This window comes from Malus domestica, chromosome 02 (genome assembly GCF_042453785.1).
Source record: "Malus domestica chromosome 02, GDT2T_hap1".
NCBI classification, from domain to species: domain Eukaryota; kingdom Viridiplantae; phylum Streptophyta; class Magnoliopsida; order Rosales; family Rosaceae; genus Malus; species Malus domestica.
Window position 1 is genome coordinate 19,419,911 of NC_091662.1, and position 72,089 is coordinate 19,491,999.

General features: G+C 38.6%; 4 protein-coding genes and 1 pseudogene across 4 annotated transcripts; 1 reads left to right on the plus strand and 4 right to left on the minus strand.

The window, feature by feature from the left end:
• Window positions 1-20,039: 20,039 nt before the first annotated feature.
• LOC103418399 (cytochrome P450 704C1-like) lies at window positions 20,040-23,334 on the minus strand. The gene is made up of 5 exons (XM_070816789.1): window positions 22,705-23,334; window positions 21,721-22,005; window positions 21,060-21,398; window positions 20,373-20,573; window positions 20,040-20,270 (listed from the first exon to the last, which is right to left on the minus strand). Exons 2-5 carry the CDS (start codon window positions 21,994-21,996, stop codon window positions 20,085-20,087), a joined length of 1,002 nt encoding a protein of 333 aa, XP_070672890.1. The 5' UTR covers window positions 21,997-22,005; window positions 22,705-23,334; the 3' UTR covers window positions 20,040-20,084.
• Window positions 22,705-23,217, minus strand: LOC139187482 (cytochrome P450 704C1-like). The gene has a single exon (XM_070812210.1). It carries the CDS (start codon window positions 23,215-23,217, stop codon window positions 22,705-22,707), a length of 513 nt encoding a protein of 170 aa, XP_070668311.1.
• A 1,377-nt stretch (window positions 23,335-24,711) lies between the features above and the next one.
• On the minus strand, window positions 24,712-38,397 carry LOC103407226 (cytochrome P450 704C1-like; annotated as a pseudogene).
• Window positions 38,398-50,394: 11,997 nt separating this feature from the next.
• Window positions 50,395-53,066, minus strand: LOC103405811 (cytochrome P450 704C1). The gene is made up of 5 exons (XM_008344821.4): window positions 52,441-53,066; window positions 51,981-52,265; window positions 51,535-51,879; window positions 51,213-51,413; window positions 50,395-51,124 (listed from the first exon to the last, which is right to left on the minus strand). Exons 1-5 carry the CDS (start codon window positions 52,960-52,962, stop codon window positions 50,939-50,941), a joined length of 1,539 nt encoding a protein of 512 aa, XP_008343043.1. The 5' UTR covers window positions 52,963-53,066; the 3' UTR covers window positions 50,395-50,938.
• A 5,189-nt stretch (window positions 53,067-58,255) lies between these two features.
• Window positions 58,256-64,078, plus strand: LOC103418400 (uncharacterized). The gene is made up of 13 exons (XM_008356530.4): window positions 58,256-58,670; window positions 60,135-60,226; window positions 60,336-60,355; window positions 60,560-60,800; window positions 60,886-60,981; window positions 61,060-61,175; window positions 61,286-61,366; window positions 61,999-62,122; window positions 62,455-62,504; window positions 62,609-62,699; window positions 62,864-62,899; window positions 63,163-63,260; window positions 63,663-64,078. The coding sequence occupies exons 1-13, from the start codon at window positions 58,354-58,356 to the stop codon at window positions 63,777-63,779; spliced, it is 1,479 nt and encodes a 492-aa protein (XP_008354752.1). The 5' UTR covers window positions 58,256-58,353; the 3' UTR covers window positions 63,780-64,078.
• Window positions 64,079-72,089: the final 8,011 nt, after the last annotated feature.

The following is a 72,089-nucleotide window of genomic DNA, read 5'->3' on the forward strand; positions in this document are numbered from 1 at the left end:
TGGTCTGCCTATCATTATTCATATATATTATATTATAATAGACCAATCTATGTCTTCATTCTATTGAATAATGTGAAAAAGTCTAACATCAGCCATATTACGGAATAATTACAACTTAACTTAAGTGGCGTTTAATTTCATCGAGTCCTCATGTGTAAAACTACAAATTAGCTTAGGTGGGTGTGTTTATACCTTGGGAGAGAGAAATTTTCATAGAATAGAATGCTCGTTCTAAGCCGGGAGAATCCTAGAGGATATCTAATAAGTAGATATTGTATCCTCTTAAGAGTTGTGATTACTTACAGGGCACGCCTATCCCTAGATTGTAGGGACTCCGAGACTTATAGGACCTAATTTTGTCCACATTTGAATCATATCAGATAGAAGTAGTCGTACTCGGGGTCGGAGTTCAAAGCCACCCTTTGATGAGTTCTGGATCACCCTTTTGACTATTCCCATAAATGGCATAGAGACTAGGTTTGAATGTCATAACCCACAACCTTGTTGGTTGTGTAAACTTTTTGGAGCTTGGATGGTTCAGTGGACTTCCGGGTCAAGGCGCCATGTGCCAGGCACGTGTCCGCAATCGTTACCGTGCTTATTACGGTTCAAGTCTCCTAAGCTGTTAACTGTCCCATATTGATTGGGCTAAAGAGGCCCATATGACAGTGTAACTTTGAACTTTTTTAGACTTGTATTCATGTGAAGTTTTCAAAGTTTGGACCTTGTTTTTGAACGAGTAAGGTATTCCATGCGTTATCGGAAAAAATGAAGAAATAACACATATTTAAGACAAATAGATGCTCTTTATCCATGATCAAAGTAAAATTGGTTAACAAGGGGTTATGATTGAATTCAAAAAAGATTGCCTACATATCTCTGGGATGGAGAATTAAATCACTGGTGTAGTTTTAAGGAAAAGATGATATGATGCAAAAAATTACATCAGGGAACACTTTTGATGATAAGCCTATGGTGGGACATTGGGAGGTGTGTTCTCCATGGACTCATCTTGGCGCAGACGGTGGTGTAGCGATTGGGTTCGAAGAGAATTGCTTACATATCACAAGAAAGGAATCAAATCGCATGTAGTTCGTGTTGTGCTTTGCTTCATTTTAAGCCACTCGTAAAGGCCTACAAGGTTTTATTTTTTCTAGCAAAGGTTCTTTCTCTTAGCACAGGTTATTCAATTTCTCTGTTGTTGGTTCTTTCACTATTTGGCACTACTCTCGAGTAACGAGGCTGGATTCTGTCTTTAAATTGAACCTTTCCCATGACATGCAACCATTCCCAGTTAAGGATAGTGTTGTAAGGAGATGGGATATGGAAGGTCATCAAATGTTCAGATGGTTTTCTTCAAACCATGAGACTGATCGTTTCCATGGTGCTGATCGGGGTTCCATTAAGATTTTGGATAATAAACCTCCTTGAAAAAACTCTATCTAGGATATCCATCCTTGTAATTGCTCCCCTAAAGAGGATATTGACTTTCGACCCATTACCAATCAGGACTCTGTCGACCATGGTGTCTGAGATTTGTAGTCTGACGATGAGGGTGACATTAGAGGGTGGATAAACAGTTTTTGGCCTGATGGAGGGGATTTTTTACCCAAGGTTTTCCCGGGATCATCTTCCTCCCCCTTTGTGATTTGTTGAAGTAATCATATTTTCTTATTATGCGATTGATGCTCAGAAGAAACTTTTTGTAACGACCCATCCTGAGATTTTCAGATCAAAAAGGGTATTTTTATAATTTCCACAAAGATTGGGGTACTTTTCTTTAAAAATTATTTTTGGATCTTAGTTTGTGTGTCAAGGGGGCCCATTGCTTTTGGGTTTGTCTCCCGGTCACAATCACTCTCTCTCACCTCTCGCGTAACTCTCTAACATCTTTATCTCTTTCTATCTTAGCTCTTTCCCTCAACTCTTGGTGCTCTCTCCTCCTCGGTGACCAATGCCCACAAACACACATACACAGGATTGTTGAACCACCACTATCTTCGAGCTCCTTTCCTGCATCATTGAAACCCGACGAAGGCGAAAGAGTTACCGAGCTCCGATATGGAAAATGAGCTCCGAAGTCTTTTATCGAATTCCCATCACGAGGGTAAGTTTCTAAACCCTTTTAATCATCTTTCCCTCGTCATTGGTTGAAAACTAACCCCTTTGTACTTGCTTTGGATGTCAAAACCAAGAAGAACCAGTTCGGGGATACATCCTCAGTTTTCCGACGGGCACGGCCAAACCACGGCGGGTTAGCTGGTATGCAAGGTATCAATCTCTTCATTTCCCTGAGTACTATAACTTTTCTTTTTGTTTCACCCAATTTCGTTGAGTATTGAAGAAGTTATATCTATTTGAATCTTACCCAGTTTCTGGCGACCTTAGTGGCTTTCGAGGTGTTTTCCGGCCAAACCATGGTGAGTAAATGTCATGTGAGGTACCAATCTCTTTGTCTATTTAAGAGCTACGATTTTCCTTTTTGAATCACTCGATTTCGTTGAGTTTTGACAAAGTTATGGACTTTCAAAGTTTTTCTAAATTCCGGCCGAATTCCGGCCTTCTTCTCCGACGTGAAACACAGTCCAAGAAACCTCCCAGGCCTTCGAGCCGTTCCTGCCAAGCCCAAAACCCTGGGCAGCCGAACCCAACCCTTTTATTTCTTTTATTTTTAATTATTTTGTTAATTTAAAGGCCTCTGGGGCCATTTCCCTTTAGGGCCTTATGCATGTGCACTTTAAACCCTAAACCCTTTGAATTTAGGCATTTGGGCCTAGGACCTTTCCATCCAAACTCACCAACCCAGCCCAGATCCGGTTGGAATATTCCTGGAATATTCTTAAGTTGACATTTTACAAAATTTAACTGGAACCCTTCTTAGAGTAAGTCGATGTCCTGGATCTATTTTTGACATCCATTTTCCCAAATTAAATCGTTTGGATAGAGCTTTATTAATTGTACCATTTATGTGCTTAGGGGCAATTAATTGTGACGATTCCATGTTCGCTAGTTTTCGTGGCTCCTCGGCGGCTAAGTATCTGTGAGTGGACCCCTTCTAAAAATGCATGTTTTAATAGTAGAAATGCATACATGAAAAGCATGATTTGATGATTACGTTTTATGAAACGTTTTGTGAGATAACATGCTTACTGAGGCTAGATTGAATTACTACTATTTTTCCTATAACCCATGTTCTTATAGAATATCTGATGGATGATGATATGATATTTAGAACATGTTTAGAACACCTTTTTATAGTATAGATGATGGATGACTTTATACTATGAAGTTGCTTTTCAATATATGTATGTTCAATGGTTTTGTACTTACCTAGTGGTCCTTATTCCTCTACTGGACGTAGGGATAGATTTCGGCCCAGGCGACGATTTGGTGTTTGCATAGGGCCTGGAGTGTGTTTCCTCTGGCTATTAGCACATAGATGGGGAGCCAGCATGGGGCCTGGAGCGTATTTTCCTCTGACTATCTGCTCAGAGACGGGGAGCCGGCACGTGGCCTGGGAGTTATTGGACATTCACTAGTGATTATTATATATACAACTTATGATTTGAGACATTACACGGCATGCTAGGTTTTGGAAAACCTATGTTTATCATGATATATATGTGTTTTCATAAAACCTAGGGGTTAGTACATTTATAACTATTTTATTATATATATATATATATATATCAACTTGGTCCACTCATGTTTGTTTTGCGCCCCCTTCAGGACTGAGAATCGAGGCATACAATCCCGACATCCAGGCACTTTCACATCGGCATCTTCGAGTCCTCTCGGTGTAGGATCCATCCTTTGTTTCATTCAAATTTATATTATTTCTTTTAGTGTTCTAGATTAGATGTGTGTTCTGACTATGTTCCTTAAATGCATATTCATTATTCTTTTGTATTTATAAGTCTTTTCTATCCCTTGTTTTCAACAATTGCACTTAATAAATGGCTTTCGTCACCCTCGGGTGTCAGCCAGCACGTGTCTATTCTGGTATTTGGGGAATAATGGGATCGGGGCTTGTCACTTTTTGTCTGCGTCGGGGAGATGGCAGTCTCGAAATTTCTTGTAGTTTTGCCAAATACATTGCTGGGATGAGTTCTTAGATCAATTGTTCCAGGCGTGGATTTGTCGATCTTAGGGAAGCACGAGATGCAAAACTTGCAAATTGGGCGAGGGTGTATTCTACAATTTGCATTCTTTCAATCAGCCTGGCGAGCCTTGCCTTTTCTTTGATGTGTAAGTTCTTCTTAAGGTCTTTTACTGACGTGCGAATCTTTAGTATATCGTCCCACACGTGATCGGTGAAAAAGGCTTCTTCTCCATTTGGGTTCATGGCTTGACCACATAACGATCTTCTAGGCATTGCTTCCATAGGGTACAGTGATATGGTCGATAGGAATATGGGTTCTCTCTCAATGAAAGCACCAATTGTTGGAACCAAGTTCGCGCACCTATGTGAGCGGTGGTTGAGCACAAACTCGAGCAACCTGTAAAACAGTAAACAACCTGTTGGAAATGTGCCCTAAAACCAATCATATGATGATACTTTATGGACATTTCACATGTTAAACTAATCTAGTTTAATATCAAGGGCAAAGATTATTGTTTGAGCCGTCTCATATAAATGTTATATGCTTAAACGATAAGTCCAAGGAATATGTGATTGGGAGAATGCGATCTAAAGAAGTTAGATTCATGAGACCATTCTTTCGTAGACACATCCTAAACGTTCATGATCATAGGATTGCCAATTGGGCATTGACAGTCCGTTAAGATCAATACGTGCTGTGTATTCTCTCAGGGAGACAGTCTCGAGTCATTGGTGTGTGTGACATCAAGACAAGTACGTAGGTGCCCAATAGAGAATGAGTTCACTGAACACGATCAACGAAGAGTTCTCATATTCATGTCACATGAGAACTCACGGTTAGGATAATGCAAAGTAGTCCTTTGACCTGAGGCATCATAGTTGTCTTGTGGTTAAGTCCTTGATCTTTGATTATGTCAAAGTCACTCCATCAGGAGGGTGTCCACGGCATAGTTGGGGTTAAGCCACTTAGCTATGGAGGCAAGTGAATGCGCAACAAGGGATCTCTAACCTTCAAACCGTTTGGGGGAGAATACTCTATGATATGATTTAGAATCTCTGGCCAGAGTATGAATGAGATTTAGGAAAGTCGTTCCAAATCACATTCAAGGTAATCATATAAGCACACGAATCACATTGGATGGTAGACATGAATAAACTATCAAACCAAACAATGTGGTCAAGAGTATTGTATTAGAGAAAGACCGTATTGCATTTATAATCCTAAACTGAATAGGTTTTCTACCTCTTCTGATTAGCTTGGGTAACCATGATATGCTGCTAGGTGTCACTCTTGGTTTGTGGAAGCCCTAAACGTGTATAAACACTAAAGGGAGAATTGAAAGTAAGTTTCAATTCACAATCGATTTGAAAGAGTTTTAATCGCCCACTGCCTCGCTAAAAGGAACCTAATGGATCGTACACCGTGTAAGGTGGAGATTGAAGAAACAATGGAGATGAGTAAGAATAATTAAATGGTTTAATTATTTATGGCAAGGATTAATTAATATGTTAATTAATCAAACGAATAAGTTCGTTAAAGACCTCGGGATAGTTTTGGACCTTAAGGCCCAATGGGCCTCGAACGTCAAGCCCATTGACTTAAGTTATATGACAATTTAATGAATAAAGATTCACAAAGGCCCAAAAGCCCAAATCCCTTATGTGGCCGGCCATGTGTGTTGAATTAGGGTTTTTGGTTCTTTAGGTCATTTAAAGAAGTGACTATATAAAGAACTTTATAGCCTAAAATTCATTAAGGGTTCTTTTGGAGAAAATTGGAGAGAACATGTCTCTCCTTTTCTCTCTAGGAGGCCGGCCCCCTTGGAGGGTGTATCTAGCAATCCCACTACTCCAAGGTCACTTATTTCTTCTCCAATCTAACCTTGGTGAAGATACTTAGAGGTTCTCAATTTTGGGAACTTTGAGAAACCTATTCTTCCATCCAAATCCATAGATTTTAGATGCAAGGAATGAAGGCCCTCTCTTTGGGTGATTATCCTTTGCTTATGCAAAGAGGAATCTACAAAGGTATAAATTTCTCAACTCACTTTGATTTGAGTTGAGTCTTGGTTCACCAATCTACTAGGCTTTGAATTTCATGGGTAATGTTTTGTTTTTGAATGCATGCAAGCATGATTCCACCTTTTAATTGTTAAATGCATGCTATAGATGTTATTCAAATGAACATGTTTTCACAAAATCATCCTTCAAGTGGTATCAGAGCCTAGGTCTAGTAGTTGGTGAATCCTTTTGGGTTTTGTGGTTCATAGTTTGTGATTTAAAAGTTGTAATATGTTACAAGCTTTATTCTTGTTTCTTTGAATGTAAATTTTGTTAGAAAATTTGCCATCTCAAATGTTGTTGATGTAGTTCTTATGAGCATGAATATTGGAGCTAAAATTTGGTGCCATGTTTTTGGGAATTTTCGGCCAAATCCAAAGGGTGGATTTTTGGGTTCTTGTTTGACTTGTTAAAAGTGTTTTCAAGTAACCTTTGGAACCCCTATGTACCCTAGTTGGTTATATGTTATTTCCCTAAAGTTTGAATGGTTTTGGGATGTTTTTGGAGTAAAAATGTTCATGGAAATTTTTTGGGTTTTTCATGAATGTTCTTCATTGTTCTTGACATTTTTGCCAAGAACAAAAAGTTTTGTGTTTTGATTCAAAGTTTTGATTTATTTCATAAAGTTTACGTTTTATGTTTTTCAAATGATTTAATGTGTTAGATATTTGTTTAAATGGTGGTAGAAATAATGGTGGGTGTGAAAGGATTAATTCCCTTTCACACACACCACTTGCACCACTTGCTTGCTTTATGTCAAAACTCACAAATCAACACACACATCACTCTAATCCTTCTCCAAAACCGGCCACCCTACATGTAGGGTACTTTTGGGGCTTTTATGCAATTACATAAAGTTTTCATACTTTTGTGTATTTGCACTTTGGCCCAAAAGTTTACGTTTTTACGTTTAGGTCCAAAAACGCTAAAGGACAAATTGTTTTGTTCCTTTAATGAAGTTTTTGCATTGTTTAAATTTTGGGTTCTACTTGTATTTACATGAAGTAGTGGACTTTTGTGTTTTTACAAAGTGACCCCAAAAGTTTATGTTTTTGCAATATAGCCCAAAAGTTGTGGTTATTGCATGATGGCCCAAATTAGGTAGAGAACAAAATTGTTTTGTCTCTTTAAATGAGAATTGGATTTTTATTTCATTTAGCTCCATTTAAATCAATCTTATGGATACAAAAACCAAATGAAAATGTTGCATTCAATTTAATTAGTTAAAGTGTTAATTAATTAAAGGGTGATTATGAACCTAAGCCTACGATAATTGAGCTATGTGAAAGGCCGTTTCAAATTTGTTTGAACCATTGGAATGTGTAGATTAGATTTTGGTTGTAATTTGATTTGATCAAATGTTGTAAAAGAGCATAAGCTCTTCTTTACTTTAAAGTAATTTGATTTATGCAAATGTTGTAATGAGCATAAGCTCACCTTTACTTTGAAGTACTTCTTTCTTGTTTTATTTGATATGCATGAAAATGAAGTAGTTGGGTCCAACGCCCCTAAGACAACACGCCTTAATGTGATTAAACGCGTAACTAAAATCAATCACCATCCCTAGACCGAGATTCAACACAAGGCTCGTGTTGAATCTAAACAAAGGTTCATAATCATCCTAAGGCCCTAAGGCAACTATATAGTCCATCAAATGAATGCAAAGGTTATGTTAGTAGTATCATATACTCTTGCTTTAAAAACGTTTTATAAACATAGTGGGAGTATTATATACAACTAAAAACAATCATATGGACCAATAGTTGTAATAGGACCAAAATTGTTTTAATAGAGATTAAAATGTATGTTTATATGTGATGAGACCTAAAACCCTCAACCAAACCATTATTAAGTTGATAAGCGTGAGAGTGCTTTGAACACTCTTTCGTGGTCTTCCACCGTGGTAGGCTCCAATCGTTTATGACTTGTACACCGCCTTCACCCTATCATGAGGGAGTGCAAAGTGCATGTTTATACTCAGGAGGAGTCTGTATACATACTTGATGAGGTGAGTGTAGGCAACGAGGATGGCCGACATCGTATCATCGTGAGGCTATTCTTGAACCCCTTCACGAACTAAGCATGGTGGGAATGACTTAACTAAGTGCAATGGAGCCAACATCATATCATTGTGAGGTGACATTCTCTAGAGGCCAAATAAGATGGGTACTTGCAAGAGATGCAAATGAGTAAGCGTACTCTCTCATTATTATTAATGCTAGCCAACATCATATCATTGTGAGGTGGGCTTGGTAGTAGTGAGTCTCCCATACCCTACTAAGAGTTTCATCCAAAACTCTCGAATTCCAATGAGCGATATGGAATTTGCCAAAAATAGTGGGTGGTGCTATTTGATTTAAAGACCCGAATCAAATGGCTTAAAATCAATCAATTTATATTCGTTATGTATTTATTTACCAATATATTTGCAAACGCTATCCAAAACTTGACAAAGAAAAGCCGAATGCTTTAGTTTCCGGACTTGGTATCACAATCCCAAAGATTGTCTTAAATGGATTATATATGTACCTAAGTAGTCTCATCCTAACAATCTTCCTATTGATAATGTATCATTGGAAGAACATGTTAGATAAAGTCTATCATAAAGAGGACAACACTTTTAATGTCATAATTCTTCAATTACAATTTGTTGTATGAAGAAATAAGAGTTACTTTGAACAACCCTTAATCAATGCAAACATTAGTGCTTGTTTCTTTGTTATATGAACAAGGAACTTTAGAAGAAAGCACAAAGGCATGGACACTTAATGTGCCATGATTCTTCACTTACAAATTGTTGTATGAAGAAATGAGAGTTGCCTTGTACAACTCTTGAAAGTTTGTAATTATGTTTAGAACATAATGGTTGGTTGACAAAAATAGTCCATCGACATGGACTTATGATGATTTTGAATCATTGAGTGTTGAAGTGTTAAACCACTTCTAGAAACGGAAACTAGGCATGGACTTCAACTTTGTGTCCCTATCCAAATGGTTCACCAAGTTTATTGTAAACAATGTAGTGAACAATAAACACATGCTCTCCAAAATGTTTGATGTGTATAACACAATTGAAAAAGGTTTCAAGAGAGATAGTGAGAGTTTAGGGACCATGACTATTGTAGTCAAAGGAGAAGTCAAATGAAGAAGATAAAATTAACTCCAAGGGAACAATCTTTCTTTATGAAAGGATGGACATTGAAATGGGTATTTGCAAGAAATGTCTTGCAAGTGTCAAGAACACACCTTTCGAAGGTGTTGTAAATTGTTCTTGAATAGTTCAAAACAGTTGGTTCTTCTACTTGAACGCTTGATTCCGTATTAGTAACTATGTTTTACAATCGTTGTAAAAGTATGACTAATAAGAAGTAGAAGATATATGAGAGAAGAAAAGGTGCTTCACATTCGGAACGTGAATAAAATATAGATCTCTGCGAAAGCAGATAGTACTTACTTCCTCATATGAACTACCAAAGAAATTGGAAAAACCAAAGATTGTCTTTACATTCCAATTTTAAGGAACTTAATTCCGTCACTATAGTAGAGATGGATGAATGTTTTGTTTGACAAAACATTGTTCTTTATTAATCAATGATTGGATTATAGTAATCTAATTGATTATCTCTATAGTAGAGATAATATGGTAGTGTTAACTGTTTAGAATATAATGATGCTTAAAACCCAAAAGGTTGCAAGGTAGTGACTAATCCCAACTAAAGTTGTGATACCTCTAAAACATAAATTACGAGTTGGTCATAGATGGATGCTTTGGATCGTTAGATCCGGATCCAATACCTTCTTGTTAAAATTGTATAGAGGCGAAATGTTCGAATCTTTATTCTTTTGGAAAGAATAAAGAATCACAAAGTTGTTGAGGTTGATTCACTTAGATGTTAGTGGCACTTATCCACAACATAATGCTACTCATGTTGTATGACATTCACCGAAGATCACCCTCGGTTGGACTATAGTTTATTTTAAATAAACACAAGTCCGAATACTTTGCAAAAGGTTTCAAAGAATTCAAGAAATGTAAGTTGATGAGTAAGACGTCTAAAGTATTTACATCCTTAGATTTGATCCAAGGAATGGTAACACTTTAGAATAGTTTTCTTGAAAGATATCAAGGAAAGAAGCATCATATGATAATGGATTTCTCCATAAGGAGAAGAACGAACTTGAATAAGATTTAGTTCATTGGATATTATCAATTACCCATATATAGGATATATACTTCTAAAACAATATGATTGTCAATTAGAAGATCTTCCAAATTTTTCTTGACTCCATAAGATGTAGTTGGAAAGAAAGACAAATCTTAAGCATGTTAATATTTGGGGTTGTATGCTAATAAGCAATATTTGTTTGATAACAATCTTGTGGGATATCCTTAAATTAACTTTTGGATATTGCTTCTATAAACCAACTAACAAATGTTGTTTTGTTGGGTAGTTCATTGTAATCCTACAATGTGATTTGCCTAAGAGCAAATGAACGAGAGATAGAACTCAAAGAATGGGTTCTTTGAGAGACAAGATGATAATCAACAAATATAAACAACCTAGTTCCTATACCAAAAGCTCCAAGGTAGTCGAGAAGGATTTATAAACCGTCTCAGTTGAATGGTTTGAACTTTATGACCATGTCATAGAGTTGCACCTCTTAATTCGAAAGAAATAAGAATGAAAATCCTTATGACTACATTGAGTGTATATATGATATATACTCAAGAAAATGGTAAAGTACCATTTGACCCGGAATAATGAAACCTTCATAAGCTAATTGGTAGCTTAAGGTAACTACAATCAAAGAGAATGGATGACTTTGAAGAAACCATCTTTGAGATAGTCTTGGTTTCAATTAATTCGAAGATTGCTAGCTACAACTAAATGGTGATTCAATGTTTGGACATAATATGGGTTTCCGAAACCATTATTAAGATAGTCTTGATAATATATGTCTAAAACTATAAATCACAAGACATGTAAGTTGTAGAGATCCATCCATCATGAATCTTAGCAAGCTAGTGGGAGCTATAAGCATCTTATGAGAAAATGATCAAATCGTTTGATTTCTCATAAAGATGTAAATGAATCTTTTGTTTACTAGGTTTACAAAAGGTTAGTGGGAGTTACTCATGTTCCTAAAATTTAAATATATATATATGATATATTAATTTTGGAAATGAAAAGAATACTTCTTCTTTAAAGTTATGACTTTAAAACATTATATGAAGATAGAATGTATATGGGAGACATAGTCTATATACATGGGATGGAAATCTATAATGATAGATTTTTAGGATATAATTGGATTATATCAATTCCTAATAATAGACAAAAGATGATAGGAAGTTTCTCATATGATGATGAACTTCAATCAATAGGACAACTCTAGTGAGACTAAAAAGTTGCTCTTCTCAAAGAGAACGTACTCTTTGACTCCCAAAGAAATAATGCGTAAATAGAATCCTTTATGCACAGCATAAAGGGGATTTATGTATTTCATATTGTATGAAAAACATTGATATGAGTTGTACCTAGAACGGTACAAGAAGATATCAGTGCAAGCCCAGGATCAAAACCATGGCAACTGTCAAGTGAGTCCTTAAGTATTTAAGAAATACTAAAGGATAGATTCCTCAAAGAATGAGGAAGAATTAGAGTAACGTAAAGGAAGCGTAAATGTATTAGATTATGAATCTAATCCATCATTGGATGTTTCTTCATTATGAATGAAGAGATAATCAGATATCTCTTTATTATGACTAAAGAGATATTTGGATGGAAACATTAAAAGTAATGACTTTAGTGTGTTCCATTATGAATGCAAAATATATTGCCATATAGAAGCTTACAACAATGTTGTTTGGATGGGAAAGTTCATTTATGAACTCTCTATTCGGTTCCAACCAGAAAGTGTATCTAGTGTACTAACACTATGACACTAATGAGGCAATAGCTCAAGCCAGGGAATCAAGGTCTCATCAAGGTCTGAACTCAAATGAGAGACTGAACCACATGATTGAGAATCATGTATAATGGTGACGTCGTTATTCTCAAGGTTGCTTCTATGGATAACATATAGATATCCATTGTCTAGGCCTACTATTCAGCCATTTATGAAATGACTACAGAAGAGGTATCATCACTGATGACCAAGCTGATTGGCTCTAGTGCAAGTGGGAGATTGTTGGAAATGTGCCCTAAAACCAATCATATGATGATACTTTACGGACATTTCACATATTAAACTAATCTAGTTTAATATCAAGGGCAAAGATTATTGTTTGAGCCGTCTCATATAAATGTTATATGATTAAACGATAAGTCCAAGGAATATGTGATTGGGAGAATGCGATCTAAAGAAGTTAGATTCATGAGACCATTCTTTCGTAGACACATCCTAAACGTTCCTGATCATAGGATTGTCAATTGGGCATTGACAATCCGTTAAGATCAGTACGTGCTGTGTATTCTCTCAGGGAGAGTGACTAGTCTCGAGTCATTGGTGTGTGTGACATCAAGACAAGTACATAGGTGCTCAATAGAGAATGAGTTCATTGAACACGATCAACGAAGAGTTCTCATATTCATGTCACATGAGAACTCATGGTTGGGATAATGCAAAGTAGTCATTTGACCTAAGGCATCATAGCTGTCTTGTGGTTAAGTCCTTGATCTTTGATTATGTCAAAGTCACTCCATCAGGAGGGTGTCCACGGCATAGTTGGGGTTAAGCCACTTAGCTATGGAGGTAAGTGAATGCGCAACAAGGGATCTCTAACCTTCAAACCATTTGGGGGAGAATACTCTATGATATGATTTAGAATCTCTGGCCAGAGTATGAATGAGATTTAGGAAAGTCGTTCCAAATCACATTCAAGGTAATCATATAAGCACAAGAATCACATTGGATGGTAGACATGAATAAACTATCAAACCAAACAATGTGGTCAAGAGTATTGTATTAGAGAAAGATCGTATTGCATTTATAATCCTAAACTAAATAGGTTTTCTACCTCTTCTGATTAGCTTGGGTAACCATGATATGCTGCTAGGTGTCACTCTTGGTTTGTGGAAGCCCTACACGTGTATAAACACTAAAGGGAGAATTGAAAGTAAGTTTCAATTCACAATCGATTTGAAAGAGTTTTAATCGCCCACTGCCTCGCTAAAAGGAACCTAATGGATCGTACACCGTGTAAGGTGGAGATTGAAGAAACAATGGAGATGAGTAAGAATAATTAAATGGTTTAATTATTTATGGCAAGGATTAATTAATATGTTAATTAATCAAATGAATAAGTTCGTTAAAGACCTCGGGATAGTTTTGGACCTTAAGGCCCAATGGGCCTCGAACGTCAAGCCCATTGACTTAAATTGTATGACAATTTAATGAATAAAGATTCACAAAGGCCCAAAAGCCCAAATCCCTTATGTGGCCGGCCATGTGTGTTGAATTAGGGTTTTTGGTTCTTTAGGTCATTTAAAGAAGTGACTATATAAAGAACTTTATAGCCTAAAATTCATTAAGGGTTCTTTTGGAGAAAATTGGAGATAACATGTCTCTCATTTTCTCTCTAGGAGGCCGGCCCCCTTGGAGGGTGTATCTAGCAATCCCACTACTCCAAGGTCCCTTATTTCTTCTCCAATCTAACCTTGGTGAAGATACTTAGAGGTTCTCAATTTTGGGAACTTGGAGAAACCTATTCTTCCATCCAAATCCATAGATTTTAGATGCAAGGAATGAAGGCCCTCTCTTTGGGTGATTATCCTTTGCTTATGCAAAGAGGAATCTACAAAGGTATAAATTTCTCAACTCACTTTGATTTGAGTTGAGTCTTGGTTCACCAATCTACTAGGCTTTGAATTTCATGGGTAATGTTGTGTTTTTGAATGCATGCAAGCATGATTCCGCCTTTTAATTGTTAAATGCATGCTATAGATGTTATTCAAATGAACATGTTTTCACAAAATCATCCTTCACAACCATGAGCAAGCATAGGACCAGTTGAGTAATCAAGGTTTTGCCAAGTTGAGTAATCAAGGAACCAAACAATTACAAGAATCAAGGTTTTGCCAAGTTTAGATCAAAGGGTACATACTTTATATATCAGTTGAGTAATCAAATATTATTAATTATGTCAGCATTAGGTTGTCAGTTTTTCTTAATTTTAAGCTCAGTTTCTGATTTTTCTTATTTCCTCTTTTTGTTATCAATGTCGAAGTATCTTTGTAAGTTTCTTAGCCTGCAAGAATTGGTAGGCAGCATCTAAATTCCTATGTATGAGTAATATCATGACTTTAAGTTTTCTATATAAACATAAAATTTAATTATTTATATCTTAGGTATACAAAATTACATGATGAATTGAGAGAGTATTGACAAAAAAAATTAAAATTGCAAAGTGGCATTCCACCTAAGATTTTAACATCTCATTTGGAGATGCTCTTATGCGTGTAGCCGTCTCAACATTATGTATATACCTTGAGATAAAATAGGGACCCTGAACTATTATTTCAATCATAGTAAACACGAAAAACTTGAAAGTAATTATCATTTACATGCGTATACATAGGTATACTGTTGCTTTTTGTGGTTTTTTATTATATTAAAAGCATACCAAGTTTACACAAATATATAGAGCAGTTTGAGTGAGTTGCAAACTACACTTAACACTCACGACGGCCTGCATGGGGAGCCATGCTAATCTCCTTAAATCATGCAAGTCATCTCTCCTTAAATCATGGAAGACAGCCGGCATAGGGAGCCATACTAATCTTCCTTGAAATGAGGAGATAAGACCCTTACACTCTAATCTTCCTTGAAATGAGAAGATAAGATCCTTACACAAGATGATAAGATCAAGAAGAAAATAAACGCCTATTAACTAGATAAAACCCTAATGAAGTTGACCTAACCTCTATTACCCAGATAATACCGAGAAACCCTAATCATAAGTAGTCATAAGTAATCGGAGGTCCTTCCTTCAATACTCCCCTTCAAGCTGGATCCAAAAGGTTGATGGATCCAAGCTTGCCAAGAAGAAGCTGAAATTGATGAGAGGCTAAGGATTTGGTGAATAGGTCCGCAAGTTGATCTGAGCTCCTTACAAAATGCGTTTGGATAACCTGAGATTGAACTTGTGTACGAACATAGTGACAATCGACTTCAATGTGCTTGGTTCTCTCGTGAAAAACTGGGTTGGAAGCAATGTGCATTGCAGCCTGATTGTCACATAAAAGGGACATGGATTGATGATTGAAAACACCTAAGTCACACAGTAAACCTTTGAGCTAGATTAGTTCACACGCAGTAGATGCCATGGCCCGATATTCTGCCTCAGCACTGGATCTTGCAACGACAGTTTGTTTTTTGCTTTTCCATGAGACAAGGTTGCCTCCCACAAACGTGCAATATCCCGTTGTAGACTTACGATCAATGGAATTGCCAGCCCAATCTGCATCATAATAACCTGTAATTTGAGTGCTTGCATTGTTCTTCATGATTATACCACGTCCCACAGAACCTTTTAGATACCAAAGTATCCTTTTGACTAGGTTAAAGTGTTTCATCGTGGGAGAGTGCATAAATTGGCTAACAATACTGACAGCATAGGTAATGTCGGGCCTTGTGATGGTCAGGTATATCAACTTACCAACCAATCGCTGATAATAGCTTATGTTCGGAAAAGGTTGACCCTCTAAGCTGAGCTTAAGTTTAATGTCGAGAGGTGTAGGGACCGGTTTAGCATCACTCATGTTTGCTTCCTTAAGGAGATCAAGAACATATTTGCGCTGGTTAAGGAAGAAGCCTTTGTAAGAGGTAGCCATTTTGATGCCAAGGAAGTATCTTAGTACACCAAGATCTTTTATTGCAAAGCGTTGCTGAAGAGAATACTTGAGCTCTTTGATTTCTTCAGGGTTATCTCCGATGATGATCAAGTCATCAACATACACAAGAACAACCAATGTACCAGCGATGCCTGAGCGTACAAATAAAGAGGAGTCCGTATTGCTTTTTCCAAAACCAACACTGATAAGGACTGAACTAAGCTTAGCATACCAAGCTCTCGGTGATTGTTTAAGACCATAAATTGATTTGTACAGTTTACACACAACATCCTGTTTATGACTTTGAGAGTGACCCGGTGGTAATCTCATGTAGACGTCTTCTTCAAGCTCACCATGTAAGAAGGCGTTTTTTACATCCATTTGATACATAGGCCACCCTTTGTTGACAGCCACGGACAAGAGTACGCGCAATGTGTTCATCTTTGCAACTGGGGCAAAGGTTTCCTTGTAGTCCACATCAAATGTTTGAGTGAAGCCCCGGGCCACTAATCGTGCCTTGTGTCTTTCTATAGACCCATCCGAGTTGAATTTAATCTTGTATATCCACTTGCAGCCTACTATCTTTTTTCCTTTGGGCAGTGGCACAATGCTCCAGGTTTTATGTTGATCGAATGCATGCAATTCCTCCTGCATGGCTCGGTGCCACACCTGAGATTGGTTAGCTTCTTGAAATGATTGAGGCTCTTCATGTGCAGATATATTACTCAAATAGGCAGTATAATTAGGTGACAACTTTTGGTAAGAACAGCAGTTGGATAAGGGGTGCTTGGGCTTGTACGTAACAAAATCTTGCAGTCTTGCTGGTGGATGCCTCTCACGAGTTAGATTTCGTCGAGGTATGGTAGGAAGAGACTCCTCTGAAGATTCTTCAGGACCAATACTGCGTAGAGTTTCATCTTCCACAGGCATGTTGATGTCGTCATGTGGATCCGGTTGATTTGGGGCCACAAGATGCATTGTGTGAGGTTGATAACCTACATTGTTGAGTATCTCAGTCCTTGGTAGTGGAAACATGTCGAAGATAATCTCCCCCTGACTTGTATTATCCAGAGACTTACTGTAATAAGAATTAGTTTCATGAAATTGAACATCCTTTGAAACAATTAATTTCTTAAGTTGTGGATTGTAACACTTATACCCTTTTTGTGTGGACGAGTAGCCAAGGAAAATGCATTTAGTTGCCCTAGGATCAAGTTTGTCTCGATGTAAGGGCTGAACATGAACAAAACAGATGCATCCAAAGACTTTAAGGTGAGACAAGTCCACCTTTCTGTTTTTTACTATCTCCATTGGAGATTTAAACCCCAAAACCCTACTAGGTAACCTGTTGATCAGGTAAGCTGCTGTCATGACGCTTTGAGACAAAAAACGTTTTGGTACATTCATTTGTAACATCAATGCCCTAGTTTTTTCAAGGAGATCACGGTTTTTCCTCTCAGCAACACCATTTTGTTGGGGTGTGCCAACACAACTAGTTTGATGTATGATGCCATTGTTACTTAAATATTGAGTCATGACTTGGGACATGTATTCGGTGCCATTATCAGACCTTAGGGTTTTGATTTGAGAAGAAAAATGATTTTTAACAAGGTTGTGAAAGTCTTTAAACACTTCCATCACCTCACTTTTTTATTTTAAAAAATATAACCAGGTGGCTCTTGAATAATCATCAACAAAAGTTATGAAATATTTATAACCATCAAAAGATTCACTTGTTGGTCCCCATATATCAGAGTGTACAAGCTCAAAAAGGTGAAAAACTCTAGACATCGAAGACCCTAGAGGTGGTCTTGTTGCCTTTGACAAATGGCAAGTTTCACAGTGGGTTGATTCTTTGCCTAAGTCAGGAAATAAGGTGGACAAGATAGGTTGAGATGGATGGACTAGTCGCTGGTGCCACAAGGAGGAAGCTTGAATGGAGGTATGGATGGACTTTGACTTGGCATGGAACCCACAGGACGAGCTTTTCGATATGTAATAGAGACCATCAATGTAAAACCCCTCACCAATCATCCTCTTGGTTATACAATCCTGGAAAATGACAGTTTTTGGTGAAAAAATGGCCAAACAATTTAAGGCATTTGTGATTCTTCCCACTGAGAGAAGTTGAAATGGAAAAGATGGGACATATAGGGCCATAGACTCTATTTGATCAGATATCAGGTGGATTTTTCCCTTTCCTACAATCCTAGCACGTTCACCATTAGCAACAGATACATGTGAATGATTATGTAGTTTCTCAAATTTATGTAACTTTGACATTTGATTAGTCATATGGTCTGTGGCACCAGAATCTACAACCCAAAAATCATGTAACTCATTTATTTTAAGAGCAGTTTGGAAAGCAATTACAATACCTTTCAAGTCTATCTGAGGTACACAATCAGCATCAGCTAAAAAACTTGCAAATTTGCCCATCAATGCAATAGTACTTCCATCTTCATGATCAACATATCCCTCCTCTCTTCCCTTCTTTTGTTGGAGATACGCTGCGAACTCATTTAACAGGGTGGCAGGATTTGCAGTGAACTGTTGATAGGTATCAAAACTGTTGATAGATGAGGATGTTGCAGTGTTGGCACAAAGGTGTGCACGACTTGTCTTTGGTGCGGATTTATCCTTCATGAAGTCAGGTTTGAGTTCTGGATGTAGGATCCAGCACTTGTCTCTCACATGCCCGATGTTGTCACAGTGTAGGCACTTCAAATGAGGGTTTTTCCCTTTATACCTTTTTTCATTTGTCAGGTAAGCCCTAGCTTCTGTCACGTTGGTTTTTATACCATTGTTCATGACTTTTCTCCTTACTTCCTCACGTTGGATAGTTGCACAGACACTAGTGAAGGATGGTAGCTCCGGGTTCATGAGAATGTGACTTCTCAAATCCTCATATTCTGAGCTTAAGCTAGACAATAATTGAAAATTTTTATCTTCTTCAGTTCTTTTAAGGAGCACTGAGGAATCAGTTGTGTGAGGTCTGTACATATCTAACTCATTCCACATGCTTTTCAAAGAACCAAGATGTTGAACAAAGCTTTTACCTTCTTGTTGTATGTTGGAGATATCCTTCTTGAGTTGAAAGATGCGAGCAGCATTATTTTGATTGCCATACATCTCCTTCACGGTGGTCCAAAGAGTGAGAGACGACTCGGAATAGCTGAAGATTTCAACAACCTTCCTTTCCATAGAATTTAACAACCATGACATGACCAGTTGATCTTTACATAGCCACCCTCCATATTCTGGAGAAGAAGCATCTGGTGCAGGTTAACTGCCATTGATGAAACCAAGCTTGGATCTTCCACCGAGAGCAAGACTAACAGCCCTTGCCCATGGCAAATAATTAAACTCATTCAATAACACTGAACTGAGTCGTTGGTTTGGATTGATATCCATTTCAGAAGCGCTTATAGATGGAGAAGCAATGATGCTTACATCCTCTGGACTTCCATCTGCCATTGTTTTTGAAAAATAAACACAGCAGTTTCGATACACAGAACAGGCTCAGGATGATGCCCGTTCTGATACCATGTTGCTTTTTGTGGTTTTTTATTATATTAAAAGCATACCAAGTTTACACAAATATATAGAGGAGTTTGAGTGAGTTGCAAACTACACTCAACACTCACGACAGCCTGCATGGGGAGCCACGCTAATCTCCTTAAATCATGCAAGTCATCTCTCCTTAAATCATGGAAGACAGCCGGCATAGGGAGCCATACTAATCTTCCTTGAAATGAGGAGATAAGACCCTTACACTCTAATCTTCCTTGAAATGAGGAGATAAGATCCTTACACAAGATGATAAGATCAAGAAGAAAATAAATGCCTATTAACTAGATAAAACCCTAATGAAGTTGACCTAACCTCTATTACCCAGATAATACCGAGAAACCCTAATCAGGAGTAGTCATAAGTAACCGGAGGTCCTTCCTTCAATATATACATACATACATACACACACACACACACACACACACATATATATATATATATATTATATAAAGTTCACACTTGGATGGTTGATGAACCTTGAACATTATTTTTCAATGCATAGAAGAATTTACTCAGGTTGTTCTGGGAACTGCAATCATAGGGAGACTGCCATCTATGTGAAGGGTGAACATGGTCCTATAGGTTACCGGCTTTGTTTCATCGGCCAATTTGAAGCGAAAGAAGCTAAGGAGAGCCATCGCTACTATCTTCATCTGCCGGTAAGCAAAGTCCTTCCCAAGACATATCCGCGGACCTGCCTGCAAATAGCACAAGTGAAAGTGATACTATTATTAGTGAATATTTGGATAATTAGAAAACATATATTTGTGATAAAGGAAAAAGAAAATATTTTTACTAACGTGAAATGCGACGAATTTGAAGGGTGATTCGGGCTGGAAAATTCCATTTTCGAGCCATCTCTCTGGTCGGAAATCATCGGCATCTTTTCCCCAGATATAAGGCATTCTTCCCATGGCATAGGTGATGTAGTTTACGTTGTCTCCTTTTCTCACTCTAAAGCCATCTGGAAGAATGTCATCTACATCTGCACATCTCCCATCCTTGGAGAAAACCAAGACATAAAGATGTCAATATTTACAGTAATATGAATAGTTCTTCCGACTTAAAAGTTGGAAGTTCACTGCCTATTTTTCCCTTGGTAATAGAAAAAGGGTTAAAATTTCCTAAAGATACTTGGCTCCCTATGTGTAAGGACTTGTTCATCTATGCAGATCAATTATAGTTAGACACGTGCCATAAACTTTTCCTATTCCATTTTTAAAATTTATTTATGCACATTTGCCAGTCTGGACTATAATTTGCAAGAGTAAGCAGGAATGACTCTTTAGTCATTAGGCGACAAACAGTCCTTGTGGAGTAGTGGCTTTCTTGTATTGATTTTCATATATTTAACAATTTTAATCAAGGTTCTGGCACTGTCCTGTTTAAATTCTTACAAACTACTATAGAAAGTAAAGAAAATACAAGTATCTTATTTAAAAAATATTATGACGAAAATTAAAACTGGGTTATTCAAGTATACTTACGATTGGAACCGCAGGGTATAGTCTTAAGGTCTCTGTCAGCGCCGCGTGAAGATAATGCATTCGTTCTAGAGTTTCTTCAGTTATGTTTTCCACGAATTCATCAACTTTCGCTTCGCCTACCTGATTACCAACGACATCCCTCACTTCTTGTACAACTTTTTCTTGTATTAGAGGGTTCTTGCTGAGCATGTAGAAGAACCATGACAGTGTATTTGCACTGGTGTCTTTGCCAGCAATCATAAAATTCAGTATTATATCCCTCAGATATTTGTCATTCATTTCCTCTGGATTCTTCGCACTCTCCAGTAGAAACCTTGACAGTATGTCCTCCTTGTCAATCTTTGAAACATAAAAAAAAAAAAAAAATCAGAACTTCATAGGAAATTAAAATCTTAAATTTACCATTAATGCAGGGAAATGATGTCTACACACGCTGTTTCTCCTTCTGCACACCCTTGTTTATTTTTTCCCTTAATTCTCTTTTGATTCCTACAATCCAAAATAACCAAGGGTGTGGGAGAAGAAAAAGGATGTGCGCAAAACACTTCCCTTACTGTATGTTTTCCTCACCCAGCAAACTGAAATCGTGTAAAGAACACATAGAACTATATGGTAGAGACACATTCTGTAAAGCCAATGTGGTAATGTTAAATTTACTTACAACATCTTTTTGCTCCTCTTGCAATCTCCGCTTGCTGCTGATAACTTGGTGCACGAAATCATCGATAACTTTGACATACTTTTTAAGGGAGGCCTCGGAACCAAGGTTCAAGATTCTTTTCAGTTTCCAGAACGGATCAATGTAGCGAAAATAAGTCAGTGCAGTAGATTCATCAAAGGCCTTCATGAATGCAGTCCCTTCTTTGCTTGACCACTCCAAGCAATGCAGTTCTATTCCAAACCCAACTTTGAATATGGAATCCAAGGTACATCTCATAAGCAAATCCTAAGAGTTCGTTGAGTGTGAATCCCACTTTAGAGAATTAAGAGAACTTAGCATGTGCTTATACGGATTGGATTGGATAACTCAATAGGTTCAAGGTATGTTGAAGGTAGAAAATAGATTACTCATGAAAGAAACTAACCTTTCAATCCCCACCCACAAAATGGTACAATATCAACATCATATAACTTATACACGTTCCAATCCCCATGACATGGAAACTCTTTCACCTCTATATGATCATTTCTTACTACAATATGCAATCTTAGGCACCAAATGAGCTGTAATTTTACAAATCATATTTTTCCTCCCACCATGTTTTATTCTCTCATATTAGCCTCTTGCCACACGCGTATGTGTGTGACAATTGGCACTTATGATTTTTTATTTGAAAAAACAAAAAACAGAAAAACAAATAATAATATGAATGTTTCACCATTTTTTTTTTGTGAATTTCTTATTTTATTCGAAAATTTAAGAAGAGGGCAATTTTGGGAATATGAATGTTTCACCATTTTTGTCTTCACCCTTTATTGGTAACAAAATCAGTCAGATCAAATTGACTTTAATTAGGACTCCCCCACCTTTCCAAGCTTAATTAGCTAAGCCCCCTAAATAAATTTTCATAAAACCAGTTTGATTAAGAAATACCAAACAAGAAAAGAAAAGTTAAACAAATCTTTTAGGTCTCAGATTACTCACCTACATATCAAAAACCCCTCCGGAACTCGAAATTCCAAAAACAACTCTAACCAGTTTGGCAGCATTTCTTCTAAACACAGAGCAGCTAACATCTCTAAGCACCCTTGTTGAGAACTCGAAGCTCGCAAGCTTCCTCTGCTGCTTCCACTTTTCTCCATCAACAACAAATATCCCTTGGCCAAAAATATCCGACAGAATACTTTGAGTGAAGGCGCCCTTCGAGTACCTGGCAAAGTTGGTTTTCAGAACATGCTCAATGTTGCGCGTGTCAGCCGTGTACACTTCACTGTGGTCCGGGACTAGAAGCCGGAAAGTTGAGTGTGTTTTGGCTACTTCAGTTTGGTAGTCGTAGAGTCTGTTGAAGTATAAAAACATGTGGAAGACAGTGCCTTTTACGGGAGGGTATTTCGGGTTTCGGATGGACTTTCCGGTGAAGATTCTGAGTATGAACAATGACACAGTCAGCAAGAGAAACAAAAGTATGGAGGTGAAGATGATAAGTAGAAACTCCATTAAATTTGTTTGTGATAACAAAAAGGCAAAGAAAGTTTATATGGAGAGAGAGAGAGACTTTTGCTTTCTTAGATAAGGTTGGAAGCATGAAAGCGAAATGAAGAGAAGAGAAAGTATGCACGTTAACGCAGTATAAATTTATTTTTTATCTTTCTTGGTTTTGTGTTCTTTTACCAAAAGAAAAAAAAAATTGAGTGGTATGAACTAGTTGCAGGCCTGCTGCACTTGATGGAGAAAAACAAATACAAAAGATTCCATCATTCTTTCGCTCTCTCAACAAAGCTTTCTCCATCAAGTGCAGGAGGCCTGCAACTAGTGCATACCGCTCAATTTTTTTTTATAACTGATATGATGTGATTGTTAATAAATCGATTATTACTTAAATGTTCATTAACGTACTTTTTTTTTATTAGTGAGACACATCACATAATTCACAAATTTGGTCTAAGAAGTTGGTCTTCTTATCATTACTCATATATATTATATTTATAATCGAAAAATCTACGTCTCTATTGAAATGTGAAAAGTCTAAAATTAGCTATCTTACGAAATAATTGCAACTTAGCTTAGTGGCATTTTAATTGCATCGAGTCCTTATGTGTAAAACTATAAAGGCTTTTACGGGCTATGTGATTAAATTGAAGGCTATATTAACATATGTCCATTATAGATGTGACATATAAAAATTGAAAGTTCAAGTAGTCATAGACTCATACTTTTAACTTGTGTCGAGCAACACAACTCTAACATTGTGGGAAGGGTTGTGGTTGATGTGGTTGAGCCCAGAGAGGAGAGGGAGAGTTTGCCAAGAGAGAAAGTCGGGGAACTAAGAGAAATGGGAGAGAAATGTGAGGGGAGGGAGAGATATGAGAGAGTTGTGAGAGGGAGAGTGAGTCACAGGTCGAAGGGAAGAAATGAGAGAGGGTCGGGGGGACCAACAAGGAAATTGACCCCAAGTGGCATACAATTTAAGACCCAAAAAGCGACAATTCAAAATATCCCCAATCCCAATGAAATTACCAAAATGACCTTTTGTTCTGTAAATTCCAGGACGGGTCGTCACACTTAGAGGCAGTGTCTCCTATTTTTAATCCTCCTTGCAGATTGTATCTCATTTTGTCGATGTGCTTCAGCGCCTATGTTCTTTTGTCTTTCGCCTTGGTAATGAATTTCTAGTTCCTCAAAAAAAAAAAAAAAAAAGTTTTGTCAAGTTTAGATCTAAGTGTACATGCATTATATATCATTTGAGTAATCAAACACTATTAATTATATATCTGCATCAGGTTGTCAATTTTTATTACATTATATATCAGTTGAGTAATCAATTTTTATTACATTATATATCTGGATCAGTCAATTTTTATTTTAAACTCAGTTTCTGATTTTTGTTATCAGTGTCGAAGTATTTCTTTAAGTTCGTAGCCTGCAAGAAATGGTAGGTAGTCTCTAAATTCCTGTGTATGTATAAAAATATTATGACTATAAGTTTTCTATATAAATATAAAAATTAATTATTTATATGTTAGTTATACAAAATTTCATGTTGAATTGAGAGAGTTTTTACAAAAAAAATTGAAAAAAGTAGAACTTCGCAATACGGTGCGTATATTATACCGCAGGTTACAATATTACTCTAAAAACTTACCGACACAAGTAGAACCACACTACATATATAAATCTAAAGCGCATTTCAGTAGTTATGCAGAATTTTACAGATACATAGTTTAGCAAAGTACTGAACATTATTCTACTTGTTATGCAAGAAAGATATCAGGCTGTCCTCGGAGTTGCGCGAAGAGGGAGACCTCCATCCATGTGTAGGGTGAACGTGGTCCTATAGGTTACATTTTTTGTTTCGTCAGTCAATTTGAAGCGGAAGAAGAAAACAAGAGCGGTTGATACTATCTTCATGTGCCGGTATGCAAAGTCTTTCCCTGGACAGATTTGAGGTCCTGCCTGGAATTAGCACGGTTAATTGAAACCATTACTGACAGTTTAGATAGACTAAGCAATTAGCATTTTTTTTCTTTCACGTGATACTAACATGAAATGCGACAAATTTGAATGGTGATTCAGGCTGGAAAATTCCATTTTTGAGCCATCTTTCAGGTCGGAAATCCTCAGCATCTTCTCCCCAAATATTAGGCCTTCTTCCCATGGCATAGGCCATGTAGTATACTCCATCTCCTTTTCTCAATCTAAAGCCATCAGGAAGAATGTCATCTACCTCTGCACATCTCCTGTCCTTTGAGGAAGCCAAACACAAAGACATCAAACTACATATCAAACTTCCATCCCAGAAAAATGCTTAAACTTCACTAACTCATTGGAAAATGATTAATACCAAGATCTCTGGACTACTTGTCAGAAGGAATCAATGATTAATACCAAGTTCTTGTACGTACTACAGGAACTGCAGGTTATAGCCTCAAGGTCTCTGTTGTCGTCACATGAAGATAATGCATTTTATCAAGATTTGCATCAGTTATGTTTTCTGCAAGTTCATCAATGCTAGCTTCGTCGACCTGAATAGTAATACCGACAACATCCCTCACTTCTTGTGCAACTTTTTCTTGTATTAGAGGGTTCTTCGTAAGCATGTACAAGAACCATGAAAGTGTATTTGCACTTGTATCTTTGCCAGCAATCATAAAGTTCAGAATTATATCCCTCAGATATGTGTCATTCATTTTCTCGGGATCCTTCTCGCTCTCCAACCTCGATAGTATGTCCTCCCTGTCATTCTTCATAAATAAAATATAATTCAAGATTTCCATTAACAAATTTGAATCTTTAATGAGAAAGATTGCAGTGCAAAGAAAATGAAAGATGTTGAGTTACTTACAGCATCAGTTTTCCCTGTAACCAACGTCCTCTTACTCTTGGTAAGTTGGTGTACAAAATCATCCATGATTCGGACATTCTTTCTAAGGGCTGCTTCAGAACCAATGTTTAGAACTCGCTTCAATTTCCAGAATGGATCGACATAGCGCCAATAGGACAGGGCAGTCGAATCATCAAAGGCCATCATAAATGCAGTCCTTTCCTCGCTTGAACCCTCCAAGCAATTCAGGTCTATTCCAAACCCTACTTTGATTGTGGAGTCTAAGTGCATCTCATAAGAATATCCTGCAAAATGAATCATATGCAAGAAAACTTAAATCATATTAAGCTTAATTCTGGCCAAACTGATTATTCAAGCGATATTCTAATGCAATCTAAACTATAGGGAGGAGGATTGGAACTTGGTCGGCCCTATCATTAAGTAGCTACTAAAATGCTTTATTGGTTTCAGATTACTCACTTGCATATCAAAACTTTGCTTGGAACCCAAAATCTCATAAACAACTCTAACTAGTTTGGCAAAATTTCTTCTAAACACAGAACAACTAAAATCTCTAAGAACTCTGGTCGAAAACTCAATGCTCGCAAGCTTCCTCTGGTGCTTCCACTTTTCTCCATCAACAACAAATATCCCTTGGCAAAAAACATCAGACACAATATCTTGGTTATTGTTTGGGTTAAAACTTGAACTTTGGGCTCAAGAAGGAGTTGGTCCAAAAGGAGGTCTGAAAAGGGGAAAAGCCCGAAACCCAGCCAAAGCCCAGAAGGCAGAAAAGGCCTTTCCCGACTAGGTGCAGATCATTTGCACCACTTTCTCACCTGCCTAGAGACCAAATGGTATAGACCAGCCAGCTAATCAGCCTAAAAGCACTTTACAGTGGCAGTACAAGTAAATAGCTGATGGGTCATTACCCTTCAAGCTGCATTCGGGCAAGATTACTGCTACAGGAGGCCAAACCGGAAGTGTCTATAAAAGAAGAAAGAGAAATCAGAGATAAGAACACTCAAACTAACAAACAAATACAAGCACAAACTCTGCTCAAGCCAGATTTACCTTCAAACGAAGCTGTAGTCAGCCCAAGCCTTCATCCCTTTCGGGATAAACCCTTACCAAAAGCCTTTGTAATAGCTCTGCTACCTTGTCCTAAGCTTGCTGTAGTATCGATTTCTTTCTGTAAACTCATCTCCCTACCCCCCCTTTCTAAAGCTCTCAAACCCCTTGATAAACCACAAAGATAGGAAGTTGCAAGACGATCAGCCTTGCCTGACCCTCTTTGTTTTTGTCTTTTCATTCATTAGCCTAACAATATGTTGTATACTTCCAATTGTATTCAAGTTATTTCTAGTAAGATGATGATTAAAAGACACTCTCAATTCTTGAATCCGATTTGAATATGTCTTCATAGTTCAAACCAGATCTAAGTTCTAAGCTCTCGGGCATGTAAGATTGATCATTCAAAAGTCCTTGTCCTCAAGGCATAAAAAAGAACCTTATGTGGACTTAACCCATCCACGACAAGCTTTAATAACAAGAAGTCTGAAGTTACTTGGGGCGCAAGTAATCGATCTATCTCTTAGTTTTATTTCTATTATATTATGATTATAGTATAACGTTTGAGTATCGAAGGAATTCTGATGGGAAGCCTCAAGGCCTATATCTAAGGCCCTACAAAGACACTTATTTGGGTTCATTCTGCTATGCGGACTCAGATAATCAGAAGTATAATGGTTATAACACTTTTGCAAACAATAAAACAGACATCGTATATTCGAGTACTAGGTTAGTTCTTGATCAGAAGCCTCAAGGCCTACACCTAAGGCCCCACAAAGGCACATGTCATAACTAACACAGCCTCTCGGGTATATGTACAACTAAATTCAACATCCATTTTATATCTGCCATGCTAAAGATGGCAGTGGCACGCCTGAGCACTTAAAAGTTAATCTTGATTATGAGCCTCAAGGCCTATACCTAAGGCACCTTTCAAAGTTAACTTTGTCCTTCTCTTTCAGCCTTGCCCGACAAGCCCGCCAGTGAAGCAGAAGCCCGACAGAAAGCATCAACCGGCGCCAACCTTTCGGGGAGCTGTGTGCTCGTCGGCTAGGAGACATCCCCAACGGAAATTCTAGCCACGAACATAGTTTTGGCACGCCCGTTGGGATACATTTGATCAAAAGAAATATGTCAAAACGATTAGAAGATTTGCAAACTGCTTTGTTGCAAATGCTACAAAGACTGGAGAACGCCTCTGCAGGTTTCAGACTGGAAGTCGACCTGGTTATAAGACCAACTATTCCTATATCTTTACCTCAACCTGGGTAAAAAGATGATAGGGAAAAAGAGAGACTTAAAACCAACCAGCCAGAGGAAGCAGTGATGGATAAACCTACGAATCCCTTCTCAGAGGCCCCAATAAATATGATCAGTATGGCCTGGGCTGAGAATGGGAAAGAAAAGGTCACAAGGGAAGAAGAAAAAATATTGGTTGACAAACCCACAAAAAGGGTGATCAACTTGCCCGAATATCCAAGAGCAGCCATAATCAAAGGGATGGTTTTGTGCAGTAAATGCCAATGCGAGTGTGAGCTCGAAATACCACCTGCAGGAGCCCTTATGGATCATGAACTGATCAGGAGGAATGAAGAAGAAAAAAGAAAAGAGGCACATGAGAAAGATAGGCGGACTGTGGGAAGGGATACTTCCTGAAGCATTTTTCAGCGGTTAGGAGGCGATTCCCAACCTAAGGCTTTATCAGAGATATTTCGCAATCATGAAGTTTCTGAGGAGGCAGAAGATAAAGATGCCAAAAAGCCGAAAGAGAGGGGTGTAGAGCACTCTCAGTACGGCCATATGGGAAGAGAAGTCAAGAGGAATGAGAGGATAACAAATCCTGTCAAAAAAGATAACCCTGCCCGCCTCGGGCGAAAATGGTACGTGGTTGGGAAAAATGGACAGCCCGTTAAACAAATGGGAGCTTCCATGGTCAGAAGGGTCCAAAGGCAACACAAGCCTACATGAACTCCTTAAAGACCTCTGCGACGTCGGAAGCATCCAAGAATTAAAAGTTGGAGAAAACGTCATCTGGGGGGAGTAGTCAGCTCCACTGGAGGAGTAAAAAAGAGGTGGAAAAAGCTAATAGCAAGACTGAAGGCGAGGGAAACCATGTGCTGCAAAGCCTACACCCTGGGAAATATAGGATCTTGAGGAGAGCTCAAGAAGATATGATCATGATACCAACTTCCGGATGGAAAACAGAGCCCATTTGCTTTGAAACTGTTTCGCCTGAAAGAAAACCACCTTCTTTATCATTAGTGGATCCTTTCGGCGAAGTTCCAAAGCAAACACCGTATTCGGGCATGAATCAACAGGAGGCGACACCAGAACCACTACTTCCATCAGATGCGATGGCTTGGTTAGATGAGTTCATGGACCAGATCGAGAGCAAGAAATAAGAACTGCCAGAGCCTGGCAATTTTCATATCAACATGGCGTATGTGCTATCTGCCATGTTTAGTACCAGACCTAATCAGCCCGCCACGATGGAAGGTGATTATGTGACAACGGAGCCAATGATGGCCTATGTCAGTTTTGAGGTAGCTGAAGAGGGAGATGTTGGAAATGTGCCCTAAAACCAATCATATGATGATACTTTACGGACATTTCGCATGTTAAACTAATCTAGTTTAACTATAAAGGGCAAAGATTATTGTTTGAGCCATCTCATATAAATGTTATATGCTTAAACAATAAAGTCCAAGGAATATGTGATTGGGAGAATGCGATCTAAAGAAGTTAGATTCATGAGACCATTCTTTCGTAGACACATCCTAAACGTTCCTGATCATAGGATTGCCAATTGGGCATTGACAGTCCGTTAAGATCAGTACGTGCTGTATCTTCTCTCAGGGAGAGTGACTAGTCTCGAGTCATTGGTGTGTGTGACATCAAGACAAGTACGTAGGTGCTCAATAGAGAATGAGTTCATTGAACACGATCAACGAAGAGTTCTCATATTCATGTCACATGAGAACTCATAGTTGGGATAATGCAAAGTAGTCCTTTGACCTGAGGCATCGTCGTTGTCTTGTGGTTAAGTCCTTGATCTTTGATTATGTCAAACGTCATTCCATTGGAGTGTCCACGGCATCGTTGGGGTTAAGCCACTTAGCCATGGAGGCAAGTGAATGCGCAACAAGGGATCTCTAACCTTCAAACTGTTTGAGGGAGAATACTCTATAATATGATTTATAATCTCTGGCCAGAGTATGAATGAGATTTAGGAATGCGTTCCAAATCACATTCAAGGTAATCATATAAGTACACGAATCACATTGGATAGTAGACATGAATAAATAAACTATCAAACCAAACAATGTGGTCAAGAGTATTGTATTAGAGAAAGACCGTATTGCATTTGTAATCCTAAACTGAATAGGTTCTCCACCTCTTCTAATTAGCTTGGGTAACCATGATATGCTGCTAGGTGTCACTCTTGGTTTGTGGAAGCCCTAAACATGTATAATCACTAAAGGGAGAATTGAAAGTAAGTTTCAATTCACAATCGATTTGAAAGAGTTTGAATCGCCCACTGCCTCGCTAAAAGGAACCTAATGGATCGTACACCGTGTAAGGTGGAGATTGAAGAAACAATGGAGATGAGTAAGAATAATTAAATGGTTTAATTATTTATGGCAAGGATTAATTAATATGTTAATTAATCAAACGAATAAGTTCGTTAAAGACCTCGGGATAGTTTTGGACGTTTAGGCCCAATGGGATTCGAACGTCAAGCCCATTGACTTAAGTTGTATGACAACTTAATTCACAAAAGCCAAAAGCCCAAACAACACCCTAAGGCCGGCCATATGGTTAAGGGTAGTGAACTTGGACTTATTTACAAGTTTGCCACTCAAATGAATAAAGGTATAAATATGACTTTATAGCCAAAATTCATTAAGGGGTTTTGTTTTGGAGAAAATTGGAGAGAACATGTCTCTCCATTTCTCTCTAAAGAGGCCGGCCCCTTGGAGGGTGCATCTAGCAATCTCACTACTCCAAGGTCACTCATTTCTTCTCCAATCTAACCTTGGTGAAGATACTTAGAGGTTCTCTATTTTGGGAACTTGGAGAATCCTATTCTTCCATCCAAATCCATAGATTTAATATGCAAGGAATGAAGGCCCTCTCTTTGGGTGATTAGCCTTTGCTTATGCAAAGAGGAATCTACAAAGGTATATTTCTCAACTCACTTTGATTTGAGTTGAGTCTTGGTTCACCAATCTACTAGGCTTTGAATTTCATGGTTAATGTTTTGTTTTTAAGTGCATGCAAGCATGATTCCGCCTTTAATTGTTAATTGCATGCTTATTGATGTTGCTTAAATGAACATGTTTTCACAAAATCATCCTTCAGGAGAGTCGGGAAGAGCTGAGTCATCCGAAACATCCAAGGATGGTCCTTTAAGGATCTATACAGATAAGATGGTGTTCAACTGCCCAAACATTTCGATTGCCAATCATCTTAAGCCAATATATGTTACAACCCATTTGGAAGAGGTGTCTTTCAAAAGAATTTTAATTGATGGATGAGCAGCTGTTAACGTACTGCCAGCCAAACAAATGAAAAAGTTGGGGAGAGGCACAGAAGATCTTATTCCTACAGACCTCACGATTTCAAGCTTCTTGGGCGTTATCACCAAGACTCATAGGATATTGCCTTTAGAAGTGGATTTAGGGTCTAAACAGATCATGCTGGCATTCTTTGTGGTGGATTGCACTTCCACCTATGGAGCCTTACTTGGAAGAGATTGGATCCACCAAAGTCTTGCCATACCCTCCACTCTACATCAACAAGTGGCTGTTTATCATGAGGCAAGCGCAGAGGGACTAGGTTTTTTGAGAGATGATAGAGGCCGAATCATGGCCATTTCTCCCTAAAACCAGTGTTGCAGAAGCAAGTTTCTACAATTCCAACGTAGGAATTTTGAAGTGTTCAGGAGCAGATGAGAACGGCCGCCCTACCAAGGTGATGGCCCAAAAGCTTCTAGAACAAGGAATGCTCCTTACTAGAGAGGAGTGGGTTAGACCTTGTATTATTCCAACGCCCCTTCACCATCAATGACAGAACAAAAAAGGAAGGATTAGGTAATGGCAGTCAGATCCCTGATTAAAAGGCTGTTGGTGTATGGGAAAGGAAGAAAGCAAGAAATGGAGCTATTAGACAGAGAAAAGCAAGAATGGCAGGTATGAGCTTCGACCAGCCAGAATGAAAGCAGGGCGGAATCTTGTAGAGAAGAATTGGAAAGGGCCATCCAAATGGCCGAGTGCATATATGACCTAGATGGGCCAGACGACCTGCCCGAGAGCCCGGAGCTAGTCGAATTTTTGTGTGCAAAACCTGATAAGCCACCACCAGAAGTTCAGGATCCTCTGGAAGTTATTGATCTAGGGACAGAGGAAGATCCAAGACCAATACAAATCAGTGGTTTATTGGAGATTGATGATCGGGCAAAGATTATCTGTCTTTTGCAAGAATTTAAAGATTGTTTTGCTTGGCATTATACTGAAATGCCAGGTTTAGAATCAACCTTGGTGGAACACAGAATGCCCATCAAGGAGGGATATAAACCTGTTAAGCAAGCACCGCGAAGGATGTCAAAGGAGATAGAAGAAAAGGTCAAAGAAGAGATTGAGAGGCTAGTAAAAGCTGGATTTATTACGCCAGCCAAATATGTAGAGTGGTTAGCCAACATTGTACCCATTTTAAAGGCCATAACAAAAGCAGTACGATGTTGAGTTGATTACAGAAATGTTAATGGCGCTACACCAAAAGATGAGTATCCCATGCCCATGGTAGATCTATCCATAGAGGCAGTAGCAAAACACAAAGTCTTATCTTTTATGGATGGAAATGCCAGGTATAATCAAATAAAGATGGCTCCGAAGGATATACATAAAACAGCTTTTAGGTGTCCTAGGCATGTGAAGGCATATGAATATCTGGTTATGCCATTCGGGCTCAAGAATGCTGGTGCAACCTACCAAAGGGCAATGAATGCCATCTTTCATGATCTGATTGGCCATAATATGGAGGTGTATATCGATGACATCATGGTGAAATCCAAGAAAGAAGAGCAGCATCTGATAGACCTCAGGCAAGCATTGACAAGAATGAGGATCCACAATTTGAAGATGATTCCAAAGAAGTGCGCGTTTGGAGTAAGAACGGTTAACTTATTGGGATTCCTGGTTCATCAAAGAGGTGTAGAAGTGGACAAGAACAAATCGCGGACAATAATGGAGTCGCCTTCACCCATCAACAAAGTGCAACTCCAGAGGCTGCTAGGCAAAATTAATTTCTTGAGAAGATTCATTGCCAATTTAGCGGGCAAGATCCAGCCGCTGACTCCTTTGCTAAGACTGAAGGATAAAGAGAATTTCGAGTGGGGACCACCACACCAAAGGGCTTTTGAAAGTATCAAATCCTATTTGACTTCTCCACCAGTGTTGGTACCACCTCAAATGGGAAAACCCTTAAAGCTATATATCTCTGCTTCAGAGAAATCAATCGGGAGTTTGCTAGCTCAAAACAATGAAGGCGGGAAAGAGCAGGCAATGTACTACCTCAGTAGAATTCTAACCGAGGTAGAAACAAGATATTCCCCAGTAGAGAGATTGTGCTTAGCTCTGTATTTTACTACCAGTAAGTTGAGGCATTACATGTTACCTTGTCACGTGCACATCATCGCCAAGACAGATGTGATAAGGTACATGTTGTCAAAGCCAATGCTAACAGGAAGGATTGGGAAGTGGATTCTAGCATTATCAGAATTCAGCTTTCAGTATGTACCCCAAAGGGCAGTTAAAGGCCAAGCAATTGCTGACTTCTTGGCGGAGCATCAAGAGTTTCAAGATGAGATAATCAATATCCCGGGAACCCTGGAAGTTACTAGTGTTTGGATCCCGCCAAGCAAAGGTATCTCGGGCAAAGAGGAGTAGGTCCAGCAAGAGATAAGAAGAGTGACTGGTCTATGAATTACTCCTTGGAAGCTATATTTTGATGGTTCCTACACTCAGAAGGCTTCAGGAGCTAGGATTGTAATTATCAACCATCAAGGGGTGTATCATTATTACTCATTTCTCCTAGATTACCAAGGGAACACCAATAATCGGGCAAAATATGAGGCCTTAATAATTAGTTTGGAAATCTTGATAGATCTGGGGGCAGTGGAGGTAGTGGTGTTTGGTGATTCAGAATTGGTAATAACCAGCTAAATGGGGAGTTCAAGTGCAGACATATCACCATGGCCGGGTATTACTTGGCGGCCGCGCAATTACTGAGTGATTGGGATTCTGAGATATCGGTTAGTCATGTTCCCAGAGGATCCAACCTAGTGGCCAACAAGATGGCGTAATTAGCCTCAGGCATGCCAATACAAGAAAGGAAATATGGGGTAGATGTCGAGATTCAAAGAAGAAACCTTCCTTCTATCCTGGAAAGAAATGGTTCTAGAAACGAAGATGGAAGATTGGAGGTCGCCCATCATTCATTATTTAAGGGATCCCTCTTCACCCACTAGCAAGAAGGATAGACAGCAAGCAACTAAGTATGTCTTATGGGCAAAAGACCTGCTAAGGAAAACTCCAGACGGGTTACTATTGAAATGCTTAGGCCAAGAGGAATCCATGAGAGTAATGGCCGAAGTACATGAAAGAGTATGCGGAGCACATCAGGCTGGAACGAAGATGAGATGGTTGCTTAGAAGGTATGGTTATTTTTGGCCCGACATGGAAAAAGATTGCAAGTCCTATGCCCGAGGATGTGAAGAATGTCAAAGGCACGATCCTCTCCAACATGTACCCTCAGTACCTTTAAATCCAATGGTCAAGCCTTGGCCCATCAGAGGATGGGCAATGGACTTCATCGAGCAGATCTATCCGGCTTCTAGCAAGGGGCACACTTTCATAATTGTAGCAACGGATTACTTCACCAAATAGGTAGAAGCCTCGGCCGTAAAATCCATAACCTCAGCTGCAGTAAAAAAAATTATTGAGACCAAAATTCTGTATAGATTTGGGTGCCCGAAACCATAGTAACGGATCATGGACCATTTTTTATTTCAAAAGAAGTTGAAGAGTTTGCAAGCAAATACAAAATAAAGATGATCCAATCCAATCCTTACTACCCACAGTCAAATGGCCAGGCAGAATCCAGCAACAAGATTTTGGTAAACATTGTCAAAAGAATGGTGACAGATAGTCCGGAAAAGTGGCATGAAAAGTTGGGAAATACTCTGTGGGCATACAGAACTTCCAAGAGGGCAGGAACATGGACAACTCCTTATGCTTTAACTTTCGGGCAAGATGCAGTGCTTCCCATGGAGATCAATGTAAGTTCTATTAGAATTCAAAATCAGTTTGGGTTACACAGTGAAGAGTATATCGAAGCCATGTGTCAAGGGATTGAAGACTTAGATATAGCCCGAATTGAAGCCTTGAACTAGATTCAGGAAGGGAAGAAAGCTGTTGCCCGAGCTTATAACAAAAAGGTGAAGATTAAGTCTTTCAAGGAATGAGATTTGGTGTGGAAGACAATCCTTCCTCTAGGAGCTCAGCTTAGGGGCTTCGGAAAATGGAGCCTGACATGGGAAGGTCCGTTCATGATTAGTCGAGTATTAGACAAAGGAGGATACTACTTGGCAGACCTCGAAGGAAATTGGCAGAAACATCCCATTAATGTTAAATTCTTGAAAAAATATTGTCTTACATTATGGGATGTTAGAGATTGTTATATTGAAAAGGATGCAAGGTAAAGCAGGCTTCGGGATACTAAAGTGCAGTGTAAGTTCATCAATCATTCAAGAAGACAGAAAGACACAAAGCTATTAAAACAATGTTTATTTCATTTCGACAAATTGGTGAAATTTACAACAGATTCAATTCTGATGTGCTACGTTCGATTCCTTCTGGATGCAATGGTGTCTCAACTGGTTTTCCGATGTCTTCCTGTATAGAATCCGATCAGGTGATCGGGTTATGCGGCCAAGATGAGCTTGGGAGAGGATCCTCAGGTAGAGCCAATACCATACATGATGGTGAAGCCTGACTTATCAAAGCAACGAGCAGGAAGGCAAGCCTTCATGAGGAAACCACATGACCAAGGGTGTTAGAGATAGCGGGGTGTTTGACCAAAGGTGTTGGAGATAGTGGTTATCTGATGAAAACTCTTTTTCTCACGAAAAGGAAGTTTTAGGAAACCCCACTTGAATCCTGAAGAACTCATTTCACAATTTTGGGAAGAAAATTACGGAGGCAAAAACGCTCAGGGTTGATAACAGAGGAGGTTGAAGATGATTTGAGCCGGAATTTATAGGAATATTATAAGGTAGTTCAAAAGTCATGGGAAGATCAAGAGACTTCGGGTTATGTTGATCTCAACCAGAAGATACAAGTTTCAAGAACTAGGGTACATGTGCATGCAGCTATTCAATCAATATTGGCGCCTGGAGTTCCAGTCTGAATATTGATTGAAGAGGGCACTGTTTGGGTTAAAACTTGAACTTTGGGCTCAAGAAGGAGTTGGCCCAAAAGGAGGTCTGAAAAAGGAAAAAGCCCGAAGCCCAGCCAAAGTCCAGAAGGCAGAAAAGGCCTTTCCTGACTAGGTGTAGATCATTTGCACCACTTGCTCACCTGCCTAAAGACCAAGTGGTATAGACCAGCCAGCTAATCAGCCCAAAATCACTTGACAGTGGCAGTACAAGTAAATAGTTGATGAGTCATTACCCTTCAAGCTGCATTCGGGCAAGATTACTGCTACAGGAGGCCAAACTGAAGTGTCTATAAAAGAAGAAAGAGAAATCAGAGATAAGAACATTCAATCAAACAAACAAATACAAGCACAAACTCTGCTCAAGCCAGATTTGCCTTCAAACGAAGCTGTAGTCAGCCCAAGCCTTCATTCCTTTCGGGATAAACCCTTACCAAAAGCCTTTGTAATAGCTCTGCTACCTTGTCCTAAGCTTGCTGTAGTATCGATTTCTTTCTGTAAACTCATCTCCCTACCCCCCCTTTCTAAAGCTCTCAAACCCCTTGATAAACCACAAAGATAGGAAGTTGAAAGACGATCAGCCTTTCCCGACAAGGTTAAACCTTGCCCGACCCTCTTTATTTTTGTCTTTTCATTCATTAGCCTAGCAATATGTTGTATACTTTCAGTTGTATTCAAGTTATTTCTAGTAAGATGACGATTAAAAGACTCTCTCAATTCTTGAATCCGATTTGATTATGTCTTCACAATTCAAACCAGATCTAAGTTCTAAGCTCTCGGGCATGTAAGATTGATCATTCAAAAGTCCTTGGCCTCAAGGCATAAAAAAGAACCTTATGTGGACTTAACCCATCCACGACAAGCTTTGATAACAAGAAGTCCGAAGTTACTTGGGGCGAAAGTAATCGATCTATCTCTTAGTTTTATTTCTATTATATTATGATTATAGTAGAACGTTTGAGTATAGAAGGAATTCTGATGGGAAGCCTCAAGGCCTATATCTAAGGCCCTACAAAGGCACCTATTTGGGTTCATTCTGCTATGTGGACTCAGATAATCAGAAGTATAATGGTTATAACACTTCTGCAAACAATAAAACAGACATCGTATATTCGAGTACTGGGTTAGTTCTTGATCGGAAGCCTCAAGGCCTACACCTAAGGCCCCACAAAGGCACCTGTCATAACTAACACAGCCTCTCGGGTATATGTACAACTAAATTCAACATCCATTTTACATCTGCCATGCTAAAGATGGCAGTGGCACGCCTAAGCACTTAAAAGTTAATATTGATTGTGAGCCTCAAAGCTTATACCTAAGGCCCCACAAAGGCACCTTTCAAAGTTAACTCTGTCCTTCTCTTTCAGCCTTGCCCGACAAGCTCGCCAGTGAAGCAGAAGCCCGACAGAAAGCATCAACCGGCGCCAACCTCTTGGGGAACTATGTGCTCGTCGGCTATGAGACATCCCCGACTGAAATTCTAACCACGAACAGTTATACTTCCCTTTGGAATACTTGGCGAAGTTGGTTTTCAAAACATGCTCGATGTTTCGCATGTCAGTGGTGTATACTTCACTTTGGTCAGGGGAAAGTTGGCTGCTCTTTGGCAACTTCGATCTAGTAGTCATAGAGCCTGTTGAAGTAGAAGAGCTGGTCGAAGACGATGCCTTTTACTGGCGGGTAAATTGGGTTTCTAATGGATTTTCCTGTGAAGATTTTAAGCAGCAGAAAACAGAAGGTGAGGATGACAAATTGTACTAAAAATGACATGAAGGTGAATATGAAATAGAGAAAACTCAGCCGTCCGAATAACTGATGCACAACCTCTTTTTATTAGTTCCTTATTACCTCGGCCCTTAAAAGCCGAGCTTCATAAATTAATTTATTAAATACAAAGATTGTTTTGCTATGAATTTTCACAAGATGCCCGCCCTAGATAAATCCTTGGTTGAACACAAGCTTAAAATAAAATAAAATAAAAACATTGTAAGCCATTTCGCCAACCCTCATGCTGATTCTAAACCAAGTTACAACTCGGCATCAAAGACGAGATTGTTTGTTTATTAAATGATGGCTTTATTTGGACGGCTCCTTATTTGAAATGGAAACATTGTGCCAGTCGTAAATAAAAATGGCACGCATTGGATTTGAATTGATTTTCGCAGTCTAAATTTGGCTACACCTAAGGATAGATACCCAATGCCAATTTCTGATTTGCTAATTGATGTTGCGACCACCATGAAAATTTTCTTTTATGGATGGACATGCCGGCTATAATCAAATTTTTATTACCGAAGCCGATGTTCAAAAAATGGTTTTTCGGTATCCTGGAATCCTTGGTATTTACGAATGGGTTGTAATGCTCTTCGGTCTTAAGAATGCTGGTGCCACTTATCAATGTGCGAACAATGCAATTTTTCATGACCCCATTAGAACGATTGTCCTACATTGATCATGTTGTGGTCAAATCGAAAAAGCACCGATATCATTTGACAGATCTTCAGTGAACATTTGAGCGGATACGCCAACATAATTCAAAGACAAATCCTAAAAAAAATGAGCTTGAGGTTTCGGCCAGGAACTTTCTTGGTTTCTTGGTTCATCAGCGGGAAATAGAGGTAAATAAGAATGAAGCTAAAGCTGCCCATCCGCCGACTACCAAAAAGCAGCTCAATCTCTGCTTTACAAGATCAATTTCCTCGGTCGATTTATTTCTAATTCAGCCAGAAAAATGAAAGCATTTTCGTCTTTGCTAAAAGTTGAAAAATTCAGACACGTTTGTTTGGTAAACGGAGCACCAACAAGCTTCTAATAAAATCAAAGAGTGTTTGGTAAATTCACCAGTTTTGATGCCTCCCAAACAAGGAAAGTCCTTGAAATTGTACATCTTGGTAACTGACGCATCGATTGGGCGTTTACTTGCTCAGGACAATGTAAGTAATCGAGGGCAATCCATATTTTACCTCAGCCTAAATATCAACTTGGCTGAAATCAATTATACAACCATTGAAAATCTTTGCCTCCCTCTATTCTTTGCGGCGAAAAAGTTACGACAGTACTGTTTGGGATAAAACTTGAACTTTGGGTTAAAAAGGGGTTAGCCCAAAAGAAGGTTCAGAAGAAGGAAAAGTCCAAGACCCAGCAGAAGCCCCGAAGAAAAAATGAGCTTGTTTCCCGACCAAGTGCAGATCATTCAAACCACCTGTTCACCTACCTAGAGGTCAAGTGGTGTAGATCAGCCAGCTAATCAGCCCAAAAGTACTTTACAATGGCAATACAAGTAAAAAGTTGATGAGTCACTGCCCTTTAGATGCATTCGGGCAAAATCAATATTGAAGGCAGCCAAGCTAAATCGTCTATAAAAGGAGGAAGAAAAATCAGAGACAAGGACACTCAATCAAACAAACAAATACAAGCATAAACTCTGCTCAAACCAGATTTGCCTTCACAAAGCTGTAGTCAGCCCCCAAGCCTTTATCCCTTTCGGGATCAACCTTCACCAGAAAGCCTTTGTAAAAGCTCTGCTACCTTGTTTAAATCTTGCTATAGTATTGATTCCCTCATATAAACTCATCTTCCAATCTCCCATTTTAGCATTCAAACCCTTTGTAAATCACAAAGAGAGGAAGTTGCAAGACGATCAGCCTTGCCCGACAAGGCGAAACCTTGCCCGACCTTCTTTGTTTTTTATCTTTCATTCATATATCTATTAATATGATGTATATTTCCATCTGCATCCAAGTTATTTCTAACCAGTGTATGATTAAAAGACTTCTAAGTTCTAACCATTCGGGCAGACAAGATTGATCAATTAAAAGTCCTTGGTCTCAAGGCATAAAAATAACCCTATGTGGACTTAACCCATCCACAACAGTCCTTGATAACAAGAAGTCCTAAGTTACTTGGGGTGCAAGTAATTGGCTTATTCTCTAGTTTTACTTCTGTTATATCATGATTGCTACAGAACGCTTGAGTATAGAATTAACTCTGATAGGAAGCCTTAAGGCCTATACCTAAGGCCCGACAAAGGCACCTATCTGAATTCGTTCTGCTCTGCGGGCTCGAGCGATTAAAGTATAACGGTTGTGATACTTCTGCAACAATGAACCACCCAATATATGTTCAAGTATTTGGTTAGTTTTTACCGGAAGCCTCAAGGCCTACACTTAAGCCCCGCAAAGGCACCTTTCATAACTAACTTGGTCTCTCGGACATATATATACAATAAAACTTAACATCGGTTTTACATCTGTCATGCAAAAGATAGCAGTGGCACGCCTGGGTACTTAAAGTTAATTTTGATTGTGAGCCTCAAGGCCTACATCTAAGGTCCCACAAAGGCACCTTTCAGAATTAACTCTGTCTTTCTCTTACAACCCGCCAATAAGTAGAAGCCCGACAGACAACATCAACCGGCGCCAACCTCTCAGGGAGTTGTGTGCTCGTTGGCCAGGAAACGTCCTTATTGGATATTCCTTAAGACGAATATAGTTTTGGCACGCCCGGTGGGATATCCTGATCAGATCCTAATTGCTAAAGAAATATGTCAAAGCTACCTGAAGATTTGCAAACTACCTTGATGCAGATGTTGCAAAGATTGGAAAACGCCTCCGCAAGCTTCAAAAGGAAAACAGACCTAGTTATGAAACCAAATATTCCCATATCTTTACCTTTAGTCAATGAGGAAGATGAAGGGGAAGAAGAAAGAGAAAAATTGGATGCCAACCAGTCAGATGAAGAAATGATCTTGGCAAATAATCCACCGAGCCCATATCAGGGGCAAGTCGAAACAATGTTAAACAAGCATTCATACCCCTTTTCAGAAGCCTCAGTTAATATAATTAATTTAGCATGGGCTGAGAAGGGGAAAGGAAAGGTTGCAAAGGAGACAAAAGAAGGAAGACCAGCTGACAAATCCACAAAATGGGTGATCAAATTGCCCGAACATCCAAAAGTAGCCATAATCAAATTGATGGTTATGTGCAGTAGATGCCAATGTGAGTGTGAGCTCGAAGTATCGCCAGCAGGAGTCCTCATTGATCATGAACTAATCATGAGGAAAGAGGAAGAAGAAAGAAAATAGGCCTGTGAAAAAGCTAGGATGACAGCAGGAATAGAGACTTCCCGAAGTGTTTTTCAGCGGTTATGAGGGGATTCCCAACCTAGAGCTTTATCAGAAGTGTTTCGAAATCACGAAGCTTCTGAGGAGGCGGAAAACAAGGAGGCTAAAGGTATAAAAGAAAGGGAAATAAGGCATCCTCAATATGGCCATGTAGGGAGAGAAGATAAAAGGAATGATAAGATAACAAATCCTGTCAAAAAGGATAACCCTGCCCATCTCGGGCGAAAATGGTACGTGGTCGGGAAAAATGGACAACCCACCAAAAAAATGGGAGCCTCTATGATCAGAAGGGTCCAGAGGCAGCATAAAGCCTACATGAATTCTTTAAAGACTCCCACGACATCTGAAGCCTCCAAGAATCAGAAGTTTGAAAAAACATCATCTGGGGGAAGTAGTCAGTTTAACTGAAAGAGTAAAAAAGAGGTACAGAAGGCTAATAGCAAAACAGAGGGTGAAGGAAACCATGTACCACAAAGCCTACACCCTGGGAGTACAGGATATAGAGGAAAGCTCAAGAATATATGATAATGATGGCAACTCCTGGATGGAAGACAAAGCCAATTTGTTTTGGAACTGTTTCGCCTAAGATGAAGCTCCCTTCTATATCATTGAATCCTTTCGGCGAAGTTCCCAAGCAGATACCAAATTCGGGCATAAATCAACAGAAGGGGGCACCAGAACCATTACTCCCAGAAGATGCGATGGCCTGGTTAGATGAGTTTATGGAACAGATCGAGAGCAAGAAAGAAGACTTTCCAGAGCCTAGTACCTTTCATTTCAACATGACGTATGTGTTATCCGCCATGTTTGGTGCTGAACCTGATCAACCCGCTACTATGGAAGATGACTATTTGACAGCAGAGCCAATAATGGCCCATGTCAGCGTTGAAGTAGTTGGAAAAGAAGAATTGGGAAAAGCTGAATCATCCAAGACATTCAAGAACGGTCCGTTAAGAATCTATACCGATAAAATGGTGTTCAGTCACCCAAACATGTTGCTAGCCAACCATCTTAAGCCAATATATGTTACAGCTCATTTGAAGGGGGTGCTCTTCAAAAGAGTTTTGATTAATGGTGGAGCAGTTGTTAACGTATTGCCCGCTAAGCAAATGAAGAAGATAGGGAGAGGTGTAGAATATCTCATTCCTACAGATCTCACAGTTTCGAGCTTCTCGGGTGCTATCACCAAAACTCATGGGATATTGCCTTTATAAATGGACTTGGGATCCAAACAAATCATGCTGGCATTCTGTGTGGTGGATTGTACTTCCACCTATGGAGCATTACTCGGAAGGGATTGGATCCACCAAAGTCTTGCCATACCCTCTACTGTACATCAACAAGTTGTCGTTTACCATGAAGCAGGAATGGGGGAACCAGGCTTTTGAGAGATGGTGGAGGCCGAATCATGGCCATTTCTTCCTACAGCCAATGTAGCGGAAGAAAATTTCTACGATCCCAATGTAGGAATTCTGCAATGTTCAGGAGCAGATAAGAACAGTCGCCCTACCAAGGTGACAGCCCAAAAGCTCTTAGAACAAGGAATGTACCTCACTAGAGAAGAATGGGATAGACCCTGTATCGTCCCAACACCTCAATACCATCAATGACAGAAGAAAAGAGAAAGGATCAGGTAACGGCAGTCAAATCCCTGATTGAAAGACTGTTGGTGTATGAGAGAGAGAAAAAACAAGAAATAGAACTATTAGGAAAAGAGGAGCAGGAATGGCAGCTAGGAACTTTAACCGACCAGGATAAAAGAAGGGAAGAACTTTACGGAGAGGAATTAGAGGTGGCTATATGAATGGCCGAGTGCATAAATGACTTGGATGGACCAGATGACTTGCCCGAGAGCCCGAAGTTAGTTGAATTTTTTTGTACAAAACCTGACAAGCCACCACCAGAAGTTCAGGATCCTTTGGAAGTTATTGATCTAGGGACAGAAGAAGATCCAAGACCTATACAAATCAGTGGCTTATTAGAAATTAATGCTCGGGCAAAGATTGTTTATCTTCTACAAGAATTTAAAGATTGTTTTGCTTGGCATTATACTGAGATGCCAAGTTTAGATTCAACCTTGGTGGAACACAAAATGCCCATCAAGGAGGGATATAAACCTATTAAGCAAGCACCACGAAGGATGTCAAAGGAAATAGAAGAAAAGGTCAAAGAAGAAATTGAAAAACTAGTGAAAGCTGGATTTATTAGACCTGCCAAATATGTAGAGTGGTTGGCCAACATTGTACCCATTTTAAAAGCCATAACAAAAGCAATACGATATTGCGTTGATTACAGAAATATTAATGGCGCCACACCAAAAGATGAATATCTCATGCCCATGGCTGATCTGTCCATAGATGCAGTAGCAAAATATAAAGTCTTGTCTTTTATGGATGGAAATGTCGAGTATAATCAGATAAAGATGGCCCAGGAAGATATACATAAAACAGCTTTTAGGTGTCCCGATCATGTGGGGGCATATGAATATCTAGTCATGCCGTTCGGGCTCAAGAATGCTGGTGCAACCTACCAAAGGGCGATGAATGCTATTTTTCATGATTTGATTGGCCATAACATGGAGGTGTACATCGATGACATCGTGGTGAAATCCAAAACAGAAGAGCAGCATCTGATAGACCTCAGGCAAGCATTGACAAGGATGAGGATCCATAAACTCAAGATGAATCCAAAGAAGTGCGCGTTTAGAGTAAGAGCGGGTAACTTATTGGGATTCCTGGTTCATCAAAGAGGTGTATAAGTGGACAAGAACAAGTCTCGGGCAATAATGGAGTCACTTCCGCCCACCAACAAGATGCAACTTCAGAGACTGCTAGGCAAAATTAATTTCTTAAAGAGATTTATTGCCAATTTAGCGGGCAAGATTCAGCCGTTGACTCCTCTATTGAGATTGAAGGATAAAGAAAGTTTCGAATAGGGACCACCACACCAAAAGGCTTTTGACAGCATCAAAGCCTATTTGACTTCTCCACCAGTGTTGGTACCACCTCAAAGGGGAAAACCCTTAAAACTATATATCTCTGCTTCAGAGAAATCAATCGGTAGTTTACTAGCCCAAAACAATGAAGGCGAAAAGGAGCAAGCAGTATACTACCTCAGTAAAATTCTGACTGAGGTAGAAACAAGATACTCCCTAATAGAAAAGTTGTGCCTAGCTCTGTATTTCACTGCTAGTAAGTTGAGGCATTACATGTTACCTTGTCATGTGCACATTATCGCCAAAACAGATGTGATAAAGTATATGTTGTCAAAACCAATGCTAACAGGAAGGATTGGGAAGTGGATTCTAGCATTATCAAAGTTCAGCTTTCAATATGTACCCCAAAGGGCGGTCAAAGGCCAAGCAATTGCTAACTTCTTAGCAGAGCACCAAGAGTCTCAAGATGAGATTGTCAATATACTAGGGATCCTGGAAGTAACTAATGTTTGGATCCCACCAGGCAAAGGCATCTCGGGCAAAGAAAAGTGGGTCCAACAAGAAATAAAAAGGGTAACTGGTCTCTGGATTACTCCTTAGAAGCTTCATTTTGATGGTTCTTACACTCATAAGGCTTCTGGAGCAGGGATTGTCATCATAAATCCCCAAGGGGTTCACCACTATTACTCGTTCCTTCTAGATTACCAAGGGAATACCAACAATCAAGCGGAGTATGAAGCCTTAATAATTGGCTTGGAAATCTTGATAGAGCTGGGGGCAATGGAGATAAAGGTGTTTGATGATTCAAAGTTAGTAGTAAACAGCTAAACGGAAAATACAAATGCAGACATATCACCATGGCTGGATATTACTTGGCGACCACGCAATTGTTGAGCTATTGGGATTCTGAAGTATCAGTTAATCATGTTCCTAGGGAGTCTAATCTGGCGGCCAACGAGATGGTGCAAATAACCTCGGGAGTACCAATCCAGGAAAGGAAGTATGGAGTAGATGTCAAGATTCAAAAAAGAAATCTTCCTTCTATCCTAGAAAGGGGATTCAGTCTAGATGTAATGGTCCTAGAAACCGAGACGGAAGACTGGAGATCGCCTATCATTCATCATTTGAAATATCCTTCTTCACCCACAAGCAAGAAGAATAGACAGCAAACAACTAAGTATGTCTTATGGAAGGAGAACCTGCTAAGGAAAACTCTGGATGGGCTACTACTGAAATGTCTAGGCCAAGAGGAATCTATGAGAGTAATGGCCGAGGTACATGAAGGGATATGTGGGGCACATCAAGCTGGAACGAAGATGAGGTGGTTGATTAGGAGGTATAGGTATTTCTGGCCTGACGTAGAAAAAGACTGCAAGTCTTATGCCCGAGGCTGTGAGGAATGTCAAAGGCATGGACCCCTCCAACATGTGCCTTCAGTACCTTTAAATCCGGTGGTTAAACCTTGGCCCTTTAGAGGATGGGCAATGGACTTCATCAGGCAGATTTATCCATCTTCTAGCAAGGGGTATACTTTCATAATTGTGGTGATGGATTACTTTACCAAATGGGTAGAAACCTCAGTTGTAAAGACCATAACTTCAGCTGTAGTCAAGAAATTTATTGAGACCAAGATTCTGCACAGGTTTGGGGTGCCCAAAACCATAATCACAGATCGTGGGCCATCTTTTATATCAAAAGAAGTTAAAGAGTTTGCAAACAAATACAAAATAAAGATGATCCAGTCCAGTCCTTACTACCCTCAGTCAAATGGTCAAGTAGAGGCCAGCAACAAGATTTTGATAAACATTATCAAAATGATGGTGACAGATAGCCCGGAAAAGTGGCATGAAAAACTAGGGAATACTTTGTGGGCATACCGAACCTCTAAGAGGGCAGGAACGAGGACAACTCCTTATGATTTGACATTCGGGCAAGATGCGGTTCTTCCCATGGAAATCAATGTAAGTTCTGTCAGGATTCAAAATCAATTCGGGTTACATAGTGAAGAGTGCATAGAAGCTATATGTCAAGGGATTGAAGATTTAGATGTAGCCCGAATTGAGACCTTGAACCAGATTCAGGAATGGAAGAGAGTTGTTGCCCGAGCTTATAACAAGAAGGTAAAACTGAAGTCTTTCAAGGAAAGAGATTTAGTATGGAAGGCAGTCCTCCCTCTAGGAGCTCAGCTTAGGCACTTTGGGAAATGAAGCCCGACATGGGAAGGTCTTTTTTATTGTTAATCAAGTATTAGACAATGGAGGATATTACTTGGTTGACCTCAAAAGAAATTGGCAGAAACATCCCATTAATGTCAAATTCTTAAAAAAAGTATTATCCTACATTATGGGATGTTAGGGATTGTTATATTGAAGAAAATGAAAGATAAAGCAGGTGTTGGGGTGTTGGAATGCAGTGTAGTCATCAACCATTCAAGAAGACAGAATGATAAAAGTTGTTAAAATGATGCTTCATTCATTTCGACGAATTGGTAAAAATTACACCGGATTAAGTCCCAATGTGCCATGTTTCATTCCTTCTACGTTGTGTTGGTGTCACGACTAGTTTTCTGGTATCTTTATGGACAAAACCTGGTCAGGATCAGGTGATCGGGTTGTGCGACCAAGATGAGCTTGGTAGAGGACCCTCAATAAGGATCGTCACCAGATATGATGGTGAAGCCTAACTTATCAAAACAACGAGCAGGAGGGCAAGCCCTCAAGAGGAAACCGCCTGACCAAAGGTGTTGGGGATAGCGGGGTGTCTGACCAAAGGTGTTGGAGATAGTAGTTATTTAATGAAAATCCTTTTTCTCACGAAAAAAGAGTTTTAGGAAACCCCACTTGAATCCGGAGGAACCCATTTTCCAGTTTTAAAAGAAAACTAAGAAGGCAGAAACGTCCGAGGGTGATGAAAGAGAAGGTTGAAGATGATATATTGGCTGGGCAGGAGAAGTTTTAAGCCGGAATTTATAGGAACCTCAAAGGATAACTCAAAGGTCATGAGAAGAGAAAGAGATGCAAGATTGCATTCATCCCGTCTAGAAAACACAAGTTCCAAAAGCAGGTATACAGGCATGCGGATATTCAATCAATATTGGCGCCTGGAATTCCAGCCTGAATATTAATTGAAGGGGGCACTGTTTGGGATAAAACTTGAACCTTGGGTTAAAAAGGGGTTAGCCCAAAAGAAAGCCTAAAAGAAGGTTCAGAAGAAGGAAAAGTCCAAGGCCTAGCAGAAGCCCAGAAGAAAGAATGAGCTTGTTTCCCGACCAAGTGCAGATCATTCAAACCACCTGCTCACCTACCTAGAGGTCAAGTGGTGTAGACCAGCCAGCTAATCAACCCAAAAGTACTTTACAATGGCAGTACAAGTAAAAAGCTGATGAGTTACTGTCCTTCAGATGCATTTAGGCAAAATCAATACTACAGGTAGCCAAGCCAAATCGTCTATAAAAGGAGGAAGAAAAATCAGAGACAAGGACACTCAATCAAACAAACAAATACAAGCACAAACTCTGCTTAAACCAAATTTTCCTTCACGAAGCTGTAGTCAGCCCCCAAGCCTTCATCCCTTTCAAGATCAACATTCACCAGAAAGCCTTTGTAAAAGCTCTGCTACCCTGTTTAAATCTTGTTGTAGTATCGATTCCCTCATATAAACTCATCTTCCAATCTCCCTTTCTAGCATTCAAACCCTTTGTAAATCACAAAGAGAGGAAGTTGCAAGACGATCAGCCTTACCCGACAAGGTGAAACCTTGCCCGACCTCCTTTGTTTTTTATCTTTCATTCATATATCTAGTAATATGATGTATATTTCCATCTGCATCCAAGTTATTTCTAGCCAGTATATGATTAAAAGACTTCTAAGTTCTAACCATTCGGGCAGACAAGATTGATCAATTAAAAGTCCTTGGTCTCAAGGCATAAAAAGAACCCTATGTAGACTTAACCCATCCACGACAGTCCTTAATAACAAGAAGTCCGAAGTTACTTGGGGCGCAAGTAATTGGATTATTCTCTAGTTTTACTTCTGTTATATCATGATTGCTACAGAACGCTTGAGTATAGAATTAACTCTGATAGGAAGCCTCAAGGCCTATACCTAAGGCCCGATAAAGGCACCTATCTGAATTTGTTCTGCTCTGCGGGCTCGGGCGATTAAAGTAGAACGGTTGTGATAATTCTGCAACAATGAACCACCCAATATATGTTCAAGTATTTGGTTAGTTTTGACCGGAAGCCTCAAGTCCTACACTTAAGGCCCCACAAAGGCACCTTTTATAACTAACTTGGTCTCTCGGACATATATATACAATAAAACTTAACATCGGTTTTACATCTATCATACTAAAGATGGCAGTGGCACGCCTGGGTACTTAAAGTTAATTTTGATTATGAGCCTCAAAGCCTACATCTAAGGCCCCACAAAGGCACCTTTCAGAATTAACTATGTCCTTCTCTTACAGCCCGCCAATAAGCAGAAGCCTGACAGACAACATTAACCGGCACCAACCTCTCGGGGAGCTGTGTGCTCGTTGACCAGGAAAATTCCTCACTGGATATTCCTTAAGACGAACAATTACATGTTGCCTTTAGAGACTCAAATAATTGTCTAAACATATGTCATTTGATATATATGCTTACACGACCTATTGTTAAAGGCCAAATAACCAAGTGGACCATAATACTGTCAAAATTTACTCTCCAGTATGTTTCTCATAAGGCGGTGAAATGACAATCATTAGATGCTTCTTAGCGTGTCATTCCTCTCCATATGGTTTTGGGGGCAAGGAAGTCGAGATCGGCATGGTCCAAATGCAAAACAAATTTTGGACTACATATTTCAATGACTCTAGTACTGAGTCTTCGGAAGGTGTGGGGATCGTCATTCAATCACCAAAGCACCTTGTTGGTTGTTTGATTTCAAATTTAACTTAGAATGTACCAACTACTAAGCCAAATATGAGGCTCTTGTGATCAGTCTTGGGTTACTTCATGATCTTAAGGCAACTCGAGTTCTCGTACTTGGTGATTCAGAGCTTATGATTAACCAAATTAAGGGCATTTTCCATTGCATGAGTTGCACATTAGCTCCATATCACATGGTCTACCTATTTGGCCAGTGTGTTCTCTGTCATCACCTTCAAGCACATTTCCTAAACTAAGAATGGTGATGCCAATGAACTCACCCAAATCACCTCTGACCCACAACTCTCTAATGGCGAGATGAGCTGGGTTATAATGGTCGAAAAATAGTTATTCTAGGCTCTGGTTAATCAACAAACCCACCATAAAGACAGCTTGATTAGAACTAGGGTGATGTCATTGCCACCTTTGGCAGATCGAAAGGTGCCAAAGGACATCTGCGCCATCGAAGTGATACCATCATACTGAAGACGACCAATAATGTAGTATCTCAACAATCCAGGGGCCAAACATGAACCAAAATGTCAAGCATCATGCCACGAAATGCACCGTGTACCAAAACGAGCTCTCAGAAAAGGCGAAGGTGACCTTTTGTTACTTTTTCTTGGATATACCGAGGCTGCCCGAGTAATGAGATAAATACATAAAGGGATCTGCGGTGCTCATCGGTTAAGCCGAATGATGAGACAGCTTATTTGACGTCATGGTTATTTCTGGCCAACAATCTTAAAGGTGTGTGTTGTTGTACTTTTATGCGTAAACGGAAGCGAATTCTAACAAAGTACCAATATCAACGTCATAGGTGAAAGCTAAAACAAACAATCTCAAATTACCACAAGAGATTTACATGGTTCGGCGTAAAGCCTATGTCCACGAGCAAAGCACGGCGAGGAATTTCACTAAACAAATGGAGATTACAAAAGAGTGTTTAAACTCTCGCAACCCAAATCCCACAAATTACAAACCCTAAACCAAACAAGTAGAGAACCCAAAACTAACGGAGAAGATTCTCCCAAATTGCTCTCGAACTCACAAACTCACAAATTGGCTCTCACCAAATTGCCACACGAATGAGCCACACAAAATACACTAACCCTAAGATCCTATTTATAGTGCATAGGACTTAGGTTATAATAAGAATCCTAATAGGAAGTAAATCCAAATCCTATTTATACGGTGAGTATATTATACCGCAGGTTACAATATTATTCTAAAAACATACCAATACAAGTAGAACCACACTACATTTATAAATCTTAAGCGCATTTCAGTAGTCATGCAGAATTTTACAGATACAAAGTTTAGCAAACTACTGAACATTATTCTACTTGATACGCTAGAAAGATATCAAGCTGTCCTCGGAGTTGCGCGAAGAGGGAGACCTCCATCCATGTGTAGGGTGAACATGGTCCTATAGGTTACATTTTTTGTTTCGTCAGCCAATTTGAAGCGGAAGAAGAAAAGAAGAGCGGTTGATACTATCTTCATCTGCCGGTATGCAAAGTCTTTCCCTAGACAGATTCGAGGTCCTGCCTGCAATTAGCACGGTTAATTGAAACCATTACTGACAGTTTAGATAGACTAAGCAATTAGCATTTTTATTCTTTCACATGATACTAACATGAAATGCGACAAATTTGAATGGTGATTCAGGCTGGAAAATTCCATTTTTGAGCCATCTTTCAGGTCGGAAATCATCAGCATCTTCTCCCCAAATATAAGGCATTCTTCCCATGGCATAGGCCATGTAGTATACTCCATCTCCTTTTCTCAATCTAAAGCCATCAGGAAGAATGTCATCTACCTCTGCACATCTCCCGTCCTTCGAGGAAGCCAAACACAAAGACATCAAACTACATATCAAACTTCCATCCCAGAAAAATGCTTAAACTTCACTAACTCATTGGAAAATGATTAATACTAAGTTATTTGAATATACGTACCACAGGAACTGCAGGGTATAGCCTCAAGGTCTCTGTTATCGTTGCATGAAGATAATGCATTTTATCAAGATTTGCATCAGTTATGTTTTCTACAAGTTCATCAATGTTAGCTTCGTTGACCTGAATAGTAATACCGACAACATCCCTCACTTCGTGTGCAACTTTTTCTTGTATTAGAGGGTTCTTCGTAAGCATGTACAAGAACCATGAGAGTGTATTTGCACTTGTATCTTTGCCAGCAATCATAAAGTTCAGAATTATATCCCTCAGATATGTGTCATTCATTTTCTCGGGATCCTTCTCGCTCTCCAACAGAAACCTCGATAGTATGTCCTCCCTGTCATTCTTCATAAATAAAATATAATTCAAGATTTCCATTAACAAATTTGAATCTTTAATGAGAAAGATTGCAGTGCAAAGAAAATGAAAGATGTCAAGTTACTTACAGCATCAGTTTTCCCTGTAACCAACGTCCTCTTACTCTTGATAAGTTGGTGTACAAAATCATCCATGATTCGGACATTCTTTCTAAGAGCTGCTTCAGAACCAATATTTAGAACTCGCTTCAATTTCCAGAATGGATCGACAAAGCGCCAATAGGACAGGGCGGTCGAATCATCAAAGGCCTTCATAAATGCAGTCCCTTCCTTGCTTGAACCCTCCAAGCAATTCAGGTCTATTCCAAACCCTACTTTGATTATGGAGTCTAAAGTGCACCTCATAAGAATATCCTGCAAAATGAATCATTTGCAAGAAAACCTAAATCATATTAAGCTTAATTCTGGCCAGACTGATTATTCAAGCGATATTCTAATGTAATCTAAACTATAGGGAGGAGGATTGGAACCTGGTCAGCCCTATCATTAAGTAGCTACTAAAATGATTTATTGGTTTCAGATTACTCACTTGCATATCAAAACTTTGATTGGAACCCAAAATCTCAGAAACAACTCTAACCAGTTTGGCAGAATTTCTTCTAAACACAGAACAGCTAAAATCTCTAAGAACTCTGGTCGAAAACTCAAGGCTCGCAAGCTTCCTCTGCTGCTTCCACTTTTCTCCATCAACAACAAATATCCCTTGGCCAAAAACATCAGACACAATATCTTGGTTGTACTTCCCTTTGGAATACTTGGCGAAGTTGGTTTTCAAAACATGCTCGATGTTTCGCATGTCAGTGGTGTATACTTCACTTTGGTCTGGAGTAAGCAGCCGAAAAGTTGGCTGCTCTTTGGCAACTTCGGTCTGGTAGTCATAGAGCCTGTTGAAGTAGAAGAGCTGGTCGAAGACGGTGCCTTTTACTGGCGGGTAAATTGGGTTTCTAATGGATTTTCCTGTGAAGATTTTAAGTAGCAGAAAACAGAAGGTGAGGATGACAAATAGTACTGAAAATAATATGAAGGTGAATATGAAATAGAGAATACTCATCTTTCCTGGTTGGTTAAAGAGGCAAAGACAGTCTATATATAGGGAAATCCAAAAGTGTCAACCGTATAAGATGTCTATCAAGTGGATTATCGTTTAAATTTCAGCTAAAATTAACAGTCTGACAACATAATATATTGAGTTGTTCGGCGAAGGAAAAACATTATCTATATGTGTAACGGGAGGAAACGTTGCTATCTTAGGTTACATCTATGAAAGTGAAATCAAGAGAAAAAAATGCAAGCAGAACATCAACGTTGGTTTATTATCTTATTCAATGATCTTATTGTCAAAATAAGACAATAAGAAAAGGATAACTACCCATGAGAGTTGAAATAGCAGTCCTGAGTTCCCTATGGCTGATCGTGGCCGTCGATCTGCTAGCGAGCGGACATCCGGATCTTGATTGTAAGAAGTTCGGATTGAATCAACGGTTGTGATCTTTTAGCTATAGCAGTTGATTCCTTGGATAACGAGGACAGTGTAGCTAACCAGCTCCAAAGCTTTCTTGCTGATGAAGATTGGTGATTCACTACTTTCCAGCTAAGAATTGGACCCTTTCTTCTAATTTCCCCAAATAACAGTAAAGTCAGTCTTGTTAAGAATTGGACCCTTTCTTCTAGTTCCCATACTTTCCACTTCAGTCAAGGGCACGTTCGGATTGATCGATTTGCGAGTAGGCTTAAAAATATCACAAGCCCAAAATTTAGGGCCAGTCTTAACCCACTTCAATACTATGTTGACATCTCGGAGAGTCGGCATAGCGGCCTACTATCTTGGACTTAACATCGTGACATTTGGGTCAGAAATTGCTACACAACATAAATTTGGGTTATATAAATGTAAAACAATTTAGTTTATGATTCGAGAAGAGCATGTTCTCTTTATGATTAGCTATAATTTCTATTTACCAAAAGAGGAACAAAAGAGGATTATAATCATGGGTATTGATTAGAATGAGAGATGTGATTTAGTATTAGGGTCAAATACCAACATGAGTAAGGGGTTTCTAGTTGTCTTGTGTTTTAGACAATTAATGGATCGTTTAGATATACTTTTAAAATGATTGAAAACTCTTTTAGAGAAAATATTTTTGAATTTCAAAAACACTTAAATGCTTTTTGCAAGAAGCACTAATTATGTGTAGGAAATAATTTTAAGTGTTTTTCCAGGATTTACTTGTATCTTTACTAATTTTAGATTCTAAAAACATTTTCATCATAAACACTTTCAGTCATTTCAAAATCACATCCAAATGAGTTCTTAATCGTGACCTAAATCCTAAACATAAATCTACCATATCAATCAGATGCGACTACGGGAAACGAATAGAAACCCGGGGCTAAGATTCATGTCTCAACTTCAAGCGACTCACCCAATGTAAATACCCTGCCATTTGGGTTTAAATGGTACCAATTTTTAAATTTGGTCTCAGATGGATATCCAAGCAGCGGGGTTGGGAAAGCTTGACTATTTGACTGAAGAACCGCCTCAACCGGATAAAACCGATCCCGGATTCTCAAAGTAGAGTACTGAAGATGCAGTTGTGAAGGGTTGGTTACATGACTGAGTCCTCGAACCACTGCAACGACCGATCATACCACACTTTGATGATCTTGCAATCATCGGAAAAAGACCTACTATGAATCGCCGCCAATTAACGTTGAGCTTCCACCGTATAATTCTTAGCTAGCACACAAACCACAAAATCACCACCTCATATTTAAACAACAATTGTCGTTGTTGGGCAGTAAGTCCGTTACAAAAGCTCTCATCCTCATAAAGAGAGTGACCACAATGACAACTACAAAGGCTCTCCTCAACAGAGTGAGAGAGCGGTTACAACCAAAAACAAGAAAGAAAGAACAAAAGGATAAAGAAGGATTGTTGCCGACCCCAAGGTCAAAGGCTGGGGTCTGCGGCGACATGTTTCTCTTTGGTTTTTATTTTTCCTCTTGTGGCTAGGGTTAACGAAAGAGCACGAGAGTGTCTTTAAGGCCTAGTTTGGCATGCCGTATTAGACACCGAATAGTACTAATTAATACTAGCTATTCGATGTTTGGTGTTATTCTGTATTAAATTAGCATCGGATTATTTTACGACCCCACCTATTTTGTACAATGCACACCAGATAACTTATACGAAGAAGGATTCTCTTCCCTCCTAATCTCTCTTCCCTTTTCTCCCTTCCGACTTGAACGGTTACGATTAAATCACGTCAACATCTTATATTGATTGTTATATAGAGACAATAAGACAAAAATGAGTGTGAGAAGGGAGGGAAGATGATGAGAATAGGAGGAGAGAGAATCCTCCCCCAACTTATACACTCCAAATCCCCGGTATTATTAGTCGGGCTGTTAGAAACAAAATCACGCTGGCTTTTTTCCATCTCCCTCTCGCAGATTACTCTAGGGCCATTCGATCCATCTTCTCAACCAATATTCCTTCTTCTCTCTCGACGAAGAAGAAATTGGAGTTTTGAGGGTGCGGCTGTGTATGGTTATTGGGTGGTGGAATAAGTTGGAATTAGGGCAAATCGATGAACAGGTCTCGAGCGTTGGCAAATACTCATGGCAACATCCATGGCCTTAAATTGGAAACTCAGTGCCATTGAATGTTCTTCAATCTCCTTTTGAGGAAGTAGATGAATATGATAAGTTTTTATTCTTTGTGCAGCGGCAACTTTTATTACTAGAAAGAGGAAGAAGTGTAGAGAAAAATAAGTCCAAGATGAATTGAGTTTTTTTTTAGGAGTAATTAGGTTTTCATCCTTATTTTTACTACTCTATTGATTAAAACCTTATTACTTTTCAATTTTTGATCAAGGTCCTTTGTATTAATAATATCATTAATTATTTCAATAATAAAATATTTTTTATTTATAAATATATTCATTTAATATTAAAAATGTTACAATTAGTATATTTATATTTATGGCTAAATATTTTATCATATATTTTTATTTTTAGTTTGTACCCATTTTTAATTTGCAACCCTTTTTTAATTTGTACAAATTTTCCTTTCAATTTTAATTTGTACCCATATATTAATTTCTTTTTGTGCCCATATTTTTTAAAGTTTTATTTGTATTGTACCCATATTTTTTTATTTATTTGTACCCATTTTTATTTTTGCTAAATGTACCCATGTTTTGATACAATAATTTTTTGGTTATTTTTTATGAATGTACCCATGTTTACACACACACACACACAATAGTATATTTATATTTTAATATTTTTAATCCCACAAATTATGTTTTTTATTTAAAATCTCATTAATATAAACAACTATAAATTTTAATTTTTAATTTAAAAAATATAGTAACGTACATAGAAATAAATTATCAATTAATTTTAGGGACTTGGATCAAAAATTGAAAACCAACAAAGTTTCAGTCAAAGATTGTTCATAACTAGGGACCGCATCCAAAGTCTCCCTTTTTTTTAACTAAGAAAGATCTAATCAATGCTCTTTAATTGTTTATACCCTTAAAAAAATATATAGGCATTATTTTTTTCATAAAAAAATAGGTATTTAATTTGATATTGTACCAAACATCCGACTAAATAGTCAGTACTATCTGATGACAAATTATTCTATCTGACTGAAATAGTCATTACAATCCGAGCTATCAAACGAGAACAAAAGTTATAGCTTTCAAGTGATTTTTTACTCGTTCGTTAGAGACAGTCCGAGCTATCAAACGAGGACTAAAGGTATAGCTTTCAAGTGATTTTTTACTCGTTCGTTAGAGAGACAGCGTGTCTTTTTAACCCTAAAAATTTGAAGCGGGCTAAGTTTAACCACAAAAGAAGTGAGAATGATTAATTAATTTTGTATCCTTTAACCGAGCCACTTAGTACTACAGTCTAGTAGTATTCTTCTTCACTTGTAAGTGAGAGGTCTTAGGTTCGATTCACGCCAAATGCGAGTTTGAACCACATTACTGCTAACATATTGCGAGACTAAGCCTACCCCCTCCCCCTCAATGTAGATAATATCATTTGTTCAAAAAAAAAAAAAAAAAAAAAACTTGTATCCTTAACTTATCTTTGTACAATTCATCACTTTTAAATTCATGTTTAGTTACAAGTCCCGTGATTCGATATCAATAATACTAGCTAGAAATTAAATTATGTAATTTTAATGTCACATGTTGGCAAATTGTGATCTCTGTCATAATCATAAATAGGAAGCTTTTATGGGAAGTAAGCTCTATTGTTTTTTGTTTTTTTGTATAAATATAAGAATTAGTTGTAGGCCACATACCACATCGAATTTTAACGATCTGAACCGTCTATTTTTCAAGTTGCACCTCATAAATTATCCTTACAAAATATTAACCAAATTGGAAATATTTGAAGCATCTAATTGGGTTAAAAAAATTTGACGAACATTTTATTCTCCAAGAAACAATGAAACTTCATTGTGATAATTAAATGTGCAAATAATTTCGGATTGATTTGATTTTTGCAAGATTGATATATGAATCGAGACTTACAAAATAGATGATTTGGATCGGTGAAGTTCAATGTGGAGTGATTCCCACAACTAATCCATCCCTTCTCTTAGAGCATCTTCAAAGGATACGTCAAATTCAAAACATCAAATTTAAATTTGATGGCTGACTTGGCAATTTGACATATTGTCAATATTTTCCTTCCACCAGTATGCCAAATTTTATTGCTTCACTTATGTTTTTTTTTTAAACATAAATAATAAAAGTTGGGTTGTTATTGGTTTAAAAATAATAAAATAATACTTAAATGTGCTAGCATTTATGGTAAGGCAAGTGGAAATCCTTTAGAAATAGCAAAAATCAAATTTGAATGTAACTTCAAATTTGACATCTCTTTGTCTATGTTAGCTTAGTCTTCTTTTCCATGTCATCTTTGATATCTCGGTTGGAGTAAATGGTATGTCATTTATTACCGTTATATATTTAAGTGACATTTTTTACAACTCCTTTGAAAATTATCCTAAATGTCTGATCATAAATACTCTGACCATTTAAAATTGAGTAATGCTATGTAGATTAAATTTGAAAACTAAATAATATATCACCAATAAGAAATAAGTGCATGTTAATTAACACTTAAGTAATAAATCAATCATCAACTTCCATGTCGTTTAATTTACAAAATTTTATCAACAAATTTAGTTTTTTTATCCTTACCCTTTAAAATTTAATTTCCGCACTAAAAAAAAATAAAAATAAAATTCTCAATTTCTTGCCCGCGCCGGCGTCTGAAATGGCTAAAAGCGCCCTAAAGAATGACTTTACAGGGAATTTTCCGCAGTCTCGCGGAAACGGTAAGAATAAAAGCCCTCTCTCTCTCTCTCTCCTTCCTCCTCAACCCAATTAATCGGCATGTATTCGTTTCAAGCATGAGCTTCCTTAAAGGACTTATCGATTCTTTCGGCTCCGTCTTCTCCGCCGCCTCCTCCGACGAGTCTCACCCTAACTCCAGTCCTCCGCCCGATTCCTCCACCATGGACGGCGTAGCTGGCCCATCTTCCGTCTCCAACGAGCGTGTCGCATACAAGCTCAAGGGCTATTTCGAATTGGCGAAGGATGAGATCGCCAAGGCCGTTAGGGCTGAAGAGTGGGGGTTAGTCGATGACGCCATTGCTCACTACAGCAACGCCCAGAGGGTTCTCGTCGAGGCCACCTCCACTCCCGTGCCTTCCTATATCACCCTCAGGTTTTCAACTTTCTGAGCTCTGTGTTCTTATTCTTGTGCTTTTCTTCTTCTTTGATTATTGTTGAAGTGTTGCTGAAGTTGTTAGTCTGAAAAAATTGGTGGCTAGTCTTCAAATTTCTGTTTATGCATCAAAATGCCGAGACTCTTGATTTTGTGGATATGAAAGTTTGATTATTTATGTGTTAGATACAAAATTACATCTTTCATTGAAAACGTAGGAGAGTGAGGGTGATTAAACAAACTCCTCAAGATAAACTTTTGAGGTAAAGTTGGAAACAGTGTACAAAATATTGTTGGTTGATAATTTCGGAAATCAAGCAAGTGTTCTAATGTGCAATGGAGAATTTGAAAAGATGTGGAAACAATATTTAATTCATCATCTATTTATAAAGCGCTTCATCACTTAAAATAGGTTTCAAACCATGACTTCGTATGTTGGCTGAATCTGCCCTTCGAAGGATAGTTACCCAAAAGTCAGTCACGGTTCATACTGCTAAGGCCCCGTTTGGGATTGAGGTGATTTTAAAAAAAGCCACTGTAAAAAAAAGCTGAGGGTCATTTTTGTGTTTGGTAAACTGAAAAAAAGGGCTTATTTTGGAAGCTGCTGTGAGAATAAGCTGAAAATCAAAGGAAAAGCTGAAGCTGCTATTTGCTGCTTTGAAAAAAAGCCAGTTTTTTCAAAGCACACGGAGCTACAGTGCTCCTTTAATGAAAAGACACACTATCATCCTGCTTTTTTTTCCAAAAGTACTTTCACAAAAAAGTTTACCAAACACTCTACTGGCTTTATTTCACAGCCGCTTATTCTCAAAGCACAGCCGCTTATTCTCACAGCAGCTTTTTTTCAAAGCACAGCAATACCAAACCAGCCCTAAGTATCAAGTCAGTCACAGTGATTAATGTTGTAGAATATGAACTTTAATTTGGAATTCATTTGCGTAAACTGTGAAGTATCTTTCAATAGGGCAAATCAGCCCACAAGTATGGTTTGCCTCCTATTGTAAGAGATGAAGATCTTTATAAATAGCTGATGAATTAAATGTTGTTTACACATATTTTCTAATTCTTCAGTGCAGAATAGAACACTTGCTTTAAATTCCCAAATCTATTCAACAAAGTTGTGAGGAACAAGAACAAACATAATTTGAAGCCTCTTTCAAACTTTACCTCAAAAATTACATCTTAATGAGTTTGTTAGGAAACTGCCCACAAGGTTAACAATTTCAAAAGGGGTTAGAATACCTATGGGACTTACTACGAAATTGTCTCGGGGTGTACAAAGAAACCAACCATAACCAATGAAATTATTAAAACTGCATTCATTTGTCACCGAAATCATTAAAAATCATTCACAAAGAGTGAATAACCACACTGTTTTTACTGCTAAATATGAAGTCAGTCCTGATGACATGCTGAGATGCTCGTGCATTGTAGTTATCATAAAAATATGTTATTTTGTGGCAGTGAGAGAGAGAAGGTGAAATCTTATCGTCAGAAAATATCAAAGTGGCAGGGTCAAGTTTCTGAAAGATTACAAACTTTAGGCAGACGAACAGGTCATATCACGTACTGATTCAACTTAACTGAGCATTGTTTTCAAACTGATATCCATACTTGGCAAGTGACTTTGTTTCTTTCTTTTCTTTTTCCTTGTCCTTATTTCAGGTGGTGCGCCCATGAGCAAAGTATGGTTGGTCTGGTTTGAGAGTTCTATACATTTTTTTTGTTCCTTTTCAGTTGAACCATAATTTATTTTTTAATAAATGCACTTTATGGTGATCTGAAGCATCTAATCTGTTTAGAAAAATGAAAGGAAACAGTTGAGTATTTGATAAAATTCAAGATTACTACATACTCTGTGTAGCTAAAAAATTTCAAAATATATGCAGAACACCTTAGCTCATGCACAAACTGCTTCAGTTGCATCACCAACATCAACTGCCAGAAAACATGTGTTACCCCAGTCTCCACGTGCCACTACAAACAGACCAGAAATGAGGAATCAGGCCAATAACATTGTAAGCTCAAAACCTGTGCAACAGTCTGGTGGTGGTTATGATGAAAAATTGGTTGAAATGATAAATAGTGCTATAGTGGATAGAAGCCCTTCCGTTAAATGGGAAGATGTTGGTGAGAAGTTTATAACATACTCCCTATTTATTCTTTTGGTAAGTTTGTTAAGATTACCAAGTTACTCATTTTAGTTTCTCTACAGCTGGTCTTGAGAAGGTGAAACAAACTTTGATGGAGATGATTATTTTACCCACAAAAAGAAGAGACTTGTTCACTGGTCTTCGAAGGCCAGCTAGAGGTAATGCTTTGTAAGATTTCACATCTTTACTTGTAAAAGTGAAACAGCCAAAAAACTTGTTTCATATATAACTTTCAGGTTTGCTTTTGTTTGGTCCACCTGGAAATGGAAAAACCATGCTTGCAAAGGCAGTTGCTTCAGAGTCAGAGGCAACATTTTTTAATGTCTCTGCATCTTCCCTGACTTCAAAATGGGTATGTCTCTGTCTTGAGGGATGCACTTTCTTTTTTCAGTTCATTCCCTTTTTTCTTTTCCGCTATTGCCCTTATAGGAATTCTTATAAGCTTTACTTGCACTGAAAAAGGTGGGAGAGGCTGAAAAGCTTGTACGAACTCTCTTCATGGTTGCTATATCCAGACAGCCATCAGTAATTTTCATGGATGAAGTATGCTACTTTTCCTCTGAACTCTGAAATTTAGATTCAATTTTTGAACACGCCCTGACTTCCCCTGTATCTGTTATTGATTCTGTTATTAAGTAAGCTATTTCTTGCTTGTACTCGAAGACTGTATAGTTGGTTAGGAGAAATTGGATGTATGATCAGTGGTTAGCATGAGGTAATTATCTCTCTTTGTGTTTGTTGTTTTTATATGTCACTGCTTTCTCAGTTTTTTTAGCGCTCGCGCTACTGCTGATTTTTCTCAATTGTATCACTTATTATTTGATTTTAGTCATCTAGATCGCATATAGCCATTATAGTTAAGTGCCGTAAGTTTCAGGATTTTGGGTTTGTTAGTAAATAGTTAATGTAAAGATTACATATTCATAGTTGAGAGTGTTTCGTGGAATGAGTCAACATGACACTTTTCTGAATTTCCGTTCAACTTGCATCTCTGTACCTGCTGTCACAAATGCCTCTGAGATCATAGACTATTTCCACCATTTTCATCTCCACCGTATTTTTTTTCCCACCCCACTGTCCCCTCCCCTCGTTTCTCTCCAATGGTGCTCTTGTTTTCTGTTACTGTTCAACATAAATCAGTGATGCAATTGTGTCTGATGTCTGTTTGTTTACAGATTGATAGTGTCATGTCAACAAGGCAGGCAAACGAAAATGACGCAAGCAGAAGGTTGAAGTCAGAGTTTCTGATACAGTTTGACGGAGTGACCTCTAATCCTAATGATCTGGTAATTGTGATCGGTAAGCTTTATATCTCAAATTCAATTAAAGGATCCCGAACTGGAAGGATGTGCTTTTTATTAGTACATTATGTCTAGTTTCTATGACAATCTTGGCTAGCTTGCTTCAAGAATGCCAATTGGTATATTACCATTTTTATTTGTAATCATTTAGGTCTTCTGCCTGTTGAGACTTTCATCAAGGAAATTGATGTTGACCCCTGTTAATAATAAATTTTAACGAAAAGAAAAGGTCAAGGGAAGTAGGGAGTGACTTGCCAAAGTTCTGAACTATTCTATTTTGTCTCAATATGGATCCTCACTTTGATATATTTTTTTTTAATGTTATTTCAGGTGCTACGAATAAGCCTCAAGAACTGGATGACGCAGTTCTTAGAAGACTGGTTACTCTCTTCCCCTTTAACTTTTATACATTGTTGGTATTCATTCTGTTGGCTTCCAGTTGCTTTTCTGATTAAACTCACTGTAATGGGGAACCCTGAACCAGGTAAAGAGAGTGTACATACCATTACCAGATTTAACTGCAAGGAGAGTTCTCCTAAGGCACAAACTCAAGGGCCAAGCATTTTCCTTACCAAGTAAGGATGCTCCTATAAATACTTTTGGAACTTTTCCTTGTATATGATTCCATTCCACCAAACCAAATAATAACCAAAGAAAGTGAAGCATGCAAGCATCCTTTTGCGCATTTTGGTTAGTCTTCTGAGTCACGTGATTTTTTACTTCTTATTGCTTGTATTAGGTGGAGATGTTGAAAGACTTGCAAGAGAGACAGAAGGTAAGAAATTTTTTTCCTGTTGTACTTTTTGAAGTGCTTTTCAAATGGCAGTGCTTTAATAAGTCAATTCAATTTGCAAAAGAAATTTGGCCAACATTGAGACACTTGGTGCTACCAATCTTAGTTCCACTCGTAGTGGTTGGTTGGTGGTTACCAGCCATTACTTTGTGCGGGTTTTTTATGGAATGGAACCTTATTCATCATCTTGGAATAAAACAATTATCATACTGGTTAAGCATGTCACTAGTTACTTTTATGTACAGGGTATTCGGGAAGTGATCTGCAAGCATTGTGTGAAGAAGCTGCAATGATGCCAATTAGGGAACTGGGTGAAAATATTCTCACCGTCAGGGCAAATCAGGTATTATACCTAAATAAATTGGTTTAAGAGCCGTGTATAAATACTTATTAGTGCTTGGTAGATATTTGCTAAAGGCACTTACACATGTTTACTTTGATGATCTGATTCGTTTCATGCAAGTCTTTCACTCTAGATCATGATTCATTCAAAATGCTTTTTTTTTTTCTTTTTTTTTTTATTAAGGTTTCCGTGAGGAACCTTTTTTATTTTACTATTGATGAGGATGTGGATGCCAAAGACACTCCATTAGCTACTCATAATATTTGTCATTGGTCTCAAACTTAAGCAAAGCGGTGGCATTCATCTGGTTTTCAGTATAATATTTATTTGATGTTCCCGGTGACTGTAAACTTGTTTGCAAAACAATTTTGATCTCAGTTTACTTTGTTATCTGTGTGCCAGGTACGACCGCTAAGATATGAAGATTTTCAGAAGGCGATGACTGTAATCAGGCCAAGCTTAAGCAAAAGCAAGTGGGAAGAGCTTGAGAGGTGGAACGAAGAGTTCGGCTCTAATTGAATGCCTATTACAGCATTGACTCTATGATGTCCAAAACATAGGATGTGGAGTTGGGACGAAGGACAATAAAAAAAAATGGAAAATCATATTTTGATCGTAAAAACTCCACACCTCAAAGACGCGAACTCGACTCTGCTTGTTCCTAATTGTTTGTATTCTTCGGTGCAAGATTGTACATAGTATTATGTAGTTGGGTTTACGATGCAGGAAGCCGCCAGAGATGTGCAGCTCGTGTAATTTAACAATTTATGACTTCAGTTGAAGTAGTGATAATCCAAAATATAAGAAGAATCTCAAGTTGATACATTAAGAAATCTTTGATAGCTGTTGTATGTTTTCGAGGATTGTTCATAATTGCAGCCGAACAGTCACTGTTGAGCGATACGATTGGTTCGGTTTGAGCTCGAACCAAACCAGTGGCAGTTTCATTGGTTTGGGCATGAGCAGTGAGCACAATGCTCTTCCTTACTATATCGCGGATTGGCTTGTCACGCCTGAGAAGATGCCATATTTTGTTACTATTTTCTGTTGTTCAATCGTTAGATGCTGGTTACCCTTCAGATTTCGAACTCAAAGCTTATTTTGCGCTTAAACAACTTATTACAATACAAATACTAAAAGCCTTGTTGGATAAACCCTTAATAATTGTTACATAGATGGTTTATCAGCACCTTGAGAACATGTGTCTGCAATGCAATAAGCAATTCAAGTAACAGGAAGAAAGGAGAAAATAACCAACATAAAAAAGAACAGAAAATTGCGACCTAGATATTAAACCAGCCAAAGTAGAGCTCTCCAACTGTTTGGGGCAGATTTTCAATTTCCTTTCACAATTTCAAATCATTTTTTGCCATAGCAAATCTCAACCAATTTCAATAAAATCGAATGGGTTTTGTTCTTTGTCATGTCTAGTTTCAAAAACATCAAAAACCCTTTCAAAAACACGCTATCAATTGATAGAAATTGAGAGCCAAAATAAGGCTTTAAAAAGCACGCTATAAAAACCCTTTCAAAACCCCTTTAGAGAGCATCTCCACCAGTTGGTGGAAGGCAAGGGCAAATGCAACAATGTCGCCCTCAAATCCCAAAAATACACCTTCAGCAGTCCAAATAAGCAAAGGCAAGTGGTGGGCCAACCACTACCAGCCCAAGTGCCCAGCATCTTGAGCCTGGTCTATTTGCCTTTTACCAACCGGTGGAAATGCTCTTATTGAGATAGTGGACTGGTCCAATGATTTGGTTTGTGTTCACAACAAAAGCCATCAGGAGATTCCTTTGTGGAACCCGTCAATTCAAAGGTTCAAGAAGATTCCTTCCCCAACTATTGAGGAAGAACCGGATTTATGAACGAGCTTTCACTATGGATCCGGGTATGATTCATCTGACGGGGACTATAACTTTTGAAAATTGTGGAGTTTACTGATACGGAAAGTGTAGCAGTAGTGGTGGTGGTGAGTTATCAAGTCAATGTCTACAGCTTAAAATCCAACTCCATGAAAAGGGTCCTAAACTTTCCTTCCAATGGTTTTGGATTCAACCAGGTGACATCGTGTGTTTGGACAGTGCTCTAATCTTTCCAACGAGAAATATCACAAATCTCCTGCACCTGTCCATGGGATGGGGATTAATATTCTACTCTTGATTTGGTGGTCTTGAGAGGCTGCTTATGCATCTGTGTTAATCATTTCAACGCCCAAGATTTAGCCACTCGAAACGATGTTTGGATTATGAAGGAATATGGAGTCACAGAATCTTGGAGTTGGAACCTGCTTTATTCTATTGTTCACGGGAATGTGCCTTGGGTGCTTGCTAGTAGTGAACCTTTGGTGCTTTCGATGGATAGTGAAACTGTTCTCTTTTGGTACGATTTACAGAAAAATAGTGTCAAACAAGTTGAAATTCATGGTCTGCCCCGTCGATTTATGCCACTATTTGTGTAGGGAGCCTTTGCCTTCTTGAGTGTGATCCTGTACTCGTTGGGAGGCAATACCAAATCCCTTGTACCTCTAAGAGAGGAAAGTTTCAAGAAGTGAAGGGTTTCTTGTCCTGGTGGTCGTCAAGGCAACTGAAGATGATCTCACCTTAAGGCAGAACACGATAAGGGTGAATTTCGGGTGTGTTTCAAGTATGTGAAGGTAGTATGCTCGTTTCTTTAGACTAGGCTTGCTGTTATTTGTATTGAACGTTTTCTGTTTATGGCAACAGAATTAGTTAGTGTTTTTTTTTTTTCTTAACAAACGATATTATCTACATTAAAGAGAATGAGATGGGTTTAGGCTCACAATGGGCTAACAATAATGTGACTCAAACTCGCCTTTGGTGAGAATCGAACCTAAGACCTCTCACTTATAAGTGATGAGGAATACAGTAAGACCTCTCACTTACAAGTGATGTTACAAGTGAAGAGGAATACAGTAAGACTTTTCACTTACAAGTGATGAAGAATATCATTAGACTGTAGTATTAAGTGGCAGAATTAGTTGGTGTTAGGTTGCCCACTTGTTTTCCAAGCCCTTGTTTTGTCTGGTTGCTCTTCTGGTGGTATCGCATGGTATCATGCATATTATAGGACTACAGTGAAAAACATAGAAGCTGAGAATTGTGCTCAGCAGTGTTACATTTAGGATAGAATGGCAAAATAAAACTCTTTATTGGTCACCTTAATATCATTCCTAATGTAGTAATGCTACACTTACTATCTATTTGTACCATCACTTGTACCATCTCTTTAATAGAGATAGGGCCCGTCAATGCATATGACTCTCATCTATTAGAGAGATGATACAAATAATTGTACAAGTAGATTGTAAGAATAACATTTTTTTTCCCTAATGTTTTCTTTTAAATCCTAATTAAATTTTGCTGGGAAATCAAAACTGATGCATTAACTAGTTTAAAACGTTGGTATTCATACTACGTAGTCTAATATTTTTAGTCTAGTTTACCATATCCCGATATCAGTTTTCTTTCTGAAGCAAAAACTGATATTTTCATTTATATCCAAACGTTGGGGATAATAAAGTTAGACTTTTATTATAAAGTAATATGCTATTGGCCAAATTTTTTTTATGATCCTTGTGGTGATAATTTACTTTTAAATAGACTTATGTAGTGAGAAAGCTATTAACTGTAATCCTGTGGTGAAATTCGTTATGCAACTCCAGCGTGGGAGCCCTCTCTCCAGGCTATTCACTATTCAATCCACCATGTGAATAGTAACCGCCTTTAGTGAACAGTAACTGCCTTTTGCATCTCCACCGTTGCACTTGAATAGCCCTGGCAATAGGCAATAAAATATAATTTTTTTAAATAATACAGAATAATTTTTTATTTGTAATTTCGGATAAGATTTTTAATCGTTCTCGTTGCACTACATGTCATTATTTGAAAAGATAATTATTGGTGATGGATTTCGATAAGATTTTTATCCAATGCAGTCGTGCCACGTGTCCTTACTTTTTCAGAATCTTTGATGATAGAATTCGATCAAATTTTTAATCGTTCTCGTTGCGCCACGTGTCATTACCTGAAAAGACAATTATTGATGATGGATTTCGATAAGATTTTTATCCAATGTCGTCGTGTCACGTGTCATTACCTTTTCAAAATCTTTGAGGATAGATTTCGATTAGATTTTTAATCGTTCTCGTTGCGCCACATTTCACTACCTGAAAAGACAATTATTGGTGATGGATTTCGATAAAATTTTTATCCAATCCCGTCGTGCCATGTGTCCTTACCTTTTCAGAATCTTTGAGGATAGATTTCGATCAGATTTTTAACGAATGATGACATGCCACATGGCACTATCTACAACCTAATCCGCTTCTGAATCCTCCATATAATCCATCATCCATCTCTGAAATCTCATACCTATTTTCTCAAGATCTCTATAATTATTCATAGTTTCTGCTTCCTTCTTCACCAAAATCAAAATCTGTATCATTATTCATAGTTTCTGCTTCCTTCTTACAATGTCTTATTCTTCAAGGATGATGTGGGAAATCGATTAGCAAGAGGAAGAATTGTTTAACCAATCAGAAGGAATGTTCAATGTCCAGGTAGGCCGAAATGAGATGGAAGAGGAGGATGAGCGTAGAAGGAGACATGACGAAGCAAGAATGGCCAAAGCCTTACATTCCCGTCGAGCCATCCAAGCTGTGGTTCAGATCTCCAGGCCCAGCCGTTCCGAAAACCTTGATAGAAACAGGCAACGACGAGGTGCGGAGTTGTTGGACGATTATTTTGTCCATAACAGTGCATTCCCTGATACGTACTTCAGACGTCATTTTAGAATAGAACGACATTTGTTCAACAAAATCATGATTGTTGTTTGCAACCATAATTCTTACTTGTGCAAAAAAAGGATGGTTTGGGTGATATGGGTCTCCTTCTAGAGCAAAAAATTACTGCTGCGATGCGGATGCTTGCATATGGAGCATCTGCAGACCAAGTGGATGAGATAGCGAGGATGGGGAAATCAACCATTCTTAAGTCCCTGATGAGGTTTTGCGGAGCAATCGAATCTATCTACACTGCAGAGTACCTTTGGCAACCTACTTAAAGGGACTTGAAAGGCTTCTGAAGAAGGCCGAGATGCGAGGTTTTCCTGGGATGATTGGGAGCATCAATTGTATGCATTGGACGTGGAAAAATTGTCCAAGTGCATGGCAAGGTGCTTATGGGGACAGAAAATGAGCAAAAAATATCATTTTGGAGGCGGTGGCATCTTTTGATACATGGATTTGGCACGCCTTTTTCGGGGTTCCGAGAGCTCAAAATGACCTCAACGTCCTTGCCCAATCTCCAATGTTAAACTATGTCCTGCAAGGAACCAAAAGTCACGTACTGCGTCAACAAACGTATGTATGACGGGCCATACTACCTAGCAGATGGCATTTACCTAAGGTGGTCAACATTTGTCAAAACAGTGCCACGTCCGTGAAGTGCAAAGGAAAAACACTTTGCAAGCTGTCAAGAGGGGTGCAGGAAGGATGTGGAGCATTGTTTTGGTATCCTCTAAGCTCGCTGGGCGATTGTCAGAGATGCTGCTAGATTGTTTGATGTACAATCACTTCGATCCATCATGATGGCGTGCATCATTCTTCACAACATGATTGTGGAGGATGAGTACGATTATGATGCCGTTGATGAATATGAGCCAAACACGATGAACAATTCAATAACACGTATATATTGTGCTCATGAAGCCACCGAAGAACCCATGCAACATGAGCCATTAGAAAGGGATGGACGTTACTATGGATTGTTCATTCAACGATATACTGCACTTCAAAGGCCATACATGCACAATGCCCGACAAAATGACTTGATAGAGCACCAGTGGGCTTTGAAACAAGCTGAAGATAATTAAGTTCATCTAGTGTGTTTGTTTTTATTTGGTGTGTTTATTTAATTTTATTTGGTGTGTTTTTTTAGTTCATTTTTAATTATTTGGTGTGTTTTTTTAGTTCATTTTTAATTATTTGGTATGTTTATGTAATTTTATTTGGTGTGTTTTTGTCATTTGAATAAATATTCTCTTATGATATAAATAACTTACCAAATTAAATAAATTTACTCTCACTATAAATAAAGTATTAAATTCAATAAATTGGAAACAACATAAAGTACACTATTCAATAAATAATAAATTACAACCCAAAGTGATTGGAAAATTATGGGCTCCGATTACAAAAAGTACTCTATTCATCATCACCACATCCTCTTTCTCCGACTTCCCTTCAAAGGCGTGTTCATAATGTCACGATCTCGTTGAGTCATTCTCTCTTCTCTAGCTTATTCCCTTTCTTGCCTAAGTAGCTCTCTTTCCTTCTCATTAGCTTGAAATTCTCTCTCAACAGCTACAGCTTTTGCCTCATCTCTAGCCTTATCAGCCTCAAATTTTGCCATTTCCCGCGCCAAAGTCAATTCACCTTGGCAAGCAAGTTCTTCCATGTACTTTGCATAATCATTCTTGGAAGCACTCCCTTTTCTCTTTGAAGCCTTCTTACCTTGAGGCCTAATTGGATAACAGGTCGACCCCGACGCTTGTTCAGGGAGGGGCGTTTCGGGCACTTCTTCTGCATCATCTTCATGAACATGCAAGCCATGATCGGGTGTAGAGTGTAGAGGGGTGCTGTTCATGAAAACTTTTGGACCGACATGCACAACTCTGAATTTAGGACAATCTTTTACAATATTCCAACATTCCCACCGGTTTATTTTTACTTTTGGTTTTGGCACCATAACAAGCTTGTGCTTGAAGTTGTTACACAATGCGGGAGAAGAAATAATTATAATGAAAGTAGGTAAAAAATAAATAATACAAACAAATAATTATAATGAAAGTAGGTAACAAATAAATAATACAAACAAATAATTATAAATGAAAGTAGGTAATAAATAAATAATACAAACAAATAATTATAATGTCAATTTGGGTATAGTACAAAGAAATAAATAATATATTGTTACCCGATCCGCATAATTTTCCCCACTTCGAAGATTAGTACTAGCTTGTGCCAAGGCGTCTCTCCACGTACTAAACGATTGGCTAAGTAATTTCCAACGGCTGGACATCGATTCTTTGGTTCTTTTCCCACCCATTTTCTCAAGATAATTGGTATGAATAAGACTCCACATTTCTCGCAACTGCATCTAATTACCCGTAAGCGAACTATAAGAAACTTCAACCCAGCTAGTACACAACGCAACATCTTCAAGAAGTGACCAATTCGTACCTACATCAGTAGTAATTTTGTTGAAAAAAAATTGGATTGAAACTTTGAGAGAGAGATAGGAATTTGATTGAAAGTAGTTGAGAAAATATGAAATTGTGGCATAAGGTAGATGATAATGAGAAGGTATTTATAGAAAAGTAAAAACAATTTTTTTTTTTTAATTTTTCAGATTTTTTTTCGGATTTTTTACAATTTTTTTAAATTTTTTATTGAACTAATTAATCTCTGCCATTGGATTTAAAAAAAATTGAATTCCAACACTCTAGATTGTGCCACGTGTCACAACGATAACTTTTCTTAATTTTAAAACTATTTTTTCTTTTATTTATTTATTTATAAAGCAGAATAATATCAAGCATTGATCTCAGATCCAACGGTTGATATTAATAAGATTTTTTTATTACCATTGCAAATTGGACGGTCCAATTTAAAGAGCCGTTGAGATTGAACGGACCGTGGGAAGCCACATGGCTTCCCAATGGTAACCTCGGCAAACTGCGATGCGGGCCCAAGCTCTGAAAAGCTATCGGCTAACGTGCCCCCACGCGCCTAACAGAAAAAAAATTAAATTAAATTAGGCCGACGCCAGGATGACGTCAACCCTGGCTTCACATCCACTCGGGCTAGCAATTCCTCACAGGCCCGGAGCTTGGGCCTCCACTTTCCTTCGGGTTGCCCACACTGGAACTTCAAGGTCGAGCTATCTAGCCCTATTTCGTCCCCCGTCCCCCGAGCACCAGCCCACGCTAGAGTTACTCTAAGGCTTGCCAAATACCCGCAAGCAGGATATTATATGAACATTCACTAAATTAAAGTAGCAAGAATGCCCATCAAATGTAAAATAAGCTTGATCCCAATAAAGTTGTTTGCAATAGTCCTATGTACCCTCAAATCATACTGAAACTGACTAAAAAATCCTAACTGTTCATGGTTTAAAAAGGCTTGCAAAGGTGAGGTTATGGGCCATTTGTTTGGAATTGGATCCTCTCTTGAGCTTGGGTTCAGAAGCCTCCTAACCAACACACAAGGCTGTTAGATTTTGATCCAATGGCTACAATTATTATAACTTTTAAAGGACTCCTTGTTTGTAGTCGTTGGATCAAAATCCAACGGTCTATGTGTGTTGGTCAGCAGGCTCCTGAGCCCAAGCTCAGGAGATGATCCAATTCCCATTTGTTTGAGTTCAGGTTATTCATCAGCTTTACAATAGCTTATAAAAAAAATTAAAAAATTAAATGCAGAACAGAAAGAAATTGGAGGCACACACTCATAAAAGCAACTCTAGCGTGGGTTGGTGCTTGGGGGATGGGGGACGAAATAGGGCCAGATAGCCCGGCCTTGAAGCTTCAGCGTGGGCAGCCTGAGGGAGAGTGGAGGCCCAAGCTTCAAGCATGTGAGGAATTGCCAGCCCGAGAGCCCAAGTGGATGTGAAGCCAGGGCTGACGTCATCCTGGCATCAGCCCAATTTTATATTTTTTTCTGTCAGGCGCGTGCGACTCACCCGTGCATGGGGGCGTGTCAGCCGATAACTTTTTTAAAATATGGGGCCCACGTCGCAGTCTGCCGA

Excerpts from the sequence above, each read along its gene's own strand:
- LOC139187482 (XM_070812210.1), bottom strand. The coding sequence starts at position 23,217 with ATGGAGTTTCTACTTATCATCTTCACCTCCATACTTTTGTTTCTCTTG.
- LOC103418400 (XM_008356530.4), top strand. The coding sequence starts at position 58,354 with ATGAGCTTCCTTAAAGGACTTATCGATTCTTTCGGCTCCGTCTTCTCC. Across the intron at positions 58,671-60,134 it reads CCTTCCTATATCACCCTCAG|TGAGAGAGAGAAGGTGAAAT; the intron begins GTTTTCAACTTT and ends ATTTTGTGGCAG. Across the intron at positions 61,367-61,998 it reads CAGTAATTTTCATGGATGAA|ATTGATAGTGTCATGTCAAC; the intron begins GTATGCTACTTT and ends GTTTGTTTACAG.
- LOC103405811 (XM_008344821.4), bottom strand. The coding sequence starts at position 52,962 with ATGAGTATTCTCTATTTCATATTCACCTTCATATTATTTTCAGTACTA. Across the intron at positions 52,266-52,440 it reads ATCAAAGTTTTGATATGCAA|GATATTCTTATGAGGTGCAC; the intron begins GTGAGTAATCTG and ends TTCATTTTGCAG. Across the intron at positions 51,880-51,980 it reads TTACAGGGAAAACTGATGCT|AATGACAGGGAGGACATACT; the intron begins GTAAGTAACTTG and ends TTATTTATGAAG.
- LOC103418399 (XM_070816789.1), bottom strand. The coding sequence starts at position 21,996 with ATGAGATGTACCTTGGATTCCATATTCAAAGTTGGGTTTGGAATAGAA. Across the intron at positions 20,574-21,059 it reads TATACCCTGCGGTTCCAATC|GATGGGAGATGTGCAGATGT; the intron begins GTAAGTATACTT and ends GTTTTCTCCAAG. Across the intron at positions 20,271-20,372 it reads TCAAATTCGTCGCATTTCAC|GCAGGTCCGCGGATATGTCT; the intron begins GTTAGTAAAAAT and ends TGCTATTTGCAG.